The following is a 72089-nucleotide window of genomic DNA, read 5'->3' as shown; positions in this document are numbered from 1 at the left end:
GGGTTCCCCTTGTCCTCACTTTCCACCACTCCAGCCTCCACATCCAGAGGATCATCCTCCACCATTTCCGCCACCTCCAGCGTGATGCCACTACCAAATGCATCTTCCCCTCCTCTGTCAGCATTCCAAAGGGATCGTTCCCTCCACGACACCCTGGTCCACTCCTCCATTACCCCCAACACCTTGTCCCCTTCCCACGGCACCTTCCCGTGCAATCGCAGGAGGTGTAATACCTGCCCTTTTACTTCCTCTCTACTCACTATCCAACGCCCCAAACACTCCTCTCAGATGAAGCAGCGATTTACTTGTACTTCTTTCAGTTTATTATACTGTAATGTACATTGGGGAGACCAAACGTAGGTTGGGTGACGGCTTTGCTGAACACCTCTGCTCAGTCTGAAAGCATGACCCCGAGCTTCCAGTTGCTTGTCACTTCAACACTCCTCCCTGCTCTCATGACAACATTTCTGTCTTTGGCCTGCCCCAGTGTTCCAGTGAACATCAACGCAAGCTTGAGGAGCACCACCTGATCTTTCAATTAGGCACTCTCCAGCCTTGCGGACTGAACATTGAGTTCAAAAACTTCAGAGCATGACTGGCCTTTTTTAATATTTTATTTTTTAACCATGTGCCTGCTTTTCATGTAGTCAGAGCTGCTCATTATTCCACTATTAACATTCTCTCTGGACTAATGCTTTGTCTTTGTCCCAGGACAGCTCTGTCCTATTAAACACCTTCCCCTTTGTTCCCTCCCCCACTCCCCTCCCCTTGCTTAAAACCTAATTCTTTTCTAACCTTTGCCAGTTCTGATGATGGTCACAGACCTGAAATGTTAACTCTGCCTCTCTCTCCACAGATGCTGCCAGACCTGCTAAATATTTCCAGCACTTTTTGTTTTGTTAGTAATTGGCTGGGTTGGATTTGTCCTGCTTTTTTGTGTACAGGACATGCTTGAGCAATTTTCCACATTGTCAGGTGGGTGCCAGCGTTGTAGCTGTACTGGAACAGCTTGACTAGGGGCACGGCCAGTTCTGGAGCACAAGTCATCAGTACTATTGCTGGAATGTTGTTGGGATCCATAGCCTTTGCAGTATCCAGTACCTTCTGCCATTCCTTGATATCACATGGAGTGAATGGACTCCATGCAGTGGACCTCAGGAGGAGGCAGAGATGGATCATTCACTTTGCACTTCTGGCTGAAGATGGTTGCAAATGTTTCAGCCTTGTCTTTAGCACTGATGTGCTGGGCTCCCCCATCATTGAGGATAGAGATATTTGTGGAACCTCCTCCTGTTAGTTTTTTAATTGTCCACAACCATTCACGACTGGATGCGACAGGACTGCAGAGTGTAGATCTGATCCGTTGGTTGAGGGATTGCTTATCTCTGTCTATTGCATGCTGCTTCTGTTGTTTGGTACGCAATTAGTCCTGTGTTGTAGCATCACCAGGTTAACACCTCATTTTTAGGTATGCCTGGTGCTGCTCCTGGCATGCCCTACTGCACACTTCATTGAACCCGTGGTGATGCCCTACTTTGATGATAATGGTAGGTATGTATGCTTGTATGGTGATGTATATGCTTGGATGCTTATATGTATTTGTGTTGCTTTTGCAGCAGAAATTTCTCTGTGCCCGTTTAAACCCATCTACTTCCACAGATGCAGGTGAACCTCTATCAGCCTTCTCTCAGCTTCACACTTCCCTCACCGTATTTCTCAATATGTAAACTAAAGTGCCTGCAGAGGTCTTCAAATTCTCTTTTATTTGATCTGCACAGGGGGTGTTCCCCGATCAAAGAAGGCACGGTAAAGCTTGATCTTGATGTATATCATTGCACTTTGCACCTTACAGAATATCCCCTTCATCTTTTTTGTTCCTCACACTTGCCCAAAAATTATCTCCAGGCCTGAGCTAGAATGCAACTTTTCTGTTTTTTTTCTCTCCAGTGAGCATGAAATAGTGGTTACCATGTCTACAAGCTATTAGGGAACTCAATTACACTTCCCCGCTGAGGTATATAATAGGGCTCTGTATACCTTTAAAACATGTCAAGGCTGCTTCAAAAAGGCTTTATTCCTGGAGAGGGAAAACAGCTGGGCAGCTGCATGTTGATGATATTTTATCACGACAACATGCTTGTGCGGTCGTGATGTACAAAATCTAAATATCTAGCAATGGAGTGGAAAAGTCTTGATAAGTATGTTTTTGGTGAAGACTAGCTTACTAAAATTAGATAACTCTACTGCTCACCATTGTTTATTTTATCCAACAGTTGCAAACAAAATCAGAACACAGGTAAGCCCATCAGGACCACAGATACTGCCACAACCTAAGTAACAGGAATACTGTCCAGGTGTGATTCAGCAGCTTTGCTTTAAGAGGCTGAAGGATAAGTTAGGAGATTGTGATTAACTCATTGAGCACTTACAGACCTAATCTATTACCCGCACAGGAGCTACCAGTGATGGTGAACGCACTGCAACCCTGAATACTTATGCCTTGCCGTTGCTTGAGGTTGGTACTGGTGACCTAGGAATATTGGAGAGGCAGTGGCATAGTGGTAATGTCACTGGATAAGTAATCCACAGGCCCAAGCCAATGCTCTGGGAGCATGGGTTTGATTCCCACCATGGCAGATGGTGAAATTTGAATTTCATTAATAAAAATCTGGAAATCAAAACCAGTCTAATCGTTACCATGAAACCATTGTTGACTGTTAGAAAAACCCATCTGGTTCACTCATGTCCTTTAGGGAAGAAATTCTGCTGTGCTTACCAGGCCTGGCCTACATGTGACTCCAGACCCACAGCAATGTGGCTGACTCTGAAATGGCCTAGAAAGCCACTCAGTTCAAGGGTAATTGGGGACTGGCAACAAATGCTGGCTTAACTGGTGACGCCCACATCCCATGAATGAATAAAAAGAGTCTTTCAGTCTCTCAGGCCTGTTCTGCCTTTCAATTATGACTGATCAGCGTCTCAACTCCATCTACTCACCTTTGTTCTTATCTATTGATACATTTTCTACCAAAAATGATCAATCTTAGTTTTTGAGATACAGCACTGAAACAGGCCCTTTGGCCCACCGAGTCTGTGCCGACCATCAACCACCCATTTATACTAATCCTACACTAATTCCATATTCCTACCACATCCCCACCTGTCCCTGTATTTTCCCTACCACCTACCTATACTAGGAGCAATTTATAATGGCCAATTTACCTATCAACCTCCAAGTCTTTGGCATGTGGGAGGAAACCGGAGCACCCGGAGAAAACCCACGCAGACACAGGGAGAACTTGCAAACTCCACACAGGCAGTACTAGGAATTGAACCCAGGTCGCTGGAGCTGTGAGGCTGCGGTGCTAACCACTGCGCCACTGTGCCACCCCAAATCTCACTCTTGAAAGCTCCCATTGTTCCCCAGCATCCACAGTCTTGAGAGAGGTCCAGATTTCTATGAACATTTGTGTGCAAAAATGTTTCCTGAGTTTGCTCCTGAACAGCTGAGTGATAATTTTAAGATTAAATCCCCTTGCTCTTGATTCTTCCACCAGAAGAAATAGTTTCCAACTACCCTATCAAATCTTTGTAATATTTTAAACACCTTGATCATATCACCCTTCAATCTCCTAAACTCAAGCGAACACGAACCACCTTTATGAAACCTGATCTCATAATTTAATTCTCCAAGTTCTGGTATCACCTTGGTGAATCTGCACTGCACAAACTACAAGGCCAATTTATATTTCCCAATGTGTGATATCCAAAAACTGAGCACAGTGCTCCCATAGCAATAATTCAAAGAAGAGCAGGGGAGCTATCCCTGGTGTCCAAGCCAATATTTGTCCCTCAGACAAACATATTATCTTTTCATTATCACATTGCTGTTTGTGGGATCTTGCTGTATGAAAATTGCCTGTCATGTTACCTACATTACAACGGTGAGTACTCTTCAAAAGTACATTTTTGGCTGTAAAGTCAGGTAGTTGTGAAAGAGCTCTATAAACGCAAGTTTTTCTTTTCTTGCTGTCCACAGATCTATCAAGGAGTTAACAGATGCCTTATTTGACAAGGGTCACTACTTCATTACTTCTCCAACTAAATGGCTATGTCAGCGAGATAGGGCACCACACTTCTTTAGGTATACTGCCTTCTGAAATGTACAGAGAGCCATTCATTACACCAATGTTTCCATTTATTGGGACGATACCAGGGATGAGGGACTTCAGTTCCATGGAGAGACTTGAGAAGCTGAGATTGTTTTCCTTAAACCAGGGGAGACTAAGGGGAGATTTAATGGAAACGTTCAAAATGATGAAGGATTTTGACAGACCAAATAAGGAGAAAATGATCCCACTGGCAGGACAGTCGGCAATTAAAGGACATAGACTTCAGATAATTGGCAAAAAGAACTAGAGGGAAATTGGAATTTTTTTATCCATCAACCAACATCACTAAAAACCATTTTATCTGGTCATTATCAGATTGCTGCTTGTGGGAACTTGCTGTGCACAAATTGCCTGTTGCATTTCCGACATTATAACAGTGACTGCAATTCAAAAGTGGTTTACTGGCAGTAAAGCAGTTTGCGACATCCTGAAGATGTGAAAGGTGCTATATAAATGCAAGCTTTTTCTTGCACTAATTTAAGTTCCTGGCTTGCACGGAGCAGCAGAGCGGACATCTTTCCATATGCAGATGATTTGTGCAATTATTGTCAATGTTCCTGACTTTCTGCTTCTTCACAATCTTCTAGATCTGCAACAAGGCATGACATAGCAGGCAAATTCCCCCATCAGGTGCCCACAGTAATGATCGGTGCAGTCATGGAGAGCGGGCTTGGAAAATTACCCTGGTTTTCACAGCTATTGATTTAACTGGAGGGAGAATTAAGAAACTGTATGTCTGTGATTTCATAGACAGCTTCTTGGGGGCACTACTTCTCCCCAGGACCATCCGATTTGGGAATCAGCTTTAATATTGCTTTGCTCAGATACCTCAGTCTATGGCTGCGGAACCAGATGCTTTGGAGGTGGAAATAGAGAGGGACCGGAGAGTGTTTGGGAAGGGGAATTGAGGAGGGAGAGGGTTGCAGTCAGGTGGAGGTGGAGGCAGAGCAGGATGGGGAGGAGGCAGGGGAGTAGGGAGGGGGAGGGGAAGGTAGGATGAGAATTGGTGAGGGGGATGGAAATGTTTCCTTGTGTCCTTCCTTTCTGCACAACTTGGATTAGAGCCTGAAGTAACTGATCATCGAAACAGGCCATTCACAGCCTCCAATGTTCCATTCCGAGAGTTAAATTGCTCGGAACACTGCTGAGTTATGTTGAAATGTGCTGTTTCACAGCCCAAAGTGGCTATTTCAGCAGCTTAAACAGGTGCTGGACATGATCAGTGGTTCTTTGGCTGCTCCATTGTATAATCATTAAACCAAGTCACACCAAAGAGAAGCATTAAAACCACAGGTTCACAGCTGCACATGGACATTTCTCGATTAACCACTGCTAGTCCAGAGTGCTTCAGTCATTGCCATTGCTTCTTCTGTTCTGTATGGATAAGATCTCCTGATGGGGTGGGCTGGCTGCATCAGTACTGATTACACCAATGAGGATGACAGAATTGGGTTAACAGGCCTCAGTCCTGTCCCTCAGGAGGGTGTGACTGAGTCCGGCAGGTAAGGGGATCGAGAAGGTGGGAGTGGAGGAGCCTCAGCCCTGCAATTGAGTAACAAGTTTGAGGTTCTTGCAGCTTGTATAGGCAAGAGTGAGGGTTGCAGTATGTATGAGCAGACTGATCATGGCACCATGGCACAGGAAGCCATTCAAATGGGGGGAGTTAATAGGAATGTAGTGGTAGCAGGGGACAGTATAGTGAGGATTGACACTGTACTCTGCAGCCATGAGCGAGAGTCCAGAAGGCTGTGGTGCTTGCCCACTGCCAGGGTTCAGGACATCTGCTCAGGGCTGGAGAGGAACTTGCAGTGAGAGGGGGTTATGGTCCATGTAGGTACCAACGACACAGATAGGACTAGGAAAGAGGTTCTGCATAGGGAGTATGAGGAGCTAGGCACTAAATTGAAAAGCAGAACCTCAAAAGGTAATAATCTCTGGATTATAATCTATACTTTCAACACTCTACAAACTGCTCTGCCTGTGCTGGGATGAGGGAGCAGTACCACAGGACATGCGCGATGCCAATATCATCACCCTCTATAAGAACAAGGGTGACCGCGGGGACTGCAACAACTACCGTGGAATCTCCCTGCTCAGCATAGTGGGGAAAGTCTTCGCTCGAGTCCCTTTAAACATGCTCCAGAAGCTGGCTGAGCGTGTCTACCCTGAGGCACAGTGTGGCTTTCGAGCAGAGAGATCCACCATTGGCATGCTGTTCTCCCTTCACCAGCTACACTGTTTGGGATCTTACACTGTTTGGGATCTTCTTCTCACTGCTGCTTTCACATGCGTTCAAGTCTTCAGAAGAAGGAATTTTCCTCCACACAAGATCAGGGGGCAGGTTGTCCAACCTTGCCCATCTAAGAGCGAAGACCAAAGTACAGAAAGTCTTCATCAGGGAACTCCTCTTTGCTGATGATGCTGCATTAACATCCCACACTGAAGAGTGTCTGCAGAGACTCATCGACAGGTTTGCGGCTGCCTGCAACAAATCTGGCCTAACCATCAGCCTCAGGAAAACGAACATCATGGGGCAGAACGTCAGAAATGCTCCATCCATCAATATTGGGCGACCACACTCTGGAAGTGGTTCAAGAGTTCACCTACCTAGGCTCAACTATCACCAGTAACCTGTCTCTCGATGCAGAAATCAACAAGCGCATGGAAAAGGCTTCCACTGCTCTGTCCAGACTGGCCAAGAGAGTGCGGGAAAATGGTGCACTGACACAGAATACAAAAGTCCGAGTGTATCAAGCCTGTGTCCTCAGTACCTTGCTCTATGGCAGCGAGGCCTGGACAACATACGTCAGCCAAGAGCGACGTCTCAATTTATTCCATCTTCGCTGCCTCCGGAGAATCCTTGGCATCAGGTGGCAGGACCGTATCTTCAACACAGAAGTCCTCGAGATGGCCAACATCCCCAGCATATACACACTACTGAGTCAGCGGCGCTTGAGATGGCTTGGCCATGTGAGCCGTATGGAAGATGGCAGGATCCCCAAAGACACATTGTACAGCGAGCTCGCCACTGGTATCAGACCCACCGGCCGTCCATGTCTCTGCTTCAAAGACGTCTGCAAACGCGACATGAAGTCCTGTGACATTGATCACAAGTCGTGGGAGTCAGTTGCCGGTGATCGCCAGAGCTGGCGGGCAGTCATAAAGGCAGGGCTAAAGAGTAGCGAGTCGAAGAGACTGAGCAGTTGGCAGGAAAAAAAGACAGAAGTGCAAGGAGAGAGCCAACTGTGTAACAGCCCCGACAACCAATTTTATCAGCAGCACCTGTGGAAGAGTCTGTCACTCTAGAAATGGCCTTTATAGCCACTCCAGGCGCTGCTTCACAAACCATTGGCCACCTCCAGGCGCATACCCATTGTCTCTCGAGACAAGGAGGCCAAAGAGATTACCTGAGCCACCTGCAAATTGGCATGGGGTAAATAAGATTAGAGAAATGAATGCATATCTTAAAGACTGGTGTGGGTGAACTGGTTTCTGGTTCATTGGGCACTGGTACCAGAACTGGGGAAAGTCGAGGCTGTACCGTTGGGACAGACTTCACCTGAACTGTGCTGGGACCAGTGTTCAAGCGCGTCATATAAGTAGGGAAGTAGACAGGGCTTTAAACGATATAGCGGGGGTAAGATTGAGTAAAGTAAAGGGAAATGACAAGGCAATAGATCAAGCTGGCATTAAAGGTAATGATGATCAGAATATAGCAGGAAGGGACATTGATTGCAAACTTAAGATGGTGCCAGCAGATACAGCCAGAGTTTACAAAAAACGTAAAAACGATGAATTAAGGGCTCCGAATCTGAATGCCTGCAGCATTCACAATAAAACCAACGAATTGTCAACTCAAATAGAAATTCATATGTATGACCTGACAGCCATTACAGAGACATAGCTACAAGGAAACCAAAGTTGTATATCCAAGGATATATGACATTCAGGAAGGACAGGAAGCTGGGAAAAGGTAGTGGGGTAGTTCTGTTAATTAAAGAGCCCAATAGTACTTTAGTGAGCGATGACCTTAGTTCTAAAGATCAAGACATAGAGTCAGTTTGGGTGGAACTAAGAAACAGCAAGGGACAGAAAACATTGGTGGTAGTTGTTCATGGCCACCAAAGGTAAATCGCAGTATAAATCAGGAAATTAGAAGTGTGTGTAACAAGGGTAATACAGTAATCTTGGGGAATTTCAAACTACATACAGACTGGGTAAACTTAATTGGTACTAATATTGTGGAGGATGAATTCTTGGAATGTATGCAAGATGGTTTTCTGGAGCAGTACATTGAAGAACCATCTAGGAATTGGTTATTTTAGATCTAGTATTGTGCAATGAAAAAGGGCTGATTAATAATCTTGTTGTAAAGGAGCCTTTAGGAAAAAGTGACCATAAGATGATAGAATTTTACATGAAGTTTGAAAATGATGTAGTTCAATCAGAAACTAGGGTCTTAAATCTAAGCAAAGGAAACTATGAAGGTGAAAGGTCTAGTCACCTTAGCAGCGAGGTCAGTGACGAGGGGGCATAGATTTAAAGTGATTGATAGAAAAATTAGAGGGGAGATGAGGAAAACCTTTTTCACCCAGAGGGTGGTGAGAGTCTGGTACTCACTGCCTGAAAGGGTAGTTGAGGCAGAAACCCTCAATTCATTCAAAAGGAGTCTGGATTTGCACCTCAAGTGTTGTAACTGCAGGGCTATAGACCAAATTCTGGAAGATGGGATTAGAATAGGTGGATCGTTTTTCGGCTAGCACAGACACGATGGGCCAAGTGGCTTCTTTCTTTTCCTTAAACTTTCTATGATTCTATGAGGGGCAAATTGGCAGATTGGGAAACTATGTTAAAAGGTATGACAATAGACAGGCAATGGCTATCATTTAAAGGGGCAGCACAGTGTCGCAGTGGTTAGCACCACAGCCTCACAGCTTCAGCAACCCGGGTTCGATTCTGGGTACTGCCTGTGTGGAGTTTGCAAGATCTCCCTGTGTCTGCATGGGTTTCCTCCAGGTGCTCCAGTTTCCTCCCACAGTCAAAAGACTTGCAGGTTGATAGGTAAATTGGCCATTATAAATTGCCCCTAGTAGGGGAATATAGGGACAGGTGAGGATGTGGTAGGAATATGGGATTAGTGTAGGATTAGTCTTAATGGGTGGTTAATGGTTGGCACAGACTCGGTGGGCCGAAGTGCCTGTTTCAGTGCTGTATCAATAAATCAAAAGAACTAATACATAGTTTACAACAAAAATACATTCCTTTTACTGCTAAAAAAAAAGCAAGGAAAGTGTTCCAACTGGGGCTAACGAAAGAAATCAAGGGTTAGATGAGAGCAAAGGAAGAGGCATATAAAGTTGCCCAAAAAAAAGGTAAGCCTAAGGATTGGGAGCATTTCAGAATTCTGCAAAGGAGGACCAAGAAAAAGATTAAGAATGGGAAAATCGAATATGAGGGTAAACCCGCGAAAACATAAGAACAGGTACATAAAGTAAGTATTTTGCGGGGAGAGGGCACGGAATGAAGTGTATGTTTATTGAGGGGGTGTGGGAGAGGTGCTGGAAACATTCATTAATTTTTTTTTAAATATAGTTTAATACGATTTTTCTTTAAATATTTAAATTGTCATCTAGGGCTCAAAGCCCTTTAAAAATGGCATCAGCGCCTGCTCAGTGGCACCTGATGCTGTTGCCAGGGGCGGAAGGCCCACCCCCTCCACATCATCGGGGGGGAAGGTGGTCCGCCACGGCCATTTAAAGGAGCCCCTGCGTTTAATACCATGGCAGCTCAGTGATGGACAGATGCAGAAGTGTAGAGAAGGATTCCAGAGCTTGGGGCCTAGACAGCTGAAGACACCAATGGTGGAGCGATTAAAATCGGGGACGCACAAGAAGCCAGTGTTGGAGGAGCGTAGAGATCTCAGCAGGTTGTAGGGCTGGAGGGAGTTACAGAGATAGGGAGGGGTGGTGGAGGGGGAGGGGGAGGGGGGTGGTGGGGGAGAGTGGGCGAGGTCACAGAGGGATTTTGGAAATTGCCGTCTTAAAAGCAAGTGTTATTTTTGGCTGCATACGTTTGATTTTGCTGCAATTCTCCCTTTCAGCATAAAAGCAAAACACTGCAGATGGTGGAAATCTGAAATGAAAACAGAAAATGTTGGATGCACCCAACAGGTCAGGCAGCATCTATAGAGCAAGAAACAGAATCAGTCCTCCAGGTCAATGACCTTTCATCAGAACAGTTTTGGTTTCATATTTGTTGCCACATTTGCTGCTGTTTGGTTTTCAGCCTAGCCTCTGGCTGGAATTTTACCTGTCCTAGCGGGTCCACTGTCCGGAGACGGAAGTGGGTGCTGAAGTCGCTCCCGCCCGCTCCACGCTCAACTGCTGCCCCGATCGAGCACTAACTTACCAATTAGCGTCTCGCCGGCAGAGCATTGATTGAGAAAGGCACACGTGGGCGGGAAGGGAAGAGTTGGTAGGGGGGGTGGGCGTGGGGCGAGAGCTGAAAGAAGGTGCTTAAAGTCACACACCATCCTGACTTGGAACTATATCACCGTTCCTTCACTGTCATTGGATCAAAATCCTAGACCTCCCTTCCTAACAGCACTGTGGGTGTACCTACCCCAAATGGACTGTAGCGGTTCAAGAAGGCAGCTCACCACCACCTTCTCAAGGGCAATTAGGGATGGACAATAAATGCTGGCCTTGCCAGCGAAGCCTACATCCCATGAATGAATAAAAAAAAAATTAAAAGGGCTGTCAGCACATTTAGTGTCTCTGAAAAGGCTGATTTCTTCACAGAGGATGGTGGGAGAAGCTAGAGGTTAACACCAGATATATACCAGGCTGAGGGGAAAATGAGGTGTCCTTTCAATTAAAGGGGCGACACAGTCATTTGTTAAAAATCTACCCGAGACATTGGAGGACCAGAACCCACTTGCGGTAATGTCAGAGAGAGCCAACCGCATGGTCCCAAGGTTCACAGAATACTCCCTGCATGTCCTCCTCTGGGCGGCTGAGGCAAGGTGGGAGGTTTTCTTCCCAGCAGACAGAAGGAGGAGGCCTCCTCAGGTCACCAAGAAGGCATGGATGGAGATTGTGGGGTTGTGAGGAGGACACGGATACAATGCCGCAAGTGGGTCAACGACCTTCTCCGCTCTGCCAGGGTAAGGGGCATGTCTCAGTCATTGTTGCTTTGTACTAATATGGGAGGGTTACCAGGTGTTGATGCTGCAAAGTGGAAGCCGTCCATCTGGAGTGAATGGCTGCAGCCCTGTCGTGGGCCATATGCTGGGCACATCTGATACATGCATAGAAACATAGAAAAATAGGAGCAGGAGTAGGCCATTCGGCCCTTCGAGCCTGCTCCGCCATTCAATGCAATCATGGCTGATCATCCAAACTCAGTACCCTGTTCCTGCTTTCTCCCCATTTCCCTTGATCCCATTAGCCCTAAGAACTATATCTAACTCTTTCTTGAATATATTTAACGATTTGGCCTCAACTGCTTTCTGTGGTAGAGAATTCCACAGGTTCACCATTCTCTGGGTGAAGCAATCTCTCCTCTTCTCAGTCCTAAATGGCTTACCCCTTATCCTTAGACTGTGACACCTGATCCTGGACTCCCCCGCCATTGGGAACATCCTTCCTGCACCTAGTCTGTCCAGTCCTGTTAGAATTTTGTAGGTTTCTATGAGATCCCCACTCATTCATCTAAACTCGAGCGAATACAAGCCTAATCGACCCAATCTCTCTTCATAATTCAGTCCTGCCATCCCAAAAATCAGTCTGGTGAACCTTTGCTGCACTCCCTTGTTTAAGAAGGGTAGCAGGGATAATCCAGGTAATTATAGACCGGTGAGCCTGACGTCAGTGGTAGGGAAGCTGCTGGAGAAGATACTGAGGGATAGGATCTATTCCCATTTGGAAGAAAATGGGCTTATCAGTGATAGGCAACATGGTTTTGTGCAGGGAAGGTCATGTCTTACCAACTTAATAGAATTCTTTGAGGAAGTGACAAAGTTGATTCATGAGGGAAGGGCTGTAGATGTCATATACATGGACTTCAGTAAGGCATTTGATAAGGTTCCCCATGGTAGGCTGATGGAGAAAGTGAAGGCGCATGGGGTCCAAGGTGTACTAGCTAGATGGATAAAGAACTGGCTGGGCAACAGGAGACAGAGAGTAGCAGTGGAAGGGAGTTTCTCAAAATGGAGACGTGTGACCAGTGGTGTTCCACAGGGATCCGTGGTGGGACCACTGTTGTTTGTGATATACATAAATGATTCGGAGGAAAGTATAGGTGGTCTGATTAGCAAGTTTGCAGACGACACTAAGATTGGTGGAGTAGCAGATAGTGAAGGGGACTGTCAGAGAATACAGCAGAATATAGATAGATTGGAGATTTGGGCAGAGAAATGGCAGATGGAGTTCAATCCGGGCAAATGCGAGGTGATGCATTTTGGAAGATCCAATTCAAGAATACAATAAATGGAAAAGTCCTGGGGAAAATTGATGTACAGAGAGATTTGGGTGTTCAGGTCCATTGTTCCCTGAAGGTGGCAATGCAGGTCAATAGAGTGGTCAAGAAGGCATACGGCATGCTTTCCTTCATCGGACGGGGTATTGAGTACAAGAGTTGGCAGGTCATGTTACAGTTGTATAAGACTTTAGTTCGGCCACATTTGGAATACTGCATGCAGTTCTGGTCGCCACATTACCAAAAGGATGTAGATGCTTTGGAGAGGGTGCAGAGGAGGTTCACCAGGATGTTGCCTGGTATGGAGGGCGCTAGCTATGAAGAGAGGTTGAGTAGATTAGGATTATTTTCATTAGAAAGACGGAGGTTGAAGGGGGACCTGATTGAGATGTACAAAATCATGAGAGGTATAGACAGGGTGGATAGCAAGAAGCTTTTTCCCAGAGTGGGGGATTCAATTACTAGGGGTCACGAGTTCAAAGTGAGAGGGGAAAAGTTTAGGGGGGATATGTGTGGAAAGTTCTTTACGCAGATGGTGGAGGGTGCCTGGAACGCGTTGCCAGCGGAGGTGGTAGACGTGGGCACGATAGCGTCTTTTAAGATGTATCTAGACAGATACATGAATGGGCAGGAAGCAAAGAGATACAGACCCTTAGAAAATAGGCGACAGGTTTCGATAGAGGATCTGGATCGGCGCAGGCTTGGAGGGCCGAAGGGCCTGTTCCTGTGCTGTAATTTTCTTTGTTCTTTGTTCTTTGTTCCCTCCATAGCAAGAACAACCTTCCTCAGATAAGGAGACCAAAACTGCACACAATACTCCAGATGTGGTCTCACCAAGGCCTTGTATAATTGCAGCAAGACATCCTTGCTCCTGTACTCGAATCCTCTCGCAATGAAGGCCAACATACCATTTGCCTTCTTAACTGCCTGCTGCACCTGCATGCTTACTTTCAGTGACTGGTGCACAAGGACACCCAGGTCTTGCTGCACCTTCCCCTTTCCCAACCTATTGCCGTTCAGATAATAATCTGTCTTTCTGTTTTTGCCAGCAAAGTGGATAACCTCACATTTATCCACATTATACTGCATCTGTCATGTATATCCCCACTCACTCAACCTGTCCAAATTGCACTGGAGCTTCTCTGCATCCTCCTCACAGCTCCCACTCCTATCCAGCTTTGTGTCATCTGCAAACTTGGATATATTACATTTAATTCCCTCATCTATATCATTAATATATATTGTGAATAGCTGGGGTCCTTGCACTGATCCCTGCGGTACCCCACTAGTCACTGCCTGCCACTCAGAAAAAGACCCGTTTATTCCTACTCTTTGTTTCCTGTCTGCCAACCAGTTCTCTATGTCAGTACCTTACCCCCAATCCCATGTGCTTTAATTTTCCACACTAATCTCTTATGTGCGACCTTGTCGAAAGCCTTCTGAAAGTTCAAATACACCACATCCGCTGGTTCTCCCTTATCTATTCTACTAGTTACATCTCAGTCTAGTACTAGGTCCAGAAGTGTGCCCACCATACACTTGAATGGCAATGGTCCGAGAGGCAGCATGCAGCAGGTGGGATGAGTGGGTGCTCCTTCAAGTCAAGTCACTGAACTGACTGTCATGTGTCTTCACTGGAGAAGAGGGCCCAGAATGCCTGAGAGAGGGCACGGACCGGTAGGCAGTGTAGCCAATCTAGCAATTCTCACCAGTGTGGAGGAGGCATTATTGCTTGCTGGGGAGGATGGAGGCCGCTTAGTTGCCGATGGTGAGGCTGGAGCACCTGGCCAGGAGGATGAGTGCCCCAGAGTGCGGATGGGGGGTGGGGGGAGGGGAGTGCTGGCTCAGGCAATAAAGGTTGCTCATGAGTTCAAACTGACATTCATGTGGCCACACTGCAGTCTGTGATATGCCCTTCAGTTGGGAGTGTCGCTCACACCTGATCATTCTCTTTTCCACTGTAGGTGAAGCACAGCAGTGGCCAGGTGACATTTCAAGGGCACATCCGTCCACCTCTGAGGAGGAGGAGGGGACCTCGGAGGGTGCAGCGTCACATCCTTTCCCCACCAAACACCAGCTCAGATACAGGTTGGGCTGGTTGTATCTTTGGATTCGTGGTGACAACCTGGTGCCAGCACCACACAAGTGCCGGGCCAGCTGCCAGAGGCAGTATCGGCCGATGCCTCTGACACTCGGAGGACTGTAGGAGGCCAGGCCAGTGCTGAGCTTCGTGCTGATGATGAGCCTCTGAGGACATCCATTCAGTGGGAGATGTTGCAGGTGCAGCATGAGGTGCGTGGAGATCTGGTGGTGTTACCGGAGATGATGCGCACTCTGGCTCAGACTTTGGATGTTTCCTTCCAGGCCATGAGTTCAGCACAGTCCCTGTCATCTGCGTGACTGGCTTCCTCCATTGACAGATTGGCGACTGCAGTGGAGGGCCCGATCCAGCAGTTTATCCAAAGCCTGCCGAGATACGCAGAGACCTGCAAACCCTCACAGAGACAGTGAGCTCTATGCATCAATGCCTCAGCGAGATAGCGATGAGGCACCTGCGATATCCAACAGCTGCTCATCCCTCCGAGGTCAGCAGGAAGGTCAAATTGAGGCTCAGGAGGGCACAGGAACTGCAGCAGAATGCATCTAGAGGCTCCTCTCAGGGCGCTCCTGATGCGTACAGCGGCTCCTTGTCCCCTCTGCCAGTGACACTTGCACCTCAGAATGCCAGGATGACAGAGGGTGGTCCTGAGACTACTCAGGGTCACCTCACCATGCCAGGGCCCTCACGGCCTCGGGCACCCAGAGGACGCCCGCCAAGGTCATCTCAAGCCACGGGGCATCCTCAGCTGCCACCTGCCTCTGCCGTGGCTGGTAGTGAGGGTTCATTGACACACGTATGCACACACAAATGTTATAAGAAATCAAATTAACTGCACTTAGGGGGCACTGGTGCGATTTGGAATTATGTTAATTTTTGTTCTACTGTGTACAAAACGTATTAAATTTCTGACTTTGCTTATTTATATGTCGCAAGTCACTGATGAAGTATGAGATGATCTTTTTCTTCTGCATGAGATGGAGACTTGGGGGAGGTGCCACACTTGACTGAAAGCTGGACCGTTGCAGCTGAGATTAGCACCTGCGGGTGAGTGCTTTTGCGCTTCCAGCAGATGTGAGTGCCTGAACACAGATTGACATGTCTATCGCTGGCAGACTACATGGGCCATGAGCTTCTGATCAGGAGAAATGCCTGAGTATTACAGCCTACCGAGCCTCCCTTGCACCCAACTCCTGCAAACTTCCAACTGCTTCCCCGAACGTTCAGGTGGCTGCGCCTCCTCCTCCTCCTCCTCCTCAACCCCTTCACCCTCCTTGTCTGAGGATTCCTCACGGTGAACAATGTCCTCATCACCCAGGGCCTCCCCCCCCTCTGCAACGTCAGGTTATGTAAGGCACAGCAGACGACAACAATGTGAGATAGGCTTTCTGGCGAATACTGAAGGGCACCACCTGAGCGATCCAGGCACATAAATTTCATTTACAGAAGACCTATGGTCTGCTCAATGGTGACTCTGGTGGTCACATGGCTCGCATTGTAATGTTCCTCCACTTCATTCCTTGGGTTCCTCACAGGTGTCATCAGCCATGTCTTCAGCGGGTAACCCCTGTCGCCAAGTATCCATCCTTGCAGGCATTCAGGTGAGCTGAATAGCATTGGCACCTGGAAATTCCAGAGAATGAATGGTGGCATGACTGCTTCTTGGATAACGAGCACACAGCTGCAATATACCCTTACAGGTGGTCACAGACAAGTTGCACATTCATTGAGTGAAACCTCTTTCGATTAATGAAGGCCTCTGACAGACCTGCAGGTGCTCTAATGACCATATGTGTACAGTCAATCACGCCTTGGAACATGGGAACCCAGCAATGGCGCTGAAGCCTCTTGCTCTCTCGGTCGGACTGGCGGAGTCTGTCTGGAACTTGATGAATGGTTGGCGCGCCTGAATATGGCATCAATTGCAACCTTTATGCGGTGGTGTGCTGATGATTGCGAGATTCCACATATGTCTTCGTGGAAGCCTGGACGGAGCCTGATGTGTACAAGTTCAGAGTGACTGTGCTCTTTACTGTCACCAGCATTGGATGGCCACCCACGCAGTTGGAGCTGACCTCCACTGCCATCATCTGACACAGAGATGTCACAGTCTCTCAGGACAGGTGCAGTCTTCTATGGCACTGGCACTCAGACATGGGCAGAAAGCTCAGCCATGGCCGGGACACCCTGCCTACTGGGCAGACACGTCTCCTCACATGTGTTTGCACCTGGTGCATTCTGTGGCCTTCTGCCCCTCCCCCATTACCAGGCTGCAGATGGCCAGCAGGTCACTGATTTCCTTGGCCACTTGTCCTCCTGTCCGTCCTTGTGCTGTTCTCTTCCTCGCTGGAGGACCCTCCTCCAGAGCGGACAATTCCTATGGCTGCAGTGTCCCAAAGATGTAATGAGGACAGATATTTGCAGCCTGCCGCAAAGACAGGCAGTCACAACCCCCCTCCCTTACACAGAATAAATCACTGACGCTAAGGCCCTACCAAGGGTTTTACTCACTCAGGTGAACCCTGGAGAGCCAGCAATATCAGCCCCGACCTTACGATTAACTCAGAAATCAAACAAACGGAAATGAAAAATCAAGTACCTCCAACTCCTTCACTGACACACCATTACTGCCCTTCTAAAGCATGCCGGGTTCACGCCCCCCACCCTTTGACCCGTTTGCAAAACATAAAAATGAATGGCCAATGTAAAATGGTTGTCAATTACCTATTCAATGGCATCAATTGGTTTTTAATTGCTTTAAATTGGACGGCGATCAGCACCTCCATCTCGCGCCCCCCCGTCCGACCAGCGTAAAATGGGGATTGGGCATAATGACTTCGGGGACCCGACCCGATGTCGTCACCTGCTATTTTTCGGTTCAGCAGCCTCCGAGGATGCCCGATTGACCAGGTAAAATTCCGGCCTCGGCATTGTATTGTATTGTAGTTCAGTTCTTCCATTCCTGCCTTATCAGCAGTTGCAATTTAAGTTGCCATAACCAGAATTCTGAAGATTGGTATCTCCGGGCCATTCCTCTCTTGCTGCTTGTTTTGACTGAGGAGGAGAAGGATTTTAGAAGAAAAAAAAGGCAAAAAATAAAGACTTGCATTTTTATAGTTCCTTTCACAACATTAGGATGCCCTAAAGTGCTTTACAGCCAATGAAATGCTTTTGGAAGTGGAGTCACTGTTGTAATGAAGGAATCTCAGCAGCGAATTTTCACACAGCTAGTTCCCACAAACAGCAATGTGATAATGACCAGATAATCTGTTTCTATGACTGAAGGGTAAATATTGGCTAAGACACTGGGGAAAACGCCCCTGCTCTTCTACAAAATAGTGCTATAGGATCTTTTGCATTCATCTAAAAGGGCAGACAGGAGCTCGATTTAATGTCTCATCCAAATTATGGCACTTGTGATAGTGCAGTACTCCTTCTGTACTGCACTGGGAGTGTCAGCCTAGAATTTGTGTTCATATAGCTGAATTGGAGCTTGAACTAACAACCTGAAGTGAGAGTGCTTCCCACTGAGACACAACTAATATCTGCAAAAGTAAAGGGAGGTTCACTTATACTCCAGGCAGAAAGCCCACACCCACCCTTATGCAACAGCATAGAATTCTCTTCCTTGTTTTCAAATCCGTCCATGGATTTGTCCCTTCCTATCTCTGTAACCTCCTCCAGCCCTATATCCCTCTGAGATATCTATGCTCCTCCAAATCAGGCCTCTTGCACATCCTTGATTTTAATTGCTCCAACATTGGTGACTGTGCGTTCAGCAGCCTAGGCAGGAATTCCTCCCCTTAAACCGCTTCACCTCTCCATCTCTTTTTCCTCCTTCAAGATGGTCCTCAAAACCTACCTCTTTGACCAAGCTTTTTGTCAACTGTCCCAAAATCTCCTTACGCGGCTCAGTAAAAATGTTGTCTGATAATGCTCCTGTGAAACACCTTGGGTCATTTTACTAAATTAAAGGTGCTATATTAATGTAAGTAGTTGTTGTTGGAGGTAGACTGAGACGCAGTTACCTAGCTATATGTAACAAGATTGGCCTTTGCCACCTACACTTCATCAGGGGGCAGTCATTAAATTAGATTAACCCTAAGAGGCAGGCATGCAGGCAAGATTTAATGATGGGACATCTCTTCTAGTGACTGTGAAGCAAGCACAGCTTTAAACTTATAAGCAACTGAATCATTACCAGCAGTCTCAAAGGGATATATGCCAAATTACTGAATCAATGGTGCGCAGGTGCTCAGCACAGGTGACAGGTGCTTTCTTTTCCTAAGGCCAGCTGTTTCCCAATGGAAGGCAGACAGCAGCAGAGGGAGAACACTGACATTTTCCATGTGGGAGGTATCCCTCGAGTTAAGGGCATAAATGAAAGCATGCTTCATGGCCAGAGAAGCTCCAACTGCCCAGTCCTACAGCCTTCATCAACGTAATAGGGGCTTTGTTCCATTAATGTGCCGATACCCTGGTGACAATTTGCCTGATACCCTGGCAAAAGAAACAGAGGGGAGATGAGGAAAATGTTTTTTTTTTTACGCAGCGAGTTGTTGAGATCTGGAATGCACTGCCTGAAAGGGCAGTGGAAGCAGATTCAATAGCAACTTTCCAAATGGAATTGGATAAATACTTGAAGTGGAAAAAATTCCTGGGCCATGTTGAAAGAGCGAGACTAATTGGATAGCTCTTTCAAAGAACCAGCACAGATGTGATGGGCTGAACAGCCTCTTTCTGTGCTGTATCGATTCTATCATTCAATCATGATGCCTTTGTTTAACAGAATTTACTAAATGCAGTGGGCAAAAGAAGAAAAGAGCTGCTTAATTAAGTATTTCTGCAAATAATTGCCTTTGATTTCTCGGTATAAATACATGAGAGCATAAAACAACAAGAAGAGGATGCTGGCAAAATATCAGTAGAAGCAGAGATGGTAGAAAGTCCTCATTAAATATTTTAGCCTTGCCCTGCGCCTCTAAGCATATATCATCCTCTTTAACTCTAATAGGCCCCAACCCACCTCTTACTATCCACTTACTATTTACATGCCAGTAGAAGATTTTTGGGTTCCCTTTTATGTTAGCGGCCATTCTATTCTCAAATTCTCTCTTTGCCAGTCTTAGTTTCCTCTTCACTTCCCCTGTCAACTAAGTGTATTTGGCCTGGAGCTCACTTGAAGAATTCACCTGACATGCCTCGTACACCCTCTTTTCTTGTTTATCAGTTAACATGGGAGCCAGGAAGGGAAGTTGGGCGTTCAGCAGTTTATTGGAAAGAGAGCAGGAGGTTGGTCTCATGGAAATGATGAACTTGTCAAAGATACAATCACCTCCTGCACACCTTGCTTACAAATCATAAAACAGTGAAGCCAACTCAAACTGCTACCATTGGGGAGAGGAGGGAGAAATGAGCAGGAAGTGGTTTGGTCTCATATTTTAAATCCCTCCTGATTTCCCTGTGCACTGAAGTCATTGGAGATGGTGAAAGCAGTTGATGTTGATATGTAAATCTTAGTTGCTGTTGTGGATTCAAATTCCAATTGGATAGATTTCTTTCAGAAAGTAACATTGTGGTATAATGACATGACATATGTAGTTTTGGTTTCCTTACCTAAGAAGGAAGGATATACTTACCTTAGCGGGGGTTGCAATGAAAGTTCACCAGATTGATTCCTGGGATGAGAGGATTGTTCTACAAGTAGAGATTGAGAAGAATGGGCCTATATTCTCTGGAATTTAGAAGAATGCAAGGTAATATCATTGAAATGTATAAAACTCTTCGAGGGCTTGACAGGGTAGATGCCGGGAGAATGTTTCCTCTGGCTGGAGAGTCTACAACTAGGGGTCATAGTGACAGGATAGGGAGTCGGCTATTTAGGACTGGGATGAGGAGAAATTTCCTCACTCAGAGGATAGAGAATCTTGGAAATTCTCTACCCCAGAAGGCTGTCAATGCTCAGATTCAGAGAGAATATTCAAGACTGAGATCGATAGATTTTAGAACATAGGAACATATAAGAACATAGGAAATAAGAGCAGGAGTAGGCCATTCGGCCCCTCGAGCCTGCTCAGCCATTCAACTAGATCATGGCTGACCTTCTACCTCTACGTCATTTTCCTGCACTATCCCCATATCCCTTGATATCTTTAATATCTAGAAATCTATTGATAATACCTTCTCTTTGTCCCTATTGCCTGGTTAAATGCTTATCAAATTCACTTTTCCAAAACCTCAAAAACTTCCAGTTCAGCTACGTGACTTGTGAGCAACTTTATCAAATGTTTTCTAAATGCCAAAGTATAGAATAGCAAACACGTTACACATTTTGTAATATAATGACCTCATAAAGTATCCATTGTGCACAATTATCTTTCATAAATCTATGGTTTACACACTTGCTTTATAATTTGAATATTTTGGAATTAATGGGTTTTTCCAAATCATTCAGCAGAGTTGCATTGTGTGAACTTTGTAATTTTCCACTATTATCTTATTCTTCTCTTCTTTGGCCTCCTTGTCTCGGGAGACACGTCTGGAGCACTTGGAGGTGGTCAGTAGTTTGTGGAGCAGCGCCTGGAGTGGCTATAAAGGCCAATACTAGAGTGACAGACTCTTCCACAGGTGCTGCAGAAAAAATTGGTTGTCGGGGCTGTTACACAGTTGGCTCTCCCCTTGCGCTTCTGTCTTTTTTCCTGCCAACTGCCAAGTCTCTTCGACTCGCCACGCTTTAGCCCCGCCTTTATGGCTGCCCGCCAGCTCTGGCGATCGCTGGCAACTGACTCCCACGACTTGTGATCAATGTTACAGGACTTCATGCTTTATAATTTGAATAATTTGGAAATAATGGGTTTTTCCAAATCATTCAGCAGAGTTGTATTGTGTGAGCTTTGTAATTTTCCACTATAATATCCCTTACATTTGCTTTAAACAAAATGTATTTAAGATCCAGAATTGTTGGAACACACTATGGGCAATTGTTTGTGCTTTAATCATCATTTATGAGATAACTAACCTCCTTTAACATACCCTGTTACACCAAGTAATAAAATTTTTTTTAAATGTATAATAAGGGGATCAAGGGACTTGGGGATATGATCAGCCAAGATCTTACTGAATGATGGAGCAGGCTTGAGGAGCTCTCCTGTTCCTATTTCTTATGTTCTTATAAGGTGAGTGTACCATACTTGGGAGGAACAGGTGGCTTTGGACCTATGGTTCCCAAAGCTCTCCCCCACTGGGGTGGGGGGTTTTCCTCTCATCATGTCTGGCTCTGTTATAAACTCATTGATCACTGTGATTAGTCAACAACTCCAATATCATTGCATCATGTGATTATCAGGATGGACTTTATTCTTTATATGTCTAGTAATGCCTCTGTTCCTATGAAAGAAAAATCAGGCAGGGCATAAAGTGGGCAGCTGATCCACTGGGAGCACAGATAGGAGAGATTGCATTGAGGGAGAAGCTTAGGTAGAATAGACGGGTAGTAAATTCAGAATGGAGAGAGCATGAGCAGCCGAGATGGAGACTGAAATTAATGCATAACGATCCTGGGTTTCTGTCAATCTTCTGTCAAAGTTATGGCTGGAGATCTGGAGAAAATCAAGGCTGGAATTTATTTAATATACGTGTTAGTGAAAGGATCAGCTCCCCCAAGAACTGCTTTCAGCATGAAATATAACAACATCATCTTGTATGCTATCGCTAAGGCTGCATAAGCAAAAACTGCTTATTTACGGCCAAGCTCTACATTCTCACCCAATAATTTTCCACAGCAATAACTCCAGTAAATTTACACCTGAGCTAAAAATGAACTACTTGCCCTTTACTAATGACTGTGTAAATCTCGTCAAATGGCAGATTGGGCAAAACTCAGAAGAACTGCATCGAATACACAGCACAGAAACAGGCCCAACTAGTCTGTGCTGGTGTAATTTTAGCCAGTATGTTATTTATTTTTGTGAACAGGCTGGCTTAGCTCACATACAATAGAATAACGCATTAACAAGGAAAATATATATTTTTTTAAATGGCAATGTTACCAAATATTTAAACTTGATCTCTGAGAAAGGACTTTGGCTTGTGTGTAATGGACTCATCAGAAGTCGGTGTGGGTGAGAAGCAACAATGGTTCGCAGTTGGCAGTAGGAGGTGGATATATCGCTGCTCTTAGTTTCTGCATGTCAAGTTGTTCAGCTTGTTTCCCACAATTACTATGCTACTGGACCTGGGAGAGTTGGTAGCAAAAGAACACAGCTGGAAGTTTTTTTTTAATAAGACTCAAAAATAATGTTGCATTTACCAACGCAAAGAACTGGGCAGCTAAAAATTCAAATTTCATCTTGTTGGCGGCACACTACCAAAATAGTGGTCTATAAATTCAGCCGCCCAGTGCTTGTTTTTCAAGCACCAATTGTCCACCCAAGCTTCCAATATAGCGGGAATGGAAGCCCTGTATCAGAGGCTCCTTAGGCCTCTGCATTAAGCCACTGGGATGTACTTTGAGCTGCCAAACATGGGCACACCCAAATGTCTAGGCCCTGGGCTCATCTCTTGCTTGAGAATTTATCCATTTGATGGATTACATATCACAGGCACTCTTCTGGAGGGGTTATCCCTCCACACGGAGGCCCCTCACAATACTTTGTCATCTTTTCTCATCACTGAAGAGACAGCACTTCATGAGCGCCTCCATGTTGAGATCTCCCTCCTCTCCCGCAGCGCTCAATTCTCCCAGTGGGGCTGCTGGCCTGACATCACTGCAGGCCTCTTACTGGGCATCCCACTTCCCTGGTCCACCTGCCATCCTTAACAGGCCAGTGAACGTGGAGTGGTCAGTTCGGAGGCTGCCTCATGTAATGGTGTGCTGGCAATCACACAGAGGCCGTGCACGAGCTTGGAACCTGCATATGGTCCTGACATCGAGGTCCTGACGTCAGTGGGAAAATTCAGCCGAAAGTGTATCACAATTGTGTGGGACAGGCTGGACGGACCAGATGGTCTTTTACTATCCGTGATTGCTCATATGGATCGTGGGGTGGGAGAGGGTGTCAGCACAGATTGCAGTGAGGGAAGCAACTTGGTGGGCTGCTTTTGGAATACGCATTGGAGAATTGGACAATGGCAGCGAATGAAATCCATGGGTAGAAATTCTGGACAGGGGCCATCCAGATATCCTGATATCCACTGTGCAAGCAGTGCAGAAGCAGGATATTTTTCCCCAGTGGATTCCAGATTTAAGGAAGGTTGGATTTGGATGTAAGAAACCTTATGGATGGGCAGGGTGAGAGTTTGCAGTCTTGGTTGGATAGGAGACTGAGATTACATGCCAGGTGGTCTAGCACCTGCTAATGGCTCAGGAAGGGGCTAGTGACAATGGGTAAGACTGCAAAATGCATGCTGAAGAAAAATACATGTTAAATAAATTCATAGATCACTACAAAAATTCATGGCCTCTTAGAAAATATGCCACAAGAACTTCTGGGGTTTCTGTGTGAGAATAATTTCAGGGATGTTTATTGTGTTCAATTGAGGAGACAGTATGGCCTCCGAGGTGTCAACTTCTTGTTGCAAAATAAATCTAGAATCACAGAATAATGCAGGATAGCAACATAATCCACAATTTGGCCCATTGTGCATGTGCTGACTCTTTACTGGAGCTGTCCAATTGATCCCACTCTCCATAGCTCTGTAAATATTTTTCTTCAATTATTTATCTAGTTCCCCATTGAAAGTTATTAATGAATCTGCTTCTGCCTGCCTTCCAGCCTGTGGATTCCAGATCACAACAGCTCACTTCTCATGTCCCCATGCCTTCATGTCACCTCTGGTTCTTTAGCCAATCACTTTAAATCTCTGTCATTTTTGTTACCAGCCCTTCTGGCATTGGAAACTGTTTCTTTTTATTTATGCTATCTAAACCCTTCATGATTTTAAACACCTCTATCAAATCTCCTCTTAACCTTCTCTGCGCTAAGGAGAACAACCCCAGCAGCAAAGGGAAATGACATAGAATGAAGGGACAGGGTTGCTCATGGTAAATGTGTGACAAAATATAGGTAGCATAGGAATAATTAGGAAAGAATATAGATAATTGGGTAGAATTCAGATATAATTAATACATTACACTTTAGGAATAAAGATTCATTTAATATAATTAAAGATTGAATAAATTGCCGGTTTTCAAGATTCACTGGATTCCCTTTGAAGAGCAGGGTTACAAATTCATGATTCCCTTTGAGTTAAAAATCCATCTCAACATTTCTGCTACTTTGGAATGTGTTTAAAAAAAAGAGTTCACCTTTAGGCTAAACCGGCCTAGGAAAAATATAATGATCTCACACATGCACTATTGATAAACTAATGGAGTTGAGACACACCATACATGACACACACTGATATCCATAATCCTGATTAACTGTCTTTTAATAGAATGATACAGAACATAGCCAAGTTGTCTTAAGAAAGTGGTACAGGTTAGTACCAGAGAACCATTATCAATTCAGGTAGAAATGATCAATCACAAAATGAAACATCATCTACGAGAAATAGATGTGACCTTGAGTTAACCCAAAAGAGAAAAAAAAGAGCTTACTGAATGATCTTTGTTAAAAAAGCTTTTAAGAATAAAACACAATTATGAAAATAAGTAACCAATAACCAAAGTCATAGTAATATAAAAGTAAAATACTGCTGATGCTGGAAATCTGAAATAAAAACAGAAAGTGCAGGAAATACTTAGCAGGTCTGGCAGCATCAGTGGAGAGAGAAGCAGGGTTAACGTTTCATCAGAACGGTTCTGATGAAGGGTCACTGACCTGAAACGTTAACTCTGCTTCTCTCTCCACAGATGCTGCCAGACCTGCTGAGTATTTCCAGCACTTTCTGTTTTTATACCAAAGTCATAGAGTTACTACAAAACGCTACAAACATTTTGACCAGATAAAAGCTCACAACTTCATGATAAGGGAATTCTTAACAATTAAATAATTAGGAATAATAGGGAATGATACAACCATATAAGGATAATGAAAGAGGAACATACATAGAGAGGTGACACCCACATTTGTAAGGGATGAACTAATCAGATTAGAAACAGTATAAATATAGGAACTTTACAGTCGAAAAATTAGACATATTGAATTCCTCAGCAATGCTTCTCACCTCATGGTAAAGGAAGCTAATTGCATAAGATAATTCTACTCTTAATTGAGGGGGTATATCTTGCAAGGCAGGAGGATATTTGGGGAATTTAAGGTAACAGTTTACTTTGAATTTTGATGGATATTCTAAGATATTTTGCTTTAACATTGTCGAGATTGAATTTTTTGCACTCTATTTTAGAAATAAGATTATGTTTTCCATCCTTTAGTAATCTTTAATGTGATATACTCAATCACTTAAAGTGTATTGCATGTTCAATTCTTTAATATATTTGTAAATAAGTTAGTAAATTGTCTCATGTAGTATTCTGTATACAACTGCAAGAATCCCTCTCTGTAAAGTTCTTAAATGGGGAGGCATGTTATTTTAGAGAGAATCCCAGAGCCTTATAATTTCTGGGATATTTATGACCCAGCTGATGCTTATTAAAAAATAGGCTATCCGAAAGATGGTAATATTCTCTGCTAATTTCTTTCTTAGAGGTAGAGCTAGGGCCGTTCTTCGGACCCAAACAAGTGTCTATGAGATCTGTCTGGTGAGAGATTAGAGGAGAAGTGCTCCTGATTTGGTTTAGCTCCTGTAAGGGTTTAAGGTCGTAAATCAGTTTAAATGTATATCTGTCTTGAGGGAGGATGATGTTATTTACCAAAATAGTGCAAACTCTGTGGGTGATACCAGAATGAATGTGTTTCCGGCTGTGAACAAGCAGAGGTTTCCATCCAACTTTTTTAAAAGCAGGCTTGTGTAATAAGTGCCTTTTATTCTCCAACAGGAACCTTTACCGTAGAACCTCCTCTCTTAGACATTACAAAGTAACAATTTCCTGTGGTGGGAGAATGAAGAACAGGAAGGAGATAATCTTAAAATGAGGGCTAACCCACTTAGGAGGGAAATCAGGAAGCACTTTTTCACACAAAGGGTAGTGACAATCTGAAACTGTCTCCCCAAACGGCTGTGAATGCTAAGAATATCTTGGGGGCTTTGAAGACTGGGATTGATATATTAGAGGATAGATGTTCATGCTTATAAGTAAGTTACTCCTTAAAATAATAGGATACAAAGCATTTATTGTCGGAATTAAGTACACAATAATAACTATTAAAGACAATAATTGAATGTGCAGTTAATAACAGCATGTATGGCGACACTTTGTAATTTGGAGAATAAAAACAGACCAGTTTCGAGCGCACAGGTTTTCAAAATTGGTGGTATAATGGACAGTGAAGAAGGTTGTCTAAGGTTGCAACAGGATATTGATCAACTGGGAAAGTGGGCAAGGGATTGGCAAATGGAATTTAACGCCGACAAGTGCGAAGTGATGCATTTTGGGAAGTTAAACCAGGGCAGGACATATGCAGTGAATGGCAGGGCCCTGGGGAGTGTTGTTGAGCAGAGAGACCTTGGGGTGCAAGTACATAGTTTCCTGATAGTGGCAACACAGGTAGACAGGGTGGTGAAGAAGGCGTATGGCATGCTTGCCTTCATCGGCCGAGGCATTGAGTACAAGAGTTGGGACGTCATGTTACAGTTGTACATAATGTTGGTTAGGCCGCATTTGGAGTACTGTGTGCAGTTCTGGTCGCCGCACTACAGGAAAGATGTGATTAAGCTAGAGAGGGTGCAGAAAAGATTCACAAGGATGTTACCTGATTTGGAGGGCTTGAGTTATAAAGAGAGATTGGATAGGCTGGGTCTGTTTTCCCTGGAGCGAAGGAGGCTGAGAGGGGACATGATAGAGGTATATAAAATTATGAGAGGCATAGATAGGGTAGATAGCCTGAGTCTGTTTCACATGGTAGGGGTGACTAAAAATAGAGGGCATAGATTTAAGGTGAGAGGGAGGAGGTTTAAAGGGGATCAAGGGGTACATTTTTCACACAAAGAATAGTAGGTATCTGGAATGAGCTGCCAGAGGAGATGGTGGAGGCAGGAACAGTAGCAACATTTAAGAGGCATCTGGACAGGTACTTGAATGAGCAAGGCATAGAGGGATATGGAATTGATGCAGGTAGGTGGGATTAGTATAGATAGGCATTATGGTCGGCATGGACGCGGTGGGCCGAAGGGCCTGTTTCTATGCTGTACGACTCTATGACTCTAAAGCATGCAGAGGTGATCAGGAGCCAATGTTGCCTGATTAGCTATTCCTGCAAGATGCCAGCAATCATTCCTGGTCTTCCCTGACATGATATCTTTGGAAGTGACACGGGACCCTCTCTTGTCAGGACCTGGCAGTTCATAGAAACCTCTGTGCACGCTGACCTACATTGGCTCCCAGTCCAACAATTTCTCCTCATTTTTCCTTTGGTTCTTTTGCCAATTATCTTAAATTTGTTTCTTCTGGAAAGGGAATTTGCAAAAGATGATGAGGAGAATAGTTCGTAAAGCATATGGGATCTTGGGCCTCACAAATAGAGGCATTGAGTACAAATGCAGGGAAGTTATGCTGAATCTTTATAAAGGTCTCGTTAGGACCCAACTAGAGTATTGAGTCCAATTCTGGTCACCACACTTTAGGAAGGATGTGAGGGTCCTTGAGAGGGTGCAGAGGAGATTTACCAGAATGGTTCCAGGGATGCAGGAGAAATACGCGGAAGAACTTTTTTACACAATGGGCGGTAATGACCTGGAGTTCGCTGCCCACAAGGGTGGTGCAAGTGGAGACAATGACTTCCAAAGGGAATTGGTTGGCTACTTTAAGGAAATGAACTTGCAGGGCTCCAGGGATTAAGCAAGGGAGTGGGACTGACTGGATTTCTCCATGAACAGCCAGCATGGACTTGATGGGCTGAATGGCCTCCTTTTGTGCTGTAAATAACTCAATGAGAATTTTATTTACACAGTGAGTTGTTATGATCTGGAATGCACTGCCTGAAAGGTTGGTGGAAGCAAATTCAAATGGTAACTTTTCAAAGATAAATACCTGAAGGGGAAAATTTTGAAGATTGATGGGGAAAAAGCAGGGCAGTGGGTCTAATTGGATAGCTCTTTCAACGAGCTGGCACAGGCATGATGGGCTGAATGGCCTCCTTCTGTGCTTTATCATTCTATGGTTACTGATCCTCCTGCCAATGGAAACAGTTTGTCCCTATCTGCTCTCTCAAAACCCTTCATCATTTTGTACAAGTCCACAAAAAGAGAATGTTCTTTTACATTTGGATGTTGCTGGCAGTCCCTTTAAATATCTTGCTCCTCAAAAGGTACAGCCTAGTGTCCCTGGGCACACAATTTATTTTGGTGACATTATCAGCATGTCTATTTTGGACATAAAGGTGGAAATGGTGTCTAAATGACATTCTTCCACCCGTTTACAATTGTTATGAACAGGTGAGAAGGGGTCTAGGGGTTCCCTCTCAGTCTTTGCCTGGTTTAACCGTAACAGGGTTTAATTTTATAAACAGTGTTTTCAGCTCCCCAGCTTGTTCACTGCTCCAGTTGAAAAGCAAAGAAATCAGGCAGGTTTGCTTAGATTTAAACAAGAAAGGTGGAAGTTTATTAATATTAAACTCTAATCCAGTGAACGACTATGAAAATGCGATGTGACCACACTAGCATGCATACATGATAAACACACATGCAGATGGAGACAGAAAAAGTAGAAAGAATAAAGGGGAAATGTTTGAGGCAATATCGGGATTATAATTACATTCCTTTAAGTTCAATAAAGTCTTTGGTTGCCAGTAAGTCCTGCAATTCGTTGTGGCCCAGTTCACGCTTCAACTTGTTTCGATTTTGAAATCTTTTCTCTCTTGAGGTTTATGTATCTTCCATGCATCCGGTGGTTTGGGAGAAAGCGAGAGAGAGACAGCCAGGAGAGAGGCTTCCTTGATCCAGCTTCAGTTGCAAAAAGCCTTCTCAATTCAAACTGTCCTGTGTCTCATTCAAAGCCTGTACCAGCTGGTTAGTCATGTGACCAGTCCTGTCTTGGGGATCTTAGCAGTCACTGGAATGCTCTTCCTTACACCTTAAATGTCTGGTGATCAAAATCCATTTGGGTCAATTTGTCCAGGAAATAGTCCTTTGTCTCCACAAGCACTGTTTCTTAGTATGCAAATGTCCTTCAGTCAAAGGTTTGATGATCGCTTTAATAAGTCATTTCTTCACTCCAGCAACAGTTGAAAATCAATGTTCATATGGCAAAATTAATATGCCTCATTCTTGGCAGGTGGGGGTCTGCATGACACAATGTTATTCTGAAGCTGCCAATAATTCCTGGTGACAACCTCCAAACACCAGAAGAAACCCAAACAGAAACATACGTCAAACGTGTAAAGACTTGTTAGGTGTGATCTCCATCTGTATTTCCATTTAGTTATACCCCGTTATGTGGAGTAGCAGAAATGAAAACCTACCCCAATGTGCTCCCGACACACTACTTTCCCAGTTATTTTAACAGAGGAATCTGCCGTTTTGTTTGTAGTGAGTTAAAGCCACCATTAAACTAGCATAGTCAGAAACTTGGCAGAAGGGTGTGAGGTGCTTATACAATACTGTCATTTTCCAGCTATCATCCTGAGCAGCCTGTTAGCCGTGAAGCAAATTTACAAAATATAGTTGGAGTTGTCAGCTTTCACTGGGGAAATGTTACCTTCAGATATGCATCTGTTTATGTGTTTGTACATGTGTTTCTCTGTGTCTGTGCATATGTATATGTCTGCTTATGTGGGTATGTGTTGTGTATGTCTCTGCATGCAACTGCGTGTATATGGGATTTTCCTTTCTCTGATTCCCTCTTGTCTCTCTCTATCTCTGTCACTCTCTTTTTCTTTCTCTGTCTCCCTCGCTATCTCTGAATATCTCACTCCTTCAGTTTTTCTCTCTGCCTCTCTCTCTCTCTCTCGTTATCTATCTCTTGTTGCTGTTATGCTACGTGTACTGATCTGAGACTGGTCTGTGTGTTATTGCAGTTTCAGAGTCAATTGCAGGCAATATATGACACACCAGTGTAATGAAGGGCATTTATTCAGACATTAGTGTGTGCATCCTATGAGAAGCAAGCATTGAAAGCGACATTTCTAGCAACAAACCTTTTGCTGCACTTGGGGAAGAAAACAGCATTTCCCAGATCAAGCTGCAGGATTTGGCAGTACAAGGGAACTCTGGGAGGCTGGAACTATACTGCTACTTGGGTGGCACAGTGGCGCAGTGGTTAGCACCGGAGCCTCACAGCTCCAGCGACCCGGGTTCAATTCTGGGTACTGTCTGTGTGGAGTTTGCAAGTTCTGCGTGGGTTTCCTCCGGGTGCTCCGGTTTCCTCCCACAGCCAAAAGACTTGCAGGTTGATAGGTAAATTGGCCATTATAAATTGCCCCTAGTATAGGTAGGTGGTAGGGAAATATAGGGACAGGTGAGGATGTGGTAGGAATATGGGATTAGTGTAGGATTAGTATAAATGGGTGGTTAATGGTCGGCACAGACTCAATGGGCCAAAGGGCCTGTTTCAGTGCTGTATCTCTAAATCTAAAAAAATAAATCTAAATCTACCTGTGAAGCCTCAGTTAATGCAGTACAACCAGGTTTGCAAATGTAAAGTGGAAAATGCCTTGTAGCAGTATAAATGTAGCTGTGTGAATGCACTCTCCCTCACTCTCCAGCACTCTGATGATTTTTCCATGTCATTTTCTCTACTACCTCTCTGTCTACTTTTATCTGTGTATCCAGCTGGGGTTTTCTGCTTCTGCACTTGCTAACCTGTGATTATCTGCCCATTAATGTGAATGGGTGGAAAATTAGCAGTCCCTTTAGTGGAAATAGTCCTCCCTGTGACTCTATTGCTGTGCCTGGCCTTTTATCTCCATTACTTTTTAACTCCTTACTCATGAGGGAGGGGTTTGGTCTCAGCGGAGGTACCAGGATATCCGCGAGTGAGTGACCTCTGGCATTGACCCTGCAGAGTTCACTTCACTTATGAGCTTTGGGTGGGCGCCAAAGCCACTGGTATGTCAGGCCTCAGGTGTGTATCTCGAGCACCCGGCCATCCCAATATCCCAGGGAATCTGGAGACCTCTCTGTCAGACTCCCCTTCTCCCTCCTGCCCAGCTGCATGGCCTGCCCTAAGATATAGGAACAGGAGAAGGGCTGATGGCCCCTTGAGCTTGCATCACCATTCAGTAAGTTCATGGCTGGTCTTTTACCTCAACTCCCACGTTCCTGCCGTAAGGATATAGATGGGTCCCTCCCTAGTGCTCCCTTTTGTAAAGGGGCCGGATTTAACAAAAACACTTCCCTAATCTTTGTCGGGGGCACTGTCCAAGCCAAGATGCCAGCTTGATCCCACCTAACTCCCCACCCACTGCCCCACCAAACTCTGAGATCACACATGCAAACCTTCAAGGGACTGGTACACCACTATCATCCTGCCCTGATCCACTGCTAAGCTGGAGGTATGGAACCACCTGATGTACAGAACCCCGATCCCCATCCATGCCCCCTCCTACATCAGTAACTTTCTAAGGGATGGATGCCCACTGATATCACATGTGATGTATCTTGGCCCTGGCCTATTATCCGGTCCTTTTGGTGAGGCGATGCAGGAAGAACTGCCTCGACATCCCTATTTGCTTTATTAGGAACATAGAAACACAGGAACAGTAGTAGGCCATTTGACACTTTCAGCCTGCTCCACCATTCAATTAGATTCTGGTTGGTGTGTACCTCAACTCCATTCATCCATCTTTGCTCCCTCTCCCTCAATGCCTTACCTGATAAAAAGTATTGATCTCAGTGTTGAAAGCTCTAATTGACCCCCAGCATTAACAACCTTTTGGAGCAGAAAGTTTCAGATTTCCACTACCCTTTGCGTGAAAAAGAACTTCCTGATTCCACTCCTAAATGGCCTCACTCTCGTTTAAGGATTGCACCCCATTGTCCTGCATTCACCCCCCAGAGGGAATAGTTTCTCTGTATCTACCCTCTCACGATCGATGAGATCACCCATTTACCTTCTAAAGTTAAGGGAATATAAATAAAGGGCTAGTCATTCATAGTTTGTAAACCAGGAGAGAATAGTTCAATCAACTCCCTCCCTCACATACCTGGGGGTAAAGGTCAATGGGAATAAAAATGGAGAGAGATGTAAAGTACCCTATTTTACACTATCTCACAGAGTTAAAATGACACCTCTGCCCACGCAACCGCCGCCCCCCCCCCCCCCCCCGCCATCCCCCTTGGAGTCTAAGCTGTGAGCCAGGCAATATACTGACTATCAGACCCAATGCATTCTTTGGGTAAAACAGCCTGCAAAAGTGTCCATAACCAAAATCAAATTTATATCCTGAGGGAAAACAGTGGTCTGAATTTTACTGTGGCCATGGGAACCCCGACATCAGGTTGAAAAGCGGGTCCTGAGACCACACTGGCCGACAGCAGGACCTGCTCGGCAATTTTACCAGAGGCCACCTCATAATTGGCAGCCTGTGGGCCCGCCATCCAATTAGGGATGGCGGACAGGTTCCTGATGCTGCTGTCCCAATCAGGAGTCCGGCAGCACTGAAAGCCTCAGCCACCCCACCGGGAGAGGTGATCATTGCTGAGGCAGGCAGGAGACCTCGGGAGCTGGGCCAGGTAAGTAAAAAAAAAAAAATCAGGGGTCTGAGGGTTGGAGGGGAAATCCCTCCGGGGACATCATGGGGGCCGCAGGGGCTGCCTTCCCCACCAGAGGCTACCTCTTTGGACTATTGAACCTAGTCCACTGGCTGCCGCAGTGAGGCTGTCTCCATTTAGCTGGCGGCCTCCCCACACAGCGGGTGGTTTCCCCTTCATCAGCAAAATGCCAATGGCCTTGTAAAATGGCCCCTAATTGGGTTATTAATTACTAATTGGTTGACTACCTCCTCGGAGTGGGCAGCCTCAGCGCATCTGGTCCCACCATTGGTAAAATGGCTTGGTAGCAGGACAGCATTGGGGAGTCAACCCAATCCGGCGCCCCGGGATTGTACTGTTCCCTCCCCCCACCCCCTCCCCACCCCCTCCTACCTCCTAGGGACCAGTAAAATTCTGACCATTGGCTCTGTCCTTATCTGACCCACGCTTGTGCTTAGAAGCAAAAGGAAAGAATAAGGAAAGAAAATCAACAGGAGAAAAAGCACTTGCATCCCAGTCACTCACAAATTGGTATTCAGACATCATTTATCACAATAAGAAGGGCATAAACTGGCTGAAGCTCAGTGCTAATAAGAAAAATTGGACAGGCATTCGTTATTGGACTACTGGCCGTGTTACACAGTCGCAAGCTGATTAGAGGAACCGTACACTTGCACAGTACAACTCACCTCACTGATCCCATATTTCCATAACAACAAAGGTAAGACTCTTTCTTAATTGGTAGAACAATGTGCTAACATTTGAACAGAAAAAAATGCTTTCCTGATGAAAATAAATTTTGCAAGATTAGCTGTATCCATATGTCACTTTTCCCATGAACTTACATAATTTTGTGTCTATTATATTTATGCTATAATGCTAAAACATTCTCCCTGGAGTACAGTTCTAGGTAGTGCTCAACCCAGCGGTCCATTTGTTTGCGTTGGTCAGTGATTATGTCCCCTGATTTAGATTTGAGGGGGGCGATCTTCTTGATGGTTGGCCCAAAAGCTCTCTTAATGTCATCATACATCCCTCTGATATTTCCGGTGTCTGCGGCCAGCTGAATATGACTGCATAGGTGTTGCCAGTAGTCATTTGCACAGCGCCTGGCTGTTCTTTGTGCAGTGCTTCTGGCTGCTTTAAGTGCCACGGATGTTAACTCGCTGGGGGCTTTCTTGTAGTTCAACAGTGCAATGCGCTTAGCGGCTATGACAGGTTCCAGCTCTTCATTATGAGATTGAAACCTGTCTGCATTCCTCTTCGCATATTTGCCGTAGGTGGTCAAAGCTGACTCATAGATGGCATCTCTGATGTGGGCCCACTTGGTCTCAGCATCCCCTGTGGGAGTGTTTTGAAGGGCTGTTACAAGTGAATTTAGAAATTTTTGTAACAGCTGTGGATGAGAAATTCTGCTCGTGTTGATGCGCGGGTGGCCCTTCTGCTTGGAATGATGCAACTTCTTTGGTCTGAGTCTAACCTTGCTGCACACCAGGGAGTGGTCGGTGTCGCAGTCTGCACTGTGGAAGCTGCGTGTGATTTGAACACTGTTTAAGGCGGCTCGCCTTGTGACGATGAGGTCCAGCTGGTGCCAACGACGCGATCTTGGGTGCCTCCATTAAACCTGGTGACAGGGTTTAGTGTGAAAGAACGAGTTGGTAATGCAGAGGTTATGATAGGTACACAACTCAAGCAGTCTCTGCCTGTTCTCATTCATCCTTCCAACGCCATAGCGCCCAAGGCAGGAGGGCCATGAGTCATGGTCGGCCCCAACCCTGGCATTCAAGTCCCCCAGCAGGAACAGGTGTTCGGTGTTGGGGATGCTGCTAATGATGTTATGGAGTTGCTCGTAGAACTGGTCTTTAGCTTCAGGAGGGGAGCAGAGTGTTGGAGCATAGATGCTGAGTAGGTGTACTGGGCCAGAGGTGGTGAGCAGTCGGATGGACAGTATGCGTTCCGAGCCATTTGAGGGAGGCTCTATCATGCTGAGCAAGGAGTTTCTGATGGTGAAGCCCACTCCATGCTGTCTTGGTTCTTCAGGATCCCTGCCCTGCCAGAAGAAGGTGTAGTCTTGCTCTGCTAGAGATCCACTCGCGGGGAGGCGTGTCTCCTGAAGTGCTGCAATGTCTACATTGAGTCTACTGAGCTCGTTGTTAATGATGGCGGTCTTCCGAGAATCGTTGATTTGTGTAAGGTCTTCCAACAGGCCAGGACACATAGTTCTGACGTTCCAGCTTGCAAAGCGAAGGGCTGGTACCTTCTTTCCTTTTTACATGTTGTTTGGTGCGGTGTTGCAGTCCACCTTTCGGGCAATGACCCTGAGCTCCAAGCAAACATTGAAGCAGGTGGACTGTGGCGGGACAGAACCTTATTGACCAGGGGTTGCCCGAGTGAGGCGGGCAGTAGCTGTCCAGTGAGATGCGATGATCGCTCCCACCGACAAAGGCAACCCGTGGCGCCCAATCTCTATGCCAATTTAGCTGGACTTATAACCCGTAACTGCTGCCTTCCGTGTTGTTTCAGTCGCTGTGAGGCAACTATGGAGTCACCTCTCCATGGCGCATGCCTGGGCGAATGTGTGGAGGTTGAGAGTTGCCCAATCGTCAAAACCCCCCTCTCGGCCTTACTGGTGGGGTCCAAAGGTGCGCAGAGCACGGCGTTTGGCACCGGTATGGCTGCAGGAACTGCCGGAAACATGCCAAGGGCGACACATGACCACCTACGGGGTTCCGCTCCGGATTTTCTGTTAGCGTTTACTCCCTTAGCCTTGGTCTCTCCTGAGACGCCCACAAGGCAGTGGGGTTGTTAGGGCCCCTACACAGGTGTAGGAGGATGCCGGTGGGAGGAGGGGGTGCAAAGGGGAGGGGTGGAGGGAAGGGGGTGTGAGGGGGAGCTGGGAAGGGGGCTGTAAGGGGGTGGGGGGTGCAGGGGGAAGATGGTGTGAGGGGGGTGCTGGGAAGGGGTTGTGAGGGGGAAGGGGGTGAGCTGAGAGAGTGGAGCTGGGAAGGTGAATGGGGGGGTGGAAGGGGGGGGGCAGAGGGGGTGCAGGTAATAAGCCATTTCCTCAGTTCTCACCATCGACGCCTGGAAATCTCGTCCGCGTCCTTCGGGAGGTGAGCGACATCCTCGTGCGTCGGTACCAGCATTGCCGACAGTGCGCTGCAGATGCTCTCCAAGCCATCTCCCGCGGGCGCTTTGAAGTTGCTGCCGAGGAGCCGTTCGTGGATTTTTGGGTGTTCGGGCACCTTTTCGCAAGGCTTCCCTGGGTTCCCGCTGCTCCTTCTTCTCTTCAACGGACTTACCGCACGCTGTGGCCGCGGACACTCTGGACAGTGAAGACAGCAGGATCGGAGATCAAAGTATCACCAGCTGTACTTTGCAGTTTCATCCAGACTGCGATCAATTTCGTTGAGAAAACAAAGAGCAGGTATGGCTGGGGGAGGGCAGTGGGCCCAGGTAACATAAACTAGCTGTTAGCTTGTAGTTAGGGCTAAAATGAACTGATTAAGGAGCCAGGGGAGTTTAAATTGGAACTCAGTGATGCCATTGATTCCCTAGCCAGCGGAAAAGCCCCTGGGAAGGACAGCATTACCCCTGAAATAATCAAGAGTGCCAAGCCTGCTATACTGTCAGCACTACATGAACTGCTATGCCTGTGCTGGGACGAGGGAGCAGTACCCCAGGACATGCGCGATACCAATATCATCACCCTCTATAAAAACAAAGGTGACCGTGGTGACTGCAACAACTACCGTGGAATCTCCCTGCTCAGCATAGTGGGGAAAGTCTTTGCTCGAGTCGCTCTGAACAGGCTCCAGAAGCTGTCCGAGCGCGTCTACCCTGAGGCACAGTGTGGCTTTCGTGCAGAGCGATCGACCATTGACATGCTGTTCTCCCTTCGTCAGTACAGGAGAAATGCCGCGAACAACAGATGCCCCTCCACATTGCTTTCATTGATCTCACCAAAGCCTTTGACCTCGTCAGCAGACGTGGTCTCTTCAGACTACTAGAAAAGATTGGATGTCCACCAAAGCTACTAAGTATCATCACTTCATTCCATGACAATATGAAAGGCACAATTCAACATGGCGGCACCTCATCAGACCCCTTTTCTATCCTGAGTGGCGTGAAACAGGGCTGTGTTCTCGCACCCACACTCTTTGGGATTTTCTTCTCCCTGCTGCTTTCACATGTGTTCAAGTCTTCTGAAGAAGGAATTTTCCTCCACACAAGATCAGATGGCAGGTTGTTCAACCTTGCCCGTCTAAGAGCGAAGTCTAAAGTACGGAAAGTCCTCATCAGGAAACTTTTTTTTGCTGACGATGCTGCTTTAACATCTCACACTGAAGAGTGTCTGCAGAGACTCATCGACAGGTTTGCGGCTGCCTGCAATGAATTTGGCCTAACCATCAGCCTCAAGAAAACTAACATCATGGGGCAGGACGTCAGAAATGCTCCATCCATCAATATTGGTGACCACGCTCTGGAAGTGGTTCAAAAGTTCACCTACCTAGGCTCAACTATCACCAGTAACCTGTCTCTGGATGCAGAAATCAACAAGCGCATGGGAAAGGCTTCCACTGCTATGTCCAGACTGGCCAAGAGAGTGTGGGAAAATGGCGCACTGACACAGAACACAAAAGTCCGAGTGTATCAAGCCTGTGTCCTCAGTACCTTGTTCTATGGCAGCGAGGCCTGGACAACATATGTCAGCCAAGAGCGACGTCTCAATTCATTCCATCTTCGCTGCCTCCGGAGAATACTTGGCATCAGGTGGCAGGATCGTATCTCCAACACAGAAGTCCTTGAGGCGGCCAACATCCCCAGCTTATATACGCTACTGAGTCAGCGGCGCTTGAGATGGCTTGGCCATGTGAGCCACATGGAAGATGGCAGGATCCCCAAAGACACATTGTACAGCGAGCTCGCCACTGGTATCAGACCCACCGGCCGTCCATGTCTCCGCTTCAAAGACGTCTGCAAACACGACATGAAGTCCTGTGACATTGATCACAAGTCGTGGGAGTCAGTTGCCAGCGTTCGCCAGAGCTGGCGGACAGCCATAAAGGCGGGGCTCAAGTGTGGCGAGTCAAAGAGACTTCGCAGTTGGCAGGAAAAAAGACAAAAGCGCAAGGGGAGAGCCAACTGTGTAACAGCCCCGACAAACAAATATTTCTGCAGCACCTGTGGAAGAGCCTGTCACTCTAGAATTGGCCTTTATAGCCACTCCAGGCGCTACTCCACACACCACTGACCACCTCCAGGCGCTTACCCATTGTCTCTCGAGATAAGGAGGCCAAAGATATGAATGCTAAAAGAAATCAATATGTTCACACAGACTCACCTACAATTACATACTTCATAGAATCATATAAAGAGACAGAACAGAAGGAGGCCATTCGACTTATCATGCCTGTGCTGGCTCTTTGAAAGAGTTATCCAATAGTCCCACTCCCCCGCTCTTTCCCCATAGATCTGCAAACTGCTCCTTTTCCAGTATTTATCCAATTTCCTTCTAAAAATTGCCATCTAATCTGCTACCACCAGCCTTTCAGGCAGTGCATTCCAGATCATAACTCGTTGTATTAAAAACAATTATCGTCATCTCCCCTCCGGTTCTTTAGCTAATCACATTAAATCTGTGTCCTCTGGTGACCAACCTTTGGACATTGGATACAGTTTTTCCTTAGTTATTCCCTCAAAACCCTTCATAATTTTGAACATCTCGATCAAATCCCTCCTTAACATTTTTTGCTCTAAGGAGAAAAAAAACTTAGCTTCTCAAGTCTCCAAATAAATGTAAGCCCTCATCCCTGAACCTGTTCCAGTAAATCTCTTCTGCATCCTCTTGAAGGACTTCACATTCTTCTGAAACTGTGGTGCCTGGAATTGGGCACACTACTCCAGCTGGACACTAACCAGCGATTTTATATACGTTTGTCATAACTTTGTACTCTCTGGGCTGGGTTTTCCTGGTTGGGTCACGATCACGTCAGCTTCAATTCTGGGCGGGGAACCTGGAAGTGACCATGGCGGGACGTCAGTTGCGATCTTCCTGGATGTGGTCCATTAAGAAGCCACCTCCAGGATCCCCGTCCAATTAAGGACGGTGGGCGGGCCAGGATTGCGGGAGGCCCAATAGGAGGGCCCGCAGCGATGTCCGGCTGGCAATCCCACCGGGAGAAGTGGATGCTGCTGAGACAGGCAGGAGACTGTGAAGGTGCCTCAAAATGGAGGCGCTCTCTGCAGCATTGTAAAAAGTTAAAAATGCCTCATGGCCATAGGTGGCAGGCCATCATTATGGAGGGACAGCGCCTCTACAGGATTGCCTGCAGCCACAGCTGCGTTCCAGCGGGTATCTGCTGGGGTGATGGCGATGAGGTGCCGATGACTCCCCGGCTGGCTGCCGGGCGGCTGCTTCCAGTTTAATTCTGGGCCCTGGCCTCAGTGGGGTCAGTCTGCCATCGGAAAGATCCTGGGGGCAGCGGTATCTCGCCCCCAATTGGCCCAATAATGGGAATAATTGCCCACCTGCCACTGCCTTGCTCGGCCCGCCTCTAGCGAGAATGCTCGGAGGCGGGAATGCTTCAGTGGCCGATTTGTACTCTTTTCCAATTTGGCTCCCAGTCCTGCCTCCTCGTCCACCTCTGTGAGACCAGAAAAATTCAGCCTTATGCCTTGTTCATAAAGCCAAGGATCCCCTCGGGCTTTCTTAAAGCCTTCATAACTTGTCCTGCCACCTTTGAAGATTTGTGTGCATACACGACCCAGTGTCTGTTCCTGCATCCACTTTAAAATTTTATTGTTTCCCCAAATATATTCACACACTTACCCACGCATGCATGCACACTGAATTATACACCGTCCTGACTGGGACACATGTCACCGTTCCTTCACAGTCACTGGGCAATATATTGAAATTCCCTACCTAGCATTCCAGTGGGAACACGATTACTAGAAGGATGGCAGTCATTCAAGAATTACACAAGCACCTTCTCAGTCCAACTGGAGATATGCAATAAACATGGCCTGGCCAGGGTCAGCCACATCTTGGAAGAAAATTAAGAATAAACATACACACACATGGTCTAGAGGTAATGCAAATAAGCATTCTTCACAGGATCCATTTAATTACAATCATTGTACAAGACAGCTCGAAGCAAATGAAATAATCAGATAATAGAAAAATGAACATGCTACAGAACACCTTTAAATATTTTTTTTTAGTGGATTGATTTGTCATGACGTTTTTTACATCTGTCTTTTAAATTCAGTCGAGCTTGAAAGCACATGGTAATGGATAGGGAAATCTGATTGATATGAAGGAAACATGTGCAATCCCTCACACACTGTTCATTATACTGAGGAAGTGACTAGCTGGTATGTGAATATATTTGTACCTGACTCAATCACTTGAATCTAAATTTACATGGAGAGCTGGAAGGAGGCAACTTAATGATTTTTCATTCCCTGATGGATGTGGTATCAGCATATTCAAGATGCAACTAAATTCCATCGAGTTGTATATAAAACTCAAAACCTTAGTTCGAAGTCATCTAAGGAACCATTCCACCTCCAGTGACTGTAATATTTGATGGTGGTTTCCATCTACTCCAGGAAGAATTGTACAATCTCAGAAACCATTTCTCGATTGATGAATGAGACAGTCTTTATGGGTTTTATAAATTACGACTCTGGCTGGAATGAGTTATGAGCTGGATTTTGATTCCAAGGTTTGGTATTTCTGCTTGAGCATCACCATCAACGATACCTTCCGGTTTGGTGCAGTTGATGACATTACAGCTCATTGCCCTGCGACAAATTGGGAACCTAGAATCATACAGCACAGAAGGAGGCCATTCAGTCCATCGTGTCAATACTGGAAAGATGTACCCAATTTCTCCTTACCTCCCTCTCTGTTTTTTCATCAGTTATATGTGTCCTCTGGTTACAGTCCCTCCAGCGAGTGGAAATGGTTTATCCTTCCACTTTCAAAAAAACTGATTAATTTGAAAACCTTTGTCCTTCTTTCCCAAACCTTTTCTCTCATTTATTTACCGAACAGAAAAAGACACTTCGATCTCCCACAGTACTTCATTCTGAAACTACCGGATACTGTTGGTGGGATGGCCTATCAGGGAAAAACAGCAGCAGCCAGAGCAGTAGCACCCCGGCTGGCACTGTTGTTCAGCAGGGAGGGACAAAGCGCAGAAGAGCAATGGTTATAGGGGACTCTATAGTCAGGGGTACAGATAGGTGCTTCTGTGGACGTGAAAGAGACTCCAGGATGGTATGTTGCCTCCCTGGTGCCAAGGTCAAGGATGTCTCTGAACAGACAGGGGGCATTCTGAAGGGGGAGGGTGAACAGCCAGAGGTTGTGGTACACATCGGTACCAATGACATATGCAGGAAGAGTGATGAGGTCCTGCAGGGGGAGTTTAGGGAGTTAGGTCGTAAGTTAAAAAACAGGACCTCTAGGGTCGTAATCTCTGGATTACTCCCTGTGCCACATGCCAGTGAGGCTAGACATAGGAAGATAGTGCAGCTAAACCCGTGGTTGAGCAGCTGGTGTAGAAGGGAGGGTTTCAGATATCTGGACCATTGGGCTCTCTTCAGGGACAGTTGGGACCTGTACAAGAAGGACGGGTTGCATCTAAACTGGAGGGGCGCTAATATCCTGGCTGCGAGGTTTGCTGGCGTCACTCGGGAGGGTTTAAACTAGTGTGGCAGGGGGATGGGAACCAGAGCAGTAGGACAGCTAGTGAAATAAATGAGGAGGACACAGTAAATAAGGCCAGTAGGACTAAGAGGAAGAGCAGGCAGGGAGATGTTGCTGAGCACAGCGGGACTGGTGGTCTGAAGTGCATTTGTTTCAATGCGAGAAGTATAACAGGTAAGGCAGATGAACTTAGAGCTTGGATTAGTACTTGGAATATGATGTTGTTGCTATTACAGAGACGGTTGAGGGAAGGGCAGGATTGGCAGCTAAATGTTCCAGGATTTAGAAGCTTCAGGCGGGATAAAGGGGGATGTAAAAGGGGTGGGGGAGTTGCATTACTGGTTAAGGAGAATATCACAGCTGTACTGCGGGAGGACACCTCAGAGGGGTCATGCAGCGAGGCAATATGCGTGGAGCTCAGGAATAGGAAGTGTGCAGTCACGATGTTGGGGGTTTACTACAGGCCTCCCAACAGCCAGCGGGAGGTAGAGGAGCAGATATGTAGACAGATTTTGGAAAGATGTAAAGGTAACAGGGTTGTGGTGGTGGGTGATGTTAACGTCCCCTATATTGACTGGGACTCACATAGTGCTAGGGGCTTGGATGGGGCAGAATTTGTGAGGAGCATCCAGGAGGGCTTCTTGAAACAGTATGTAGATAGTCCAACTAAGGATGGGGCCATTCTGGACCTGGTATTGGGGAATGAGCCAGGCCAGGTGGTCGAAGTGTCAGTTGGGGAGCATTTCGGGAGCAGTGACCATAATTCCATAAGTTTTAAGGTACTTGTGGATAAGGATAAGAGTAGTCCTCGGGTGAAGGTGCTAAATTGGGGGAAGGCTAATTATAACAATATTAGGCAGGAACTGAAGAATTTAGATTGGGGGCGGCTGTTTGAGGGTAAATCAACATCTGACATGTGGGAGTCTTTCAAACGTCAGCTGATTAGAATCCAGGACCAGCATGTTCCTGTGAGGAAGAAAGACAAGTTTGCCAAGTTTCGGGAAGCTTGGATAACGTGGGATATTGTGAGCCTAGTCAAAAAGAAAAAGGAAGCATTTGTCAGGGCTGGAAGGCTAGGAACAGACGAAACACTTGTGGAATATAAAGACAGTAGGAAGGAACTTAAGCAAGGAGTTAGGAGGGCTAAAAGGGGTCATGAAAAGTCATTGGCAAACAGGATTAAGGAAAATCCCAAGGTTTTTTATACGTATATAAAGAGCAAGAGGATAACCAGGGAAAGGGTTGGCCCACTCAAGGACAGAGATGGGAATCTATGTGTTGAGCCAGAGGAAATGGGCGAGGTGCTAAATGAGTACTTTGCATCAGTATTCACCAAAACGAAGGACTTGGTGGATGATGAGCCTAGGGACGGGAGTGCAGATAGTCTCAGTCATCTCATTATCAAAAAGGAGGAGGTGTTGGGTGTCTTGCAAAGCATTAAGGTAGATAAGTCCCCAGGGCCTGATGGGATCCACCCTAGAATACTGAGGGAGGCAAGGAAGGAAATTGCTGGGGCCTTCACAGAAATCTTTGCATCCTCATTGGCTACAGGTGAGGTCCCAGAGGACTGGAGAATAGCCAATGTTGTTCCTTTGTTTAAGAAGGGTGGCAAGGATAATCCAGGAAATTATAGGCCGTTGAGCCTTTCGTCAGTGGTAGGGAAACTATTAGAGAGGATTATTCGGGACAGGATTTACTCCCATTTGGAAACAAACGAACTTATTTGCGAGGGACAGCATGGTTTTGTGAAGGGGAGGTCATGTCTTACTAATTTGATTGAGTTTTTTGAGGAAGTGACGAAGATGATTGATGAAGGAAGGGCAGTGGATGTTATCTAAATGTTCCGCAGGGATCAGTGCTGGGACCTTTGCTGTTTGTAGTATATATAAATGATTTGGAGGAAAATGTAGCTGGTCTGATTAGTAAGTTTGCGGACGACACAAAGGTTGGTGGAGTTGCGGATAATGATGAGGATTATCAGAGGATACAGCAGGATATAGATCGGTTGGAGACTTGGGCGGAGAAATGGCAGATGGAGTTTAATTCGGACAAATGTGAGGGAATGCATTTTGGAAGGTCTAATGCAGGTGGGAGGTATACAGTAAATGGCAGAACCCTTAGGAATATTGACAGGCAGAGAGATCTGGGCGTACAGGTCCACAGGTCACTGAAAGTGGCAACGCAGGTGGATAAGGTAGTCAAGAAGGCATACGGCATGCTTACCTTCATCGGTCGGGGCATAGAGTATAAAAATTGGCAAATCATGTTGCAGCTGTACAGAACCTTAGTTAGGCCACACTTAGAATATTGCGTGCAATTCTGGTCGCCACACTACCAGAAGGACGTGGAGGCTTTGGAGAGGGTACAGAGGAGGTTTACCAGGATGTTGCCTGGTCTGGAGGGCATTAGCTATGAGGAGAGGTTGGAAAAACTTGGATTGTTTTCACTGGAACGACGGAGGTGGAGGGGCGACATGATAGAGATTTACAAAGTTATGAGCGGCATGGACAGAGTGGATAGTCAGAAGCTTTTTCCCAGGGTGGAAGAGTCAGTTACTGGGGGACATAGGTTTAAGGTGCGAGGGGCAAAGTTTAGAGGGAATGTGCGAGGCAAGTTTTTTACACAGAGGGTGGTGAGTGCCTGGAACTTGTTGCCAGGGGAGGTCGTGGAAGCAGATACGATAGCGACATCTTGAGACATCTTGACAAATACATGAATAGGAAGGGAATAGAGGGATATGGGCCCCGGAAGTGCAGAAGGTTTTAGTTTAGGCAGGCATCAAGATCGGCGCAGGCTTGGAGGGCCGAATGGCCTGTTCCTGTGCTGTACTGTTCTTTGTTCTTTTACCTTCGGTGTACTGCTGTACTGGGGAATTTGAGCAGCACTTTACAGAGATGATTGTTTGGATTAGGCCTCACTAAGCATAACACAAATGGAGGAAGTTGAATTGTCAATTGGCCAACTTCTGTCCAATGCTGCTAATGCACCAACGCTGTAGCTAGCACCTTAACAAACACAAAGACACGATGATTTACTTTTGTGGACAATGGGTGATAGTGAATCAGCTGCCCATTTTACACATCACCCAATTATCATTTCCATTGCCAATCAGAGGCACCATTTTAAACCAAGTCTACCATTTCAAGTGGATGTAAAAGATCACAAGATACTGATTTGAAGAAGAGCAGGTGAGTTCTCCCTGGTATCCTGGATAACACTTATCCCTCAACCAACATCATTAATAAAAATCCCGATTATTGAATATTTTTGGGGATGTACAAGAGATTAGATTTAGAGGAGTGCAGAGACGTCGGTGGGTTGTAGAGCTGGAGGAGGTTGCAGAGATAGCAAGAGGCTAGGCCCTGGAGGGATTTGAAAACAAAGATGAGAGTTTTAAAATCAAGGCTATTTATATTTTATGACATTATAATGTTAATCTTTAAGATGAAGGAAAAGCCAGGCCAAGATATTTTCTGTTGACAGTGCTCCCTCAGCTCTGTCTTAACATTTACTCTTCTCATAATATTATATTTGCTCTCTTATTCCTGTGATTTTATGGCCTAACTGAGACTTGCCATTTAGGTTCTGGGCCATATGTTAAAGCAAAGTGTTGTATGTCTTGGAGCAGCTCAATTCATACGAATGGGAAGAGGAGAGAGTCCCGAATGTGAAGAATCTGAACTTGTCATGTACCCAGGTGACAGAGGGGTTTGCACATCAATGGTAGTGGCAGGGTAGTGGAAAGTGCTGTCCAACTCTTTGTACACACTCACACAGACACAAAGAAACACACACACACTCACAGAGAAACACACACAATCTCATAGAAAAACACAGACACTCATACTCAATCACACACCCACACACGTGCACACACACACACTCAGAGAAACACAACACACACGCACTCACACACATACAATCTTCTTTTTCTTAGGCAGTCCCTCGGGAACGAGGATGACTTTCTTCCACTCCAGGGTTGTGGGTTCTTAGGTGACTGAATAGTCCAATTCTGGATCCCCACACTCTGCCACAGGGCAGGTGGTGTTTGGTGAGGCGTGTGAATGGGATGCTCGAATTTCCGAGCGCTCCTTTTGCAGTTTGCACTTGGTCGCTGCCTGGGAAAGTCGACGTTGCTCGAACTGGCTGGCACCTTCGCGGATGCTTCTTCTCCATTTTGGGCGGTCTCGGACAAGAGATTCTGACGAATCAGTGGAGATGTCACATTTTTTCAGGGAGGCTTTAAGGACATCCTTGTAGTGTTTCCTCTGCCCTCCTGCTAGCCTCTTGCCATGACAGCGCTCGGAGTAGAAAGCTTGTTTTGGGATTCTTGTGTCAGGCACGATGTAGCCCACCCAACGTAACTGACTAGCCATGACAAGTGTCTCGATACTGGGGATGTTGGCCTGAGAGAGGACACTGATATTGAAGTGGCCTGTCCTGCCACTGAATTTTCAGGATCTTGCAGAGGCATCGCTGGTGAATATCTCTCCAGGGCTTTGAGATGACTGCTGTACAGTGTCCATGTTTCTTACACATACAGGAGGGCAGGTGACACTGCGGCCCTATAGACCATGAGCTTCATGCCAGGTTTGAGGTCTTTGTCGTCAAACGCTCTTTTCCTCAGACGACCGAAGGCTGTGCTGGCACACAGGAGGTGATGCTGAGTTGCATTGTCCATGTCTGACCTTGCTGAGAGGAGGCTTCCAAGGTATGGGAAGTGATCCCCATTGTCCAATGGTTCGCCGAGGATCTTGATAGAGCCAGGGGAAGTGTTGCGCTGTGGGAACAAGCTGATAGAGGACCTTTGTCTTCCGGATGTTTAGCTTAAGGCCCATTCTTTCATGTGCCTCCGTGAATGCATTGATGAGGGTTTGAAGCTCAGTGTCTGAGTGAGCGCATATGCAAGCAATGTCAGCATACCGCAGCTCGATCACACAATCACAGAGACACAGACACACACACTCATACAGGCACACACACTCACTCTTGCATGAGCACACAGATAGCAGTGAATAGAGTCCCTTCAGGACACAGGTCCCCTTTTTAACAACCAGCCAAGGGAGCAGAAAACCAGTCCTGTAGCAGAAGCAGACACAGGCTGTCATTTTGCTGACTTTTTGTATCTGTTCACGAGTTTATAATGATTTGTGCCAAAAATCCCTTTCTGGGTCTGACCAGAACTGAACCCAGTGCTCAATGTGTGGTCTGAACAGCACACTGTGCCGTTTGATCGTAACTTCAGCTGAATTATACTCCATATTTTTGTTTTAAAATTCTGTTAATGTGTCGATTGCTGCTTTGCAGTGTTTGGACATTAACGGCATCAAATCTGCTACGACAGCTAGGACTCTAGAACTTTGCTTTTGCTATTTCAATACCCTTCATGGAATGCACGTGTTGCCCATTTTTCTTCCCTCGTACTTTGCATTTGATTGTATTAAATATCATCCCCCCATTCTGCCCACTTGTCCCATTCCTTAATTTCTGAAGTAAAAGATAAATACTGGGAAAATCTGAAATAATAAACAGAGAACAGAACAGAATGATCACCTTCTTTTGCCTTATATGACCATTTTGTCATTTAATCTCTACTGCCTTCTACCTTATCACAAACCTTCCCTTTTGTTCTCCCCACCCCCCACCCTCCACCCTTTTGCTGAATCTATATTTGCTGAAAACCTGTTACATCTCTAACTTCTTCCAGTTCTGATGAAAGGTCACTGACCTGAAACATTAACTCTATTTCTCTCGCCACAGATGCTGCCTGACCTGCTGAGTATTTCCAGCATTTCCTGGTTTATTTCTGTAATTTCTAAGATGTTTTAATCATGGGACTAATCCTGCCACTTGTGAAAATGCTTAAAGGTTGATTAGATGCTTATAACAATGTTATGTATGAACTGTTGAGCTGTGGTCACATGCTGGTAGAAATGATTTGTAAATTAATCTGTAATTTAGACTGTAGCAAATCTGAAAGTGTTTTAAACCGGTAAATATAAAATCTGACAATTTAGAGCTAAGGTCAATTTTCAATCTTATTAAGTAATCCATAACATTAATTGCAAGATTCTGGTAATTTTTTCAGTATTCACCAATTAGTTGCACGGTGCAAGTCTGTAACATCCTGATTAACCAACAGCCATTCTCTGAAATTTGATTTGAGTAATTTATCTGACTCACATGTTTTGAAATCTAACCCTTTTGATGTATTGTACTCCTCAGAAATATCACACGTTGAGAGGACTAGAAGGCAAATGCGTGACTGCTCAGTAATGGCCTGCCTCTGACAGTCTTATCCAAGATGCTTGAATACTGAATTCCTAACATTATAGTAAGATTAATAAAGCTGTCATTTATGTTTTTTTGCTTATGGCTAAAAGAATTAACTACTTACACTGTTTCTACTTGACAAAACAGTGTACAACAATGCCAAAACAAAACTGAAAGGGATGCACATGACCTAAATCTTAGTGCCGGTCAATAACATTGCAAATTACTGATCGTTTCCTGATAGGAAGAAATGACAACTGAAGACTCCCCTCAGTGAAATACACTCTTATGGAGCTCGCAGAAAACAAATCTTTCTGTTATTTTATCCTCCCAGCTGTGGTTTACTGGGTAACACTCTCACCTGAATCAGACAGTTGTGGGTTCAACTCCCACTCCAGAGACTGGAGAACAAAATCTAAACTGACAGTCCCAGTGCAGTACTGAGGGAGTGCTGCACAGTCTAATGTGCTGTCTTTCAGATGAAACATTAAACCAAGGTCTCATCTGCCCTTTCAGGTGGATGTAACAAATCCTATTTCATTATTTTGATAAAGAGCCAGGGTAGTTCTCCCTGGTGCTCCGACAAATATTTACCCCTCAGCTAACATCAGTAAAATCATCTGGTCATTATTACAATGCTGTTTGTGAGAGCTTGCTGCGTGCAAATTGAATGCCATGTTTTCCTACACTACAACAGTGATTACACTGCAAAAAGTACTTCTTTAGCTGTGGTGCACATTAGGACATCCTGAGGATAGTTCTTTCAAAAAACTATCACAGACACAATGGGCCAAATGGCCTCCTTCTGTGGTATATGATTCTATAATTCTATTTTTCAAATTGCATTAAGGTGATCACTATCTTTTCCATTGATAAACACCCTTCTCTGTCCCTATTGCCAATAGTTTCTCTGCACACAGCTCTCTATATTTATGTTTAGATCCAACCAACTTGTGTTATTAAATTGGCATATGCCCACTCTGTCTCACATGTCCAGTCAATCCTGCCTCAATTGTTTCATTTCTGACTATGCTCCCCTCATGTTCTCTTAGCTGATCTCATCAGGCAGGATTTTTATGTGACTGTGAGGGCGGGATCGGGGGTGGATCCTGATGTGAAATCAGCACACTGAGTTTAAAAGGATCTGTCGGGACCCAGAAGAGGTTATCTGCCAGAACTGCATAAATGGCCAGTTAAGCCTCTTTACAAGCTTGCTGTCAGCTCATGAAGGGCCAGATTTGAATTTTCTTTCTAGCGCGCGAGATCCATGCAGGGTCTCCACCACAACAGGGAGGAGGAGGGGGTGACATAGCGGGGAGTGAGTTAGAACGGCGGACAGCAGCTAGAGGCACCACTGAAGAAGGAAGGCTCAGAGAAGGCTCTCATTCACAGGCAACCAGTTGTGCTGAGTGAGAAGAATTATCCGTCATTATTCTTCACTGTTGATGGGCGTTTTGGGGTCTGGCTGTTGTGGGAGTGTGGGAATGGACAAGTCCTTCTGCTATCAGGCCTCACGGGTTCATGACAGGAGGGGTTCAGGAAGACTCCATATTCCACTGGAAAGGAATGAAGGACATATGAGGAAATGGGATCAAGCTACTCTGAGCTTGGATCGACCAGCGACGAGAAGCAGCATCTGCAGGAGTATAGGCAGACCCCTGAGCAACAGGGGTGCAGGGATGAGGAACGAGGGGCTGGAAGGCAACAAAGGCCATATCCTCAGCATAGGGTCAACCGCCAAAGGAGAACCTGCCTGGACGGGGCGGAGCCTCAGCGCCACAGAATGCTGTGCCTATCCAGGCAGGTGGTTGCTGACCTGTGTGCCCTCGTTGAGGATCATCCAAGGGTTTACAAGAACCATCGCCGTGGCCTTCCTGAGCCTCTAAGAGTCACAGTGGCCTTCCACTTTTTTGCAACCAGATCCTTCCAAGGAGCGGCAGCAGATGTTGGTGGCATTTTGCAGGCAGCAACACATCATTGCTTCACGGACGTGATGGATGCTCTGTTCAGAAGGCAGGGGATTATGTTGGATTCAAAGTGAATAGCAGCACTCAAGTTTTCAGGGCAGTGGGATTTGCCTTCCTCGTTGGACGCTTTCAGGTGCAGAGGATCATCGATTGGACCCATGTGGCCCATTGAGGCACTGACTGACTAGCCAGAGAGCTTCCTGAACAAGAAGGGACTCCACTCTCTGATTCAGCTGATGTGTGACAACAGCAAGCACTTTATGCAGGTGTGTACATATTATCCTGGAAGATGCCATAACGCCTTCATCCTTTAGCAGTCGCAGATGCCACAGCTCTTGGAACCATCAGAGGTCTGTGGATGGCTGATATCAGATAAGGCTTATCTCATTGAAACATACAAGATTTGGAATGGGCTGGATAGGGTAAACACAGAGATTGTTTCCATTGGTCGGGGAATCTAATACATAGAGAGCACAGTCTTGGGATAAGAGACTGAGTTGAGGAGAAATTACTTCACTCAAAGGGTTGGGAATCTTTGGAATTCTCTACCCCAGATGGTTGTGGATGCTCCATCGTTGAACACATTTAAGACTGGGATAGACAGATTTTTGGTCTCTCAGGGAATCAAAGAATATGGTGAGTGGGCAGGAAAGTGGAATTGAAGTCTAAGATAAACCAATGATCATATAGAATGGTGGAACAGACTTGATTAGGCATATGGTCTACTCTTGCTCCTATTTCTTGTGTTATCCATTGTAGAGATGGCTGATGACTTTGGTGCATCACCCTGCCATGGAGGCTGAGAGACACTGCAGCCGATGCCACCTGAACATAAGGGTCATCATTGAACAGGCCATCGGCCTCCTGAAGATGAGGCTCAGGTGCCTTGACTGGTGGGGTGGAGCCCTCCAGTACACTCCCTCAAGGGTCTTGTACATTGTGGTGGTCTGCTCTGCCCTCCATTACATGGCCCTTCAGAGAGGTGTGGACCTTGAGGGAGAAGTACTGGAATAGCATAGCTCCTTGGAGGAGAAAGAAAAGGAGGAAGACGAGGATGAGGAAGGAGCTGAAGGATAACTACAGAGCAGTTCCCATGCCTTACACGGATGTCACCATGGCAGGCTTAGGAGGCAGAGCGTTCGTCAGGATAACAGGAACGCCAGGGCCACTCTGATGCGGAGACGTTTGACTTGAACGGCACTCAGTCTGCAGGACTTTTGGAGAGGAGAGTCTCCTTCATCTGAGTGAGAGCAACCATCAGTTAGCAGTAAAAGTCAGCAACCTTCCAGTGATACAAACACTGCAAGGCTCCAAAGTCTCAATCTGACACATTCTTCCCTGGCACACTCCATCCCTTATTTCCCATTCTCCTGCGTCGCGCCACGGTGAAATGGAAACACACAAGTCTGCCTCAGTGCAACAACATGCCCAGTGTTTTATCACTTAACAGTTCACTATTATTTACAGCAGGTACACTCAGATGACCCACAAAGTGACATGACTATCATGGTGGGCTTTGCTGACGGCCACTCCTCCGACTCACTGTCCCTGGTCAGAGGATGAGGTGGAGGCAGATTGCTCGCTAGTGCCTGTCTGGGACTGAGATTCCTGTGGAGGTGGTGGGCCTCAGCGTGGAATTGTCAGAGAGGCACTTCCAGAGGCTGCTGCACCGGCAACACTGCAGGAGCAGTCTTTGTCGTAGTCTGTCAGAGGGGCCATGGAGGTGGATGATGATGGCAGCGCTCGGTGAGCAGTGACCCTCTCATCACCATCTGTCGCCTCCTCAGCCATTTCATGGTATCCTTGATCACTAGAGAGAAGCACCAGCTGGGCTGCAGCTGGCATCCACTCCAGGTTTCTTTGTGCCATTGACTGATCAATGCTATAGACTGAGGCATGAATCCTGTGCATGTCAGTGCACTGCTCCTGCATCCACTCTGAGTGATGCCACATATGGCTCTCCACGAGATTAGCCACTCTCTCAATGGAGGAGCTCATGCACTCCCAAAGCACTGGGATATTGTGGAGCGCATGCAATGAATTGACTCCTCCATTCTCATTCTATGACTGTGCAGAGCCTCAGGTAACTGCGACATGTGGGCACACATCTCATGTTGGTTCTCCTGGTGGAACCACCTGTTTCTTCATCCAGAGCCTAAACATCTCTGCCCTGCTGAGCAGGGCTGCGCTTGTCCTCCATCCTCCGAGGGGGACTGCCCACAGCCGACTCTGCCTCCCACGTATCCCTCTGCTCTGAAGTGACGTGAGTTTCACCCTGTGCCACCAATTCTAATAATGCATGAGGACCCACCGAAGTGTGAGTGTCTGTGCTGGTGGAGGGAGTGCAAGTTGAGGTGCAGGCTCTGAGATGTCTTCCTCTTCTGACTAGTCAGGAACCTGTTGGACCTATGTGGACTCCTGTCCCTCTGTAGCTGACCCTGTGACAAACATACTTGACCTCGTCCTCTCCAATCTGCCTGCCGCAGATGCATCTGTCCATGACAGTATTGGTAGGAGTGACCACCGCACAGTCATTGTGGGGACCAAGTCCCACCTTCACATTGAGGATACCCTCCATCGTGTTGTGTGGCACGACCACCATGCTAAATGGGATAGATGTCAAGCAGATCTAGCAATGCAAAACTGGGTATCCATGAGGCGCTGTGGGCCATCAGCAGCAGCAGAATTGTACTCAACCACAATCTGTAACCTCATGGCCCGGCATATCCCCTATTCTACCATTACCATCAAGCCAGGAGACCAACCCTGGTTCAATGAAGAGTGCAGGAGGGCATGCCAGGAGCAGCACCAGGCATACCTCAAAATGAGGTGTCAACCTGGTGAAGCTACAACACAGGACTATCTGCATGCCAAACTGCGTAAGCAGAATGCGATAGACAGAGCTAAGCGATCCCAAAACCAACAGATCAGATCTAAGCTCTGCAGTCCTGCCACATCCAGCCGTGAATGGTGGTGGACAATTAAACAACTAACTGGAGGAGGTGGCTCCACAAATATCCCTATCCTCAATGATGGGGGAGTCCAGCACATCAGTGTGAAAGATAAGGCTGAAGCATTTGCAACAATCTTCAGCCAGAAGTGCCGAGTTGATGATCCATCTCGGCCTCCTCCTGAAGTCCCCAGTATCACAGATGCCAGACTTCAGCCAATTCGATTCACTCCGCGTGATATCAAGAAACGACTGAAGGCACTGGATACTGCAAAGGCGATGGGCCCTGACAATATTCCGGCAATAGTACTGAAGACCTTTGCTCCAGAACCTGCCACGCCACTAGCCAAGCTGTTCCAGTACAGCTACAACACTGGCATCTACCCTGCAATGTGGAAAATTGCCCCGGTATGTCCTGTACACAAAAAGCAGGACAAGTCCAACCCGGCCAATTATCACCCCATCAGCCTACTCTCAATCATCAGTAAAGTGATGGAAGGTGTCATCAACAGTGCCATCAATTGACACTTGCTTAGCAATAACCGGCTCAGTGACGCTCAGTTTGGGTTCTGCCAGGGCCACTCAGCTCCTGACCTCATTACAGCCTTGGTTCAAACATGGACAAAAGAGCTGAACTCGAGGTGAGGTGAGAGTGACTGCTCTTGACATCAAGGCAGCATTTGACCGAGTATGGCATCAAGGAGCCCGAGTAAAACTGAGGTCAATGGGAATCAGGGGGAAAACTCTCTGCTGGCTGGAGTCATACCTAGCACAAAGGAAGATGGTTGTGGTTGTTGGAGGTCAATCATCTGAGCTCCAGGACATAACTGCAGGAGTTCCTCAGGGTAGTGTCCTAGGCCCAACCATCTTCAGCTGCTTAATCAATGACCTTCCTTCAATCATAAGGTCAGAAGTGGGGATGTTTGCTGATGATTGTACAATGTTCAGCACCATTCGTGACTCCTCAGATACTGAAGCAGTCCGTGTAGAAATGCAGCAAGACCTGGACAATATCCAGGCTTGGGCTGACATTCGCGCCACACAAGTGCCAGGCAATGACCATCGCCAACAAGAGAGAATCTAACCATCTCTCCTTGACATTCAATGGCATTACCATGGCTGAATCCCCCACTATCAACATCCTAGGGGCTACCATTGACCAGAAACTGAACTGGAGCAGCCATTTCAATACCGTGGCTATAAGAGCAGGTCAGAGGCTAGGAATCCTGAGGCGAGTAACTCAGCTCCTGACTCCCCAAAGCCTGTCCACCATCTTCAAGGCACAAGTCAGGAGTGTGATGGAATACCCTCCACTTGCCTGGATGGGTGCAGCTCCAACAACACTCAAGAAGCTCGACACCATCCAGAACAAAGCAGCCCACTTGATTGGCACACCATCTACAAACATTCACTCCCTTCACCACCGACGCACAGTGGCAGCAGTGTGTACCATCTACAAGATTCACTGCAGCAATGCACCAAGGCTCCTTAGACAGCACCTTCCAAACCCGCGACCTCTACCAACTAGAAGAACAAGGGCAGCAAATGCATGGGAACACCACCACCTGCAAGTTCCCCTCCAAGTCACACACCATCCTGACTTGGAACTATATCGCCGTTCCTTCACTGTTGCTGGGTCAAAATCCTGAAACTCCTTTCCTAACACCACTGTGGGAGTACCTACCCCACATTGTCAGCAGCGGTTCAAGCAGAGAGCTCACCACCACCTTCTCAAGGGCAATTAGGGATGGGCAATAAATGCTGGCCTAGCCAGCGATGCCCACATTCCATGAATGAATGAATAAAAAAAAGACATATGGGTAGATGGTGATGACAGATCGGGACAGTCAACAGATGCTTCCACTGCTTGAACTAAGAAGATGACAGCTCATGCTTTGCTCGCTCATTGCACACAGAGCATTGCCATGTATCCTCTCGAGATATTGAGCCCTTTTCACCCTTTCTAAGATGGACTCCTGTTTCTTTGTCCCCAGCATTCCTGTGGCTTGTCACTCTGGCCACATCAAGGGTCAGCTCCTCAATACACATCAGTGACGCAAACTGGGACACCCCACTGTCCAGACATGTCCTCTTGCTGTCCCTGGGTTTCGTCTCGTATTTTCCCTGCAAGGTGAAGAAAGATGCTGTTTGGACTAAACCTCTCTCTCCCTCATCACTTGCCGCTTTTCATTCACATAGGATGTTGCAGTCTGCACTTCAGCTTCCTGTCCTACAGCACTAGGGTTCTGACCTATGCTTATGGGTCATCCAGGCTGCTGAGCACTCAGCTCTCACACGGTCAGGGGAACTTTAGGGACCCTCTGGGTTTCCCTGTCTTTTGCACTCTGGTGACTGAGGAACAGGAGGATTGTCATCGGGGTATATACTTGGACTCACCTTGTCAGACCTAAGCAGGTCATTGAAGCATTTCCTGCACTGGACCTGTTCCTCCTCACCACTCCTCTGCTGCTGACTTTGTGAGCCACCTCCAGCCATGCCTCCTTGTTGAGCCTTGCAGGCTTTCTGTTGCTGCTGGCAGGGAACAGGATGTTTCACCTTTCAATCCCTGCCTGCAGCAACACCTCCAGTGGGGTGTCAAAAAAACAAGGGGGGAGGTGGGTAGGACAGCTGCCCTACATGGGGGCACTACCCTTTGCCCCAGCTTCTCCTTGCATCGTGGGGACAAATGGTAACCACAACAATGTCTGCCACTCACCCTTTGCATCGGGCCCTCTGCTGCCTGTGTCCCACCTCCTTCCTGCATCTGACTCCTCTAATTGGACAATGAATGCGACTCTAGGCTAATTAACTAATTACCATATTAAAATTTCAACACATGTGCATTGCCAACACTGTGTGGGGTCAGGACTGGAAATAAATGTGATGTCGGGGTCGAACCCCAGAACTGAAATCCCGCCCATCTTGTTCAACCCATCTGTCTACATACATCTGTTTGCACCTGGACATCATAGAAAACAGACCTGGTCTGTATTATAAGGAACAGGGAATATGTTATGGCTATCACTATTACATATGGGAGTTTAACTCACTCATGCTAAAATTATGTTTGTTTTCTTTTAATGCAGACATTAATCTATTTCCTATGGATGAATTAGAATATTCCTTGGCAAGGAACCAGATGTGTAATGGAATTCAGCTGGACACAGCTGGAAGGACAGATTGCCTCAATAGTTAATGTAGATATCACAGAAGTGAGGAATAAGCAATGCACCTTCTTGCAGCTCAGGATGCTGGTGTAGAAAACTCCCTTTAAGGAATGAAAGAACTTGCATTTCTATAACACCTTTGACAACCCAAAGTGCTTTACAGCCAATTAATTACCTTTTGGAGTCTAGTCCCTGCTGTAATGTGGCAGCCAATTTGTGCACAGCAAGATCCGGCACAGTGGTGCAGTGGGCGGCACAGTGTCGCAGTGGTTAGCACCGCAGCCTCACAGCTCCAGCGACCCGGGTTTAGTTCTGGGTACTGCCTGTGCGGAGTTTGCAAGTTCTCCCTGTGTCTGCGTGGGTTTCCGCTGGGTGCTCCTGTTTCCTCCCACCTCCAAAGACTTGCAGGTAAATTGGCCATTGTAAATTGCCCAGAAATTCGGTTGCACAGGCACCTAAGGTCACATTAATCCATCATTACCGACCTGTGGCTGCAGTGACCAGCAGTTAATTGACACTTCAATCAGGTCTGTTTCTCATACTGATACTCCAATACTCTAAATTACCTTAAATTCATTGTAAAATCATTTATTTCAGCAATCTTGAGGCCCCATTGACCCCATTCCAGTCACTAATTGATAATGCTGCTTGCTTTGCACATATTCATTGGAAGTTTTAAGCTCAACCTTATGCAAATAAATTTGAGTGGAAACTTGGGCATAACTTCACTTCAGCAAAACCAGCACCATGTTCAATCCATTCCAGATGGACTTTCCCGATAGTGCCCCAAGTGAAAGCACCTGGCCAATGTTAGGGTTAGGCTCAGAATTAGAAATCAGAGCGTATAATCTAAGCTGACACTTCAATGCCGAACTGAGGGGCTGCTGCACTGTCGGAGCTGCCATCTTTCAAATGAGATGTTAAACATAGGCACTATCTGCCCTCTCAGGGGGACATACGGTCTTATTTTCCTATTAAAAGAAAAGCATGGGAGTTCTCCAGGTCTCCTTAGCCAAGAACAAACCCTCAATCAAAAGCATCAAAACAGATTTTCTGATCGCTTATCTCATTGATGTTTGTAGGACCTTTCAAAATGCAAATTAACTGTAATAGTATTTACACTTAAACACTTCATTGGTTGAGAAGCACTTTGGGATGTTTTGAGGATGCCAAAGAGGCTTATAAAAATGTAAGTTAGTGTAGAATTTAGATTGGAGTTATGTTTATGTTTATGGTTAGCAGCAGTAAAGATATTTCTTTTTGTACGTAATTGTGGGTGACTATCACATCGGTTATTTCCTACTTTTCAGCCAACTATACATGTGATGCATTTACATTTTGCACATTCGATTGTAATTGGCTCCTATATTAATAATGAATGCTTTAATTTAATAAAGACCTGGAGTTTTTGCAGGTAGATGTAGAATTAACTTTCTGAAAATCTGATACCCCAAGCATTATTTATTAGATCTGCCAGGTGGTGCAAGCTTTAATGTTGACAAGGTACAAAAGCGTTAGACATGACTGTGTGAAATTTACTACACACACTGATTAAAAATGGATAGTCACCCAGGGTAATTAATTAAGTGCTAAACAGCTAGGATGTCACCCTCAATGTTTAATGTCATCAGATTTCAAAAGGATAGTTATCGAGTTTCTTAATGTATAACAGAGGCACAACAAGAATTAATATTTAAACCTGATTATAATTAACTCTGAGTGGATGTAGCCTGTAAATTAAGAAAAAAGAGACGAAGTGGTTTAGTTGTGCCCCTTTTTCACAAATTGCCAAAATTAGAATCTTACAGCATGAAAGGAGACCATTCAGCCCACTATGTCTGTGCCAGCTCTCTGAAAGAGCTATCTAATTCATCCTGCCCTTCCACTCTTTCCCCATAGCCCTGCAAATGTTTCCTTTTCAAATAGAGATCTAATTCCCTTTTGGAAGTTACCATTCAGTTTCTTTTTTTTATTCAGAGATACAGCACTGAAACAGGCCCTTCGGCCCACCAGGTCTGTGCCAACCAACAACCACCCATTTATAGTAACCCTACAGTATTCCCATATTCCCTACCACAGCTCCAGTGACCCGGGTTCAGTTCTGGGTACTGCCTGTGTGGAGTTTGCAAGTTCTCCCTGTGTCTGCGTGGGTTTCCTCCGGGTGCTCCGGTTTCCTCCCACATGCCAAAGACTTGCAGGTTGATAGGTAAATTGGCCATTATAAATTGCCCCTAGTATAGGTAGGTGGTAGGGAAATATAGGGACAGGTGGGGATGTGGTAGGAATATGGAATCAGTGTAGGATTAGTATAAATGGGTGGTTGATGGTCGGCACAGACTCAGTGGGCCGAAGGGCCTGTTTCAGTGCTGTATCTCTAAACTAAACTAAACACCTACCTATACTAGGGACAATTTATAATGGCCAATTTACCTATCAACCTGCAAGTCTTTGGCTGTGGGAGGAAACCGGAGCACCCGGCAAAAACCCACACAGTCACAGGGGGAACCTGCAAACTCCGCACAGACAGTACCCAGAATCGAACCCGGGTCCCTGGAGCTGTGAGGCTGCGGTGCTAACCACTGCACCACTGTGCCGCCACTCCCCTTCCACTCCCCTTCAGGCAGTGCATTCCACTTGCCCATATCAGAGGTGTTTGGGAAAGATGTTTGTAAATGAAGCATTAAGGTTTATTTATCTAAAGAACTTACTTAGTACCCCGTACTTAAGTGTAATTTCACCAAAAACTTATATTTATATACTCTGAGCCACTGAAGGAGATATTAGGGCAGGTGACAAATAACTTGGTCACAGAAGAAGGTTTTAAGGAGTGCCTTAAAGGAGGAGAGAGAAATGGAATCATAGAACAGAATGGTTACAGCACAGAAGGAGGCCATTCAGCCTGTCATGTCCGTGTGGGGGTTGGGAGATGGAGGTGATGATGGTCTCAGTCAAGTGAGAAGTGGAAGCAGGTGAACAGCCACACTCACAATTCCCATCCGGAGATAAAATCGCAGTTTAGAATCTGCAAACCCCTTCTCAATGGCCTCAGAGGAATCGAGATATAATCTGAAGTTCAATCAGGCCTAAAGGAAATTCAAAATGCCTCATCCAAAATCATGTAATCATGTGGAGAATTGAAACGACAAAGAAAATATCTTCAGTTCTCAGGTCCTCATTGTCAGCAGTCTCTATTTAATAAGTGTTAGAGACAAATCCCTACCTGTTACCTCATTGAAAATACATTTGCCTTAAGTAACTAGTCAGTTGAACAAAGCAAAATGTTGTGCCAAATAGTTTCTCGATTGAGGGCCATGCAGTTTTTCAATGAGTTTTGCCAATTAAATCTACTTGATGTCTCCTCAATTGTATACGAATGCCATAGATCTCATTTGCAATGGCTTGTGTATCACCAACTGAATACTGACTTCGGCTGTAACCAAAATTTAAAGCAACTGCCGGTTTTTTGTGCATTGAGAGCAAATTTTATAGACTTATGATCGGAATAGTGACTGAAATGTCGTTTATCACAGTTGGTAAAAATTTGTATTCTTTAACGTAATCATGCGCCCCCCCCCCCCCCCCCGCCAGGGACTGTCATCTCCTGCACAATAGCAAGTGGGAGTAAGAATTGCAATGCAGGTATATTATCATTAAGATCAATATTTCTCCATTTTCATTTAACAATTGCTGGGGAATGATTGGACATAATTTTTGATGACAGAGATGGAAGTTTCTAGATGCTGTGGTAATGTTCATGGAAGAGCTATATGATTGGATGTTGAAGAGCTGCCCAATGCTGTTGCATTTTTGGTAAATATGCAAGAGTTTACTGTGACTCAGTGGGTAGCTCTCTTACATTAGAATCGTAAGATTCTGGGTTCAAGTCCCACTTACAGGGCTTAAGCATAAAAATCAAGGCAGACACTCCACTGCAGGACTGAGGGAGTGTTTCGCTGTTGGAAGTGCTGTCTTTCAGATGTGACATTAAACTGAAGCCCCATCTGTTTGCTCAGCTGGATGTAAATGATCGTGTAGCACCAGTATGAAAAAGAGCAGGGGAGTTCTCCCTGGTGTCCTGGCCAATATTTATCTCTCAATCAACATCACAAAAGCAGATTATCTGCTCATTATCACATTGCTGTTTGTGGAAGGTTGCTGCATGCATACTGGCTGCTGTGTTTCCTGCATCACAACAGTCTTTCTTTCCATAGCTCCGTTCATGACATCAAGACGTCCCAAAGCACTTTACAGCCAAGGGAGGACTTTTTGAAGTGTAAGATTTTTTGGAATCTAAATCAGGGGACATAATCACTGACCAACACAAGCAAATGGACCGCTGGGTTGAGCACTATCTAGAACTGTACTCCAGGGAGAATGCTGTCACTGAGACTGCCCTCAATGCAGCCCAGCCTCTACCAGTCATGGATGAGCTGGACATACAGCCAACCAAATCGGAACTCAGTGATGCCATTGATTCTCTAGCCAGTGGAAAAGCCCTTGGGAAGGACAGCATTACCCCTGAAATAATCAAGAGTGCCAAGTCTGCTATACTCTCAGCACTACATGAACTGCTTTGCCTGTGCTGGGACGAGGGAGCAGTACCCCAGGACATGCGCAATGCCAATATCATCACCCTCTATAAAAACAAAGGTGACCGCGGTGACTGCAACAACTACCGTGGAATCTCCCTGCTCAGCATAATGGGGAAAGTCTTTGCTCGAGTCGCTCTGAACAGGCTCCAGAAGCTGGCCGAGTGCGTCTACCCTGAGGCACAGTGTGGCTTTCGTGCAGAGCGATCGACCGTTGACATGCTGTTCTCCCTTCGTCAGATACAGGAGAAATGCCGTGAACAACAGATGCCCCTCTACATTGCTTTCATTGATCTCACCAAAGCCTTTGACCTCGTCAGCAGACGTGGTCTCTTCAGACTACTAGAAAAGATCGGATGCCCACCAAAGCTACGAAGTATCATCACCTCATTCCATGACAATATGAAAGGCACAATTCAACATGGTGGCTTTGGAGCCCTTTCCTATCCTGAGTGGCGTGAAACAGGGCTGTGTTCTCGCACCCACACTTTTTGGGATTTTCTTCTCCCTGCTGCTTTCACATGCGTTCAAGTCCTCTGAAGAAGGAATTTTCCTCCACACAAGATCAAATGGCAGGTTGTTCAACCTTGCCCATCTAAGAGCGAAGTCCAAAGTACGGAAAGTCCTCATCAGGGAACTCCTCTTTGCTGACGATGCTGCTTTAACATCTCACACTGAAGAGTGCCTGCAGAGTCTCATCGACAGGTTTGCGGCTGCCTGCAATGAATTTGGCCTAACCATCAGCCTCAAGAAAACGAACATCATGGGGCAGGACGTCAGAAATGCTCCATCCATCAATATTGGCGACCACGCTCTGGAAGTGGTTCAAGAGTTCACCTACCTAGGCTCAACTATCACCAGTAACCTGTCTCTAGATGCAGAAATCAACAAGCGCATGGGTAAGGCTTCCACTGCTATGTCCAGACTGGCCAAGAGAGTGTGGGAAAATGGCGCACTGACACGGAACACAAAAGTCCGAGTGTATCAGGTCTGTGTCCTCAGTACCTTGCTCAATGGCAGCGAGGCCTGGACAATGTATGTCAGCCAAGAGCGACGTCTCAATTCATTCCATCTTCGCTGCCTCCGGAGAATCATTGGCATCAGGTGACAGGACCATATCTCCAACACAGAAGTCCTCGAGGCGGCCAACATCCCCAGCTTGTACACACTACTGTGTCAGCAGCGCTTGAGATGGCTTGGCCATGTGAGCCGCATGGAAGATGGCAGAATCCCCATAGTCACATTGTACAGCGAGCTCGCCACTGGTATCAGACCCACCGGCCGTCCATGTCTCCGCTTTAAAGACGTCTGCAAACGCGCCATGAAATCCTGTGACATTGATCACAAGTCGTGGGAGTCAGTTGCCAGCGTTTGCCAGAGCTGGCGGGCAGCCATAAAGACAGGGCTAAAATGTGGCGAGTCGAAGAGACTTAGTAGTTGGCAGGAAAAAAGACAGAGGCACAAGGGGAGAGCCAACTGTGTAACAGCCCCGACAAACAAATTTCTCTGCAGCACCTGTGGAAGAGCCTGTCACTCTAGAATTGGCCTTTATAGCCACTCCAGGCGCTGCTTCACAAACCACAGACCACCTCCAGGCGCGTATCCATTGTCTCTCGAGATAAGGAGGCCCAAAAGAAAGAAAGAAAAGAAAGTTACTGTCATAATGTCAGAAATTTGCTCACAGCAAGGTCTCACAAACAGCATCGAGGTAATGACCAGATAATCTGCTTTAGTGATGTTGGATGAGGCACACAGATTGGCCAAAATACCTGGAAGAATTCCACTGTTATTCTTCGAAATAATGCTGTGGGATCTTTTACATTCACCTGAGAGGGGATACGAGTCCTCGGTTTAGCGTCTGTGTATCGTGTAGTAGTGTATCTGTGTTTGATTGTAAAGTGTGCACTGTGCCCGTAAGCCTGGGCATCATGCACAGAACTCTCCTCATCATCATCATCACTGGTTCAAAATCCTGGAACTCTCTCGCTAAGAGCTCTGTGAGTGTACCTATAGCACACGAAGTGCAATCGATCAAGAAGGCAGCTCACCACTTCGAGAGCAACCCGGAATGGGCAAGAAATGCCAGCCTCGTCAATGACATCTATATCCCAAGAATGAATTTTGAAAGTAGTGAATCCATTAGATGACTTGCCCTGGCTTTAGTATGGGTAGCAAACACTCTGCAGCAGATGGCACTTCAATGCCCCTGGCCACTTTAAACATCAGGAAATCAATAGTGTGCAAAAATCTTGCTTTCGTTGCCAATAAATATTTCACCTAAGAATGAATTCTACTTGAAATGATTTTCTGTTTCCTTCTAAAATCTTAATTTCATCCTGAGGCTGTTTTACTGTAGATATTCTTGTAGGGTCCTCGGGGAAATTGTAGCGGACCATATGTCACCCCTGCTGCAATGGAATCAGAACAAATAGTGTGAAAATGACTGTAAGCATCACTGTAGGTTTTGGTGAATGTGAGCTTGTGTGGTCGTGAGATTCTGTACAGTGTCCCTGTGGAACAGAATCAGCCAACTAAGCAAGTGAAAATAAATTGTGCGCTATAGGGAAATATACTTCTGTCAAAAACGCAAAAATTAAATTTTGCTCATTTGCTATTGCTTCACATGCAGTGCTTATATAGGCAAGCAAAATAGCTATTTTGTGCACTGTACAATCCTTTAATGAGCAATGTGATACATAAACCGGGTCAACCTACCTGGATGCTGTTGTATGATTGCTTTATGAGTGATGTCCCTTTAAGAACTCAGTGTGCTAATGAGCTAAGTACCAGGATGTAGTCTTGTGACTAAAAGCCATAGTCACTCTGCATTGCAACACCCTAGACAAAGGTGCTGTATATAGTTTACTCTGTGTTGTATGTATTAATTTTAGCTGTAAATAAACCTTCTCGAGATCTTCAAGAAATTGGAATCCATGTACCTCATTATGTTGCGTAAGGTAACACAAAGAAACACATGAAAGAATATAAATCAAGGCCTAAGAAAGAATCCCCTGCTCTTTTCTAACTTCAAAAAGTATAAATAGAGTTCTGGGTGCAGCCTGCAAAGGGAGTGCAGATTGCAAGCTAAGTGTGGAGTTTCGAGTTTGGTGAGTGCTGAGTTCGGTGAAGGGAGGAGGAGGCGTTCCATTTTTTTACTTTTGTTCTACTCTTCTAATGCTCCAGTATTTGGTTCTTGCTGTGGTGCAGTGGAAAGAGCTGGTTAGTGAGTACCTGATTCTACTTATAATAAATAGTCTGTAAAGTTAAGGTATGGCAGGGCAGCTCAGCCAAGTGAAATGTACAGCCAGTGCCATGTGGAAAATCATGGAAGCACCATGTGTCCTAGACAAACACATCTGAAGGAAGTGTCATCGGCTGCAGAAGCTTGAGCTCTGGGTTTTGTAACTCGAGCGGCAGCTAGAGCCACTGTTGTACATCCACGAGGTGGAGGACTACGTGGATAGCACATTTAGGGAGGTGGTCACACTTGAAGCATGCATACAGATAGGGAATGGGTGACCACCAGGCAGTCTAAAAGAACCAGGCAGGCAGTGCAGGAGTCCCCAATATGATCTCACTCGCGAATCGGTTTTCCATTTTGGGTATTGGTGAGGGTAATGGTTCCTCAGAGGAGTGCAATCTGAGCTACGTTTGTGGCACCACAGGTGGCTCGGCTGCACAGGACGGGAGGAAGAGGAGTGGAAGAGCAGTAGTGACCGGGGATTCATTAGTTAGGGGAACAGACAGGTGTTTCTGTGGCAGAAACGTGACTCCAGAATGGTGTGTCGCCTCCCTGGTGCCAGGGTCAAGGATGTCACGGAGTGGCTGCAGGATATTCTTCTGTGGAGGGTGAACAGCCAGAGGTCGTGATCCATGTTGGCACCAATGACATGGGTTAGAAGAGGGATGAGGTCCTGAAAACAGTTTTTAGAGAGTAGGAAGGAGATTAAGAAGCAGGACCTCAAAAGCAGTAATCTCAGGATTACTCCCAGTTCCACATGGCTGGAGAACTGGTGCAGGAGGGAGGGCATCAGATTTCTGAGACATTGGGACAGGTTCTGGGGCAGGTGGGACCTGTCCAAGATGGACCGGTTGCATCTTAGGACTGGGACAAATATCCTCACAGGGAGATTTGCTCATGCTGTTGGGGAGAGTTTAAACTAAATTGTCAGGGGGATGGGAACCTGAGAGGGAGCTCTGATTGGAGGGATGCAGAACTGATAACTTGTCAGGGGTGTGGCAACCAGGAGCAGATATTAGAGAGGAATACAAAGTTGCACAGAATACTGGGGGAGATAGTGAGTGGGGGAATAGTAAGTTATTAGGTGGGGTCAGAGTAAGGAAGAAAGTAATAAAGTCTAAATCAGGGTTAATGTGCATGTATGTGAATACACGGAGTGTGGTAAATAAGATTGGTGAGGTATAGGCGCAGATTGCCATGTGGAAATAAGATGATGTGGCGATAATAAGGTCCCGGCTCAAAGAAGGGGAGGACTGGGTGTTAAATATTCCTGGATACAAGGTATTGAAGAAAGATGGGAAAGGGAAGAAAAGGGGGAAGGATGGCGGTATTGATTAAGCAGAGCATTGCAGCGCTGGAGAAAAAGGATGTCCCAGAGGGGTCGAGGACAGAATCAATTTGGCTGGAGCTAAAGAACATAAAAAGTTCGGCTACATTGCTTGGTGTTGTCTATAGGCCACCAGCTAGTGGGAAGGACGTGGAGGAACAAATTTGCGAGAAAATTACAAAGAAGTACAAAAATTATAGGGTAGTTCTAATGAGGGACTTTAATTATCCAAACATAGGCAAGGGAGGAGATAGCGGGGGCTCCGACACAAATTTTCAAATCTTCTCTGGCCACAGGAAAGGTACAAGAGGATTGGAGGACAGCGAATGTGGTACCATTATTCAAGAAGGGTAGCAGGAATAAACAGGTAATTACAGGCCGGTGAGTCTAACATCAGTGGTTAGGAAACTATTGGAAAAAAATTCTGAGGGACAGGATTAATCTCCACTTGGAGAAGCAGGGATTAATCAGGGGTAGTCAGCATGGCTTTGTCAGGGGGAGATCGTGTCTAACTAACTTGATTGAAGTTTTCGAGGCGGTGAATAGATGTGTAGATGAGGGTAAAGCAGTTGATGTAGTCTACATGGAATTCAGTAAGGCTTTTGATAAGGTCCCACATGGGAGATTGGTCAAGAAGGTAAGAGCCCGTGGGATCCAGGGTAATTTGGCAAATTGGATCCAAAATTGGCTTAGTGGCAGGAGGCAGAGGGTAATGGTTGAGGGTTGGTTTTGCGAGTGGAAGCCTGTGACCAGTGGTGTACCACAGGGATCGGTGCTGGGACCTTGCTGTTTGCAATGTACATTAATGATTTAGACGTGAATATAGGAGGTATGATCAGTAAGTTTGCAGATGACACGAAAATTGGTGGTGTCGTAAATAGTGAGGAGGAAAGCCTTAGATTACAGGACGATATAGATGGGCTGGTAAGATGGGCAGAGCTGTGGCAAATGGAATTTAATCTGAGAAGTGTGAGGTAATGCATTTTGGGAGGATTAACAAGGCAAGGGAATATACAATGGATCGTAGGACTCTGGGAAGTACAGAGGGTCCGAGGGACCTTGCTGTACTTGTCCATAGATCACTGAAGGCAGCAGCACAGGTAGATAAGGTGGTTAGTAAGGCATATGGGATACTTGCCTTTATCAGCCGAGGCATAGAATATAAGAGCAGGGAGGTTATGATGGAGCTGTATAAAATGCTAGTTAGGCCACAACTGGAGTACTGCGTACAGTTCTGGGCACCACACTATAGGAAGGATGTGATTGCACTGGAGAGGGTGCAGAGGAGATTCACCAGGACGTTGCCTGAGCTGGAGCATTTCAGCTATGAAGAGAGACTGAAAAGGCTAAAGTTGTTTTCCTTAGAGCAGAGGAGGTTGAGGGGGGACATGATTGAGGTATACAAAATTATGAGGGGCATTGATGGGTTAGATAGGAAGAAACTTTTTCCATTAGCGGAGGGGTCAATAACAGGGGGCATAGATTTAAGGGAGGAGGTTTAGAGGAAAAGTTTTTCACTCAGGATGGTTGGAATCTGGAACGCACTGCCTGAAGAGGTGGTAGAGGCAGGAACCTTCAACATTTAAGAAGTATTTAGATGAACACTTGAAATGCCATAACATACAAGACTACGGGCCAAGTGCTGGAAAATGGGATTAGAATAGTTCGGTGCTTGATGGCCAGCACAGACATGATGGACCAAAGGGCCTGTTTCTGTGCTGTATAATTCTGACTTTATAGACTGGGATAGTAATAGTGTAAAGGGCAGTGAGAGGCAAGAGTTCCTAGAGTGTGTTCAGGAAGATTTTCTACAACAGTATGTTGCTAGTCCAATAAGAAATGGGAATGAGATGGACCAAGTGGTCTATCAGTAGGAGATCATTTAGGGGATAGTGATCATTGTATCATAAGGTTTAGGCTGACCATGGAAAAGGACTAAGAGCAAATAAGGGGAAGTGAAAAAGCAAATAAGAGAAGCAATGAGCGAGCATGAAAAGAGACTGGCAGCTAGCATTAAAGGAAGTCCCAAAGTTTTCTATAGGCAAATAAATAGTAAAAGGGTGGTAAAAGGAGGAGTGGGCTGATTAGGGACTAGAAAACGGATTTACACATGGAGGCAGAGGACATAGCTGAGGTTTAAATGAATACTTTGCATCTGTCTTTACTAAGGAAGAAGATGCAACCCAGGCAATGGTGAAAGAGGAGATAAGTCAGGCACTAGAGGGGTTTAAAATTGATAAAGAGGAAGTATTAGGCTGTCTGTACTTAAAGTGGATAAAACACCAGGACCAGTTGAGATGCATCCAAGGATACTGAGGGAAGTGAGGGTGTAAATCGCAAACGCACTGGTCATAATTTTTCAGTCTTCCTTAGACTCGGGGGTGGTGCCAGAGAACTGGAGAATTGCAAACGTTAAATCCTTGTTCAAAAAAGGGTGTAAAGATAAGCCCAGCAACTACAGGCCAGTCAGTTTAACTTTGGTGGTGGGGTAACGTCTAGAGAAAATAATTCAGGACAAAATTAATAGTCACATGAAAGCCAGCATAGATTTCTTAAGGGAAAATCATGTTTAACTAACTTTCTGGAGTTTTGAGGTGGTAACAGAGAGGGCTGATGAGGGTAATGCTATTGATGTGGTGTGCATGGACTTTCAAAAGGCGGTTGATGCAATGCCACACAATGAACTTGTGAGCAAACTTGTAGCTCATAGAATAAAAGGGACGGTAGCAACATGGATACAAAATTGGGTGAGTGACAGGAAACAAAGAGTAGTGGTTAATGGATGTTTTTCGGGCTGGAGGAAGGTTTGTAGTGGAGTTCCCCAGGGATTAGTGTTGGGATCCTTGCTTTTCCTGATATATATTAATGACCTAGACCTTGGTGTAAAGGGCACAGTTTCAAAGTTTGCAGATGATATGAAACTTTGAAGCATTGTGAACTGTGAGGAGGATGGTGTAGAACTTCAAAAGGACATAGACAAGTTGGTGGAATGGACAGACAGGTGGCAGATGAAGTTCAATGCAGAGAAATGTGAAGTGATTCATTCTGGTAGGAAGAACATGGAAAGAGAATATAAAATAAAGGGTGCAGGAGCAGAGGGACCTGAGTGTATATGTGCATAAGTCATTGAAGGTGGCAGGACAAGTTAAGACAGCGGTTAATAAAGCATACAGTATCCTGGGCTTTATTAATAGGAGCATAGAGAAAGTGAGGACATTGGAGAAAGTACAGAAAAATTCACAAGAATGGTTCCAGGAATGAGAAACTTCAGTTATGAAGATACACTGGTGAAGTTAGGATTGTGTTCCTCGGAGAAGAGAAGGCTGAGAGGTGATTTGATAGAGGTATTCAAAATCATGAGGGGCTGGACAGAGTAGATAGAGAGAAACTGTTCCCACTCGTGAAATGATTGAGAACGAGAGGGCACAGATTTAAAGTATTTGGTAAGAGAAGTAAAAGTGACATGAGGAAAAACTTTTTTACGCAGCGAGCGGTTAAGGTCTGGAATGTGCTACCTGAGAACGTGATGGAGGCAGGTTCAATTGAAGCATTCAAAAGGGAATTAGGCTGTTATATTAAAAGGAAGAATGTGTAGGGTTACGGGGAGAAGGCGGGCGAATGGATCTGAGGGAACTGCTCTTTCAGAGAACCAGTGCGGACACAATGGGCCAAATGGCAGCCTCCTGCACTGAAACGATTCTGTGGTCCTATGGGATTGTTCTCATCCACTGAACCAGTAGCTGGCATATCAGTTTAACATACAACCTAATCAACAGTATCTCCAAGAGTACAGCCCTGGAGTATTAACCTGAATGATGAAGTTAAATCTCGGAACGGGCTGCAACTCCCTCACTTTGCAGATTCAGAGAGATTAAAGTATTGCCAGGTAGGTCAAGGGATAATTCAAAGGTATTGGAAAAATGCAGCAGTCATAACTCTTAACCACTGACCTCAGAAACAAAACAACTTTCAGAAAGTGGTTTAAAATCACTTCACTTCTTCCATTCCTCAAACCAAACTCAAGTTTAAATTACTCTAATTAAAAGCGATAAGAGCTTTTAAGGAAGACAAGTAGAAATGTCCATTTTCATTGCTTTTTAAGCCTTGGAAGTAACACTTAATGGCTTCATTATTCAACTGCTTAGGGCCTATATTTCAGGTGAAATCAGGTGCTGCAGGACTCAATATTGCAGGTGGTGTGTATGTGCTCAGATTACAGTGGCAGTGCGCCACATGCTATATTGGTTACCATGCACTGTCGTTGTCCAGAATTCCTGCCTGAAATAGGTGTTAAGCTTATTACTTACGCAAATGGGGCCTTAACTCCTCTTTCAAGTTCCTATGTAGAATGAGTTTGTAACTGACTTCACCATGCATATGATGTCAGTTTACTCAAATGCACAGCAGTCAAACTAATGGCCCTTCAAGGCTGCCACCTGAAAGGTAAGTTAAAAGCTTTGGATTTACCTGAATGTGGAGCTGGTAGAAGCATGTTGGCTACACCCAGCTCCACATTAAAATTGCAAGAAGCAATCAGTCACCTCTTGCCCACCTTCCCAATATTCTCTCCCCTTCCCTTGCCAACACTCCAGGATCGACTTGGAGTTTCCAGAAAGAAACGATTAATCTCCTGTACACTGCTGGGAGCAACACCTGGAAGAAAAATCATAGAGGCATGAAAAAATTATTTTCTTTCCTTGAACAATTTTATTCGATATAAAAATATTAGCGATGAGGTAAAAAGAAAACTGACTGGACAAAGTGGTTGGAGCCAAAGGTGATGTGATGAAATAAAAGCAAAATACTGCAGATGCTGGAAATCTGAAATAAAAGCAAAAAGTGCTGGAAATACTCAGCAGGTCTGGCAGCATCTGTGGAGAGAGCAGCAGAGTTAACGTTTCAGGTCTGTGACCATTCATCAGATGACCTGAAAGGTTAACACTCTCCACAGATGCTGCCAGACCTGCTGAGTATTTCCAGCACTTTTTGCGATGTGATGAAACATGTTTGGAGGAGTGGCAAACAGTGAGGATGATACAAGCTGCCTGCAACAGGACATAGGCTAGCAGAAGGGGCAGAGAGGTGGCAGATGGAATTGAATACAGACAAGTGTGAGGTGATGCATTTTGGCAGAACGAATAAGGAGAGGCAATATAGACTTCCTGCACACTCTTTAGAATTGTGCCATTAACAAAGTATGTGACCTTCATCATGAAACGTTAACTCTGCTTCTCTCTCCACAGATGTCGCCTGACCTGCTGAGTAATCCCAGCACTTTCTGTTTTTAGGACTTATTGAGAGAGTGGTTAGCAAAAGCATATGGGATCTAGGGTGTCATAAATTGAAGCATTGAGTACAAAAGCAGGGAAGTTATGTTGAACCTTTATAAAGCTCTGGTTAGGTCCTGACTAGAGTATTGTGTCCAGTTCTGGTTACCACATTTTCAAAAGGATGTGAGAGATCTTGAGAGGGTGCAGAGAAGATTTACCAGAATGGTTCCAGGAATGGGGGATTTTAGTTACGAGGTTATGTTGGAAAAGCTGGGGTTGTTCTCCTTGGAGCAAAGGAGATTGAGGAGAGATTTGATGGAGGTATGCAAGATTATGACAGGTTTACAGGCTTAGATAAGGTAGAAGGTAGACAAGAAAACTCTGTTCCCATTAACAGATGGTACAAGGACAAGGGGACACAGATTGAAGGTAGTGGTATTGACCTGGAACTTGGTGCCTACTCGGGTGATGGAAGTGGAAACAATCGATGATTTCAAAAGGAAATTGGATGGGCACTTGAAGGAAATAAACTTGCAGGGCTGCAGGATCGAACTGGAGAGTGGGACTGACCAGTTTGCTCTGTGGAGAGCTGGCATGGACCGAATGGCCTCCTTCTGTGTCATAAATGACACTATGGTATCAATCAATACATCCAATCAGAGTTGACAACCCTATCCCAGACTCACCTGAGAGCATCCCAGCAGGACAAAGTAGCTTCCCTTCCTTTGACTGGCGATCGGCCTCTGGGGTTACAAATGGCACTGGCAATGAGGTGAATTTTCCATGGTTCTGCTGCAGGTCATTTTTTAAAGAATTGATTCACAGGATGTGAGTGTCTCTGACAAGATCATTGTCTATCCCTAATTGCTGGTGAGCCACCTTTTTAAAATATAACCGAGTGGCTTGCTGGGCACTTCAAGGGGCAGTTCAGAATCTTTGTTATGGGTTTGGAGTCACACATTGGCCAGACTGGCTAAAGACAGCAGGCTTCCTGCCCTGAAGTGTATTAGTGAATGAGATGGGTTTTTACAACTCATTTCATGATCAACATGGTGGCTCCTCATCAGAGCCCTTTCCTATCCTGAGTG

This window comes from Heterodontus francisci, chromosome 15, assembly GCF_036365525.1.
Source record: "Heterodontus francisci isolate sHetFra1 chromosome 15, sHetFra1.hap1, whole genome shotgun sequence".
NCBI classification, from domain to species: domain Eukaryota; kingdom Metazoa; phylum Chordata; class Chondrichthyes; order Heterodontiformes; family Heterodontidae; genus Heterodontus; species Heterodontus francisci.
This window is presented reverse-complemented; position numbering follows the sequence as displayed.